General features: G+C 42.3%; 5 protein-coding genes and 1 long non-coding RNA gene across 9 annotated transcripts in view; 3 read left to right on the top strand and 3 right to left on the bottom strand.

Moving 5' to 3' along the window:
• The window catches only part of tmem63c (transmembrane protein 63C), a 51,443-nt gene extending 40,866 nt beyond the window's left edge, over positions 1-10,577 (top strand). For both annotated transcript variants that reach the window (XM_021584872.2, XM_036962784.1), the window contains exons 10-23: positions 1-65; positions 142-262; positions 477-610; positions 798-920; positions 3,676-3,829; positions 3,967-4,073; positions 4,727-4,813; positions 4,963-5,028; positions 5,138-5,300; positions 5,379-5,484; positions 7,228-7,395; positions 7,534-7,646; positions 7,937-8,026; positions 8,148-10,577. The exon at positions 1-65 is cut by the window's left edge and continues 16 nt beyond it. In XM_021584872.2, coding sequence (XP_021440547.1) covers positions 1-65; positions 142-262; positions 477-610; positions 798-920; positions 3,676-3,829; positions 3,967-4,073; positions 4,727-4,813; positions 4,963-5,028; positions 5,138-5,300; positions 5,379-5,484; positions 7,228-7,395; positions 7,534-7,646; positions 7,937-8,026; positions 8,148-8,363 — 1,713 coding nt within the window. In that variant the 3' untranslated portion in view covers positions 8,364-10,577. The remainder of the gene's footprint in view (positions 66-141; positions 263-476; positions 611-797; positions 921-3,675; positions 3,830-3,966; positions 4,074-4,726; positions 4,814-4,962; positions 5,029-5,137; positions 5,301-5,378; positions 5,485-7,227; positions 7,396-7,533; positions 7,647-7,936; positions 8,027-8,147) is intronic.
• A 16,897-nt stretch (positions 10,578-27,474) lies between these two features.
• On the bottom strand, positions 27,475-32,575 carry ngb (neuroglobin). Of its 2 annotated transcripts, XM_021582974.2 has the most exons (5): positions 32,226-32,575; positions 31,899-32,122; positions 30,825-30,933; positions 28,959-29,078; positions 27,475-28,102 (listed from the first exon to the last, which is right to left on the bottom strand). In XM_021582974.2, exons 2-5 carry the CDS (start codon positions 31,994-31,996, stop codon positions 27,950-27,952), a joined length of 480 nt encoding a protein of 159 aa, XP_021438649.1. In that variant the 5' UTR covers positions 31,997-32,122; positions 32,226-32,575; the 3' UTR covers positions 27,475-27,949.
• Positions 32,576-37,655: 5,080 nt separating this feature from the next.
• On the bottom strand, positions 37,656-41,207 carry fam161b (FAM161 centrosomal protein B). 2 transcript variants are annotated; one of them, XM_021584869.2, is made up of 9 exons: positions 40,981-41,207; positions 40,296-40,587; positions 39,684-40,189; positions 39,223-39,560; positions 39,003-39,124; positions 38,728-38,895; positions 38,517-38,616; positions 38,215-38,387; positions 37,656-37,948 (listed from the first exon to the last, which is right to left on the bottom strand). In XM_021584869.2, exons 2-9 carry the CDS (start codon positions 40,574-40,576, stop codon positions 37,876-37,878), a joined length of 1,761 nt encoding a protein of 586 aa, XP_021440544.2. In that variant the 5' UTR covers positions 40,577-40,587; positions 40,981-41,207; the 3' UTR covers positions 37,656-37,875. The 2 variants fall into 2 exon arrangements, with proteins under 2 accessions (XP_021440544.2, XP_021440545.2); XM_021584870.2 differs by having other exon boundaries at positions 41,014-41,207.
• A 240-nt stretch (positions 41,208-41,447) lies between these two features.
• coq6 (coenzyme Q6 monooxygenase) lies at positions 41,448-52,738 on the top strand. The gene is made up of 12 exons (XM_021584871.2): positions 41,448-41,834; positions 42,205-42,339; positions 45,258-45,316; positions 46,973-47,099; positions 48,815-48,945; positions 49,055-49,162; positions 49,243-49,305; positions 49,402-49,509; positions 50,286-50,488; positions 51,306-51,421; positions 51,744-51,910; positions 52,596-52,738. The coding sequence occupies exons 1-12, from the start codon at positions 41,636-41,638 to the stop codon at positions 52,623-52,625; spliced, it is 1,446 nt and encodes a 481-aa protein (XP_021440546.2). The 5' UTR covers positions 41,448-41,635; the 3' UTR covers positions 52,626-52,738.
• On the top strand, positions 50,498-51,045 carry LOC118944242. Its single transcript, XR_005039535.1, has 2 exons — positions 50,498-50,620; positions 50,655-51,045. It is a non-coding gene; the product is annotated as an uncharacterized LOC118944242 (long non-coding RNA).
• Positions 52,739-53,915: 1,177 nt separating the features above from the next.
• Positions 53,916-65,604, bottom strand: entpd5a (ectonucleoside triphosphate diphosphohydrolase 5a). The gene is made up of 13 exons (XM_021584868.2): positions 65,121-65,604; positions 64,579-64,658; positions 64,139-64,282; positions 63,673-63,748; positions 63,037-63,072; positions 59,387-59,475; positions 59,209-59,288; positions 58,354-58,415; positions 58,060-58,161; positions 57,151-57,294; positions 56,874-56,930; positions 55,660-55,775; positions 53,916-55,558 (listed from the first exon to the last, which is right to left on the bottom strand). Exons 1-13 carry the CDS (start codon positions 65,413-65,415, stop codon positions 55,475-55,477), a joined length of 1,365 nt encoding a protein of 454 aa, XP_021440543.1. The 5' UTR covers positions 65,416-65,604; the 3' UTR covers positions 53,916-55,474.
• Between the last annotated feature and the right edge of the window lie 4,542 nt (positions 65,605-70,146).

Here is a 70,146-nt window from a genome sequence, read left to right as displayed (position 1 = left end):
TGTACTGTCACTGACCTCCGCTTCTGCTTCAACGTACACAAACTGATGAGGCTGGACTCTGAGAGGTACAGTAACTATGACAATATGGAGAAACTTGTTTTTTTTTGTTGCCTTGTGCAGATTTGAGTTGTTGTCTTTCAGACGGAAGGCGATGAAAGGAAGGCTGTATTTTGCCACTAAGGCCCAGAAGGAGGGGAAGATCATGATTAAGACCCACCCCTGTGCTACCATCTTCTGCTGTGACGTGTGCGGCTTTGAGCAGGTGCTTTTGAAACAGAAATGTTACAGTGAATCTTGGTCATAGTAATTATGTTGCATTGATTGCATTTTGCCACTGGATGGCACTAAAAAACTAATTTAGATTTGAGCAGCAACGTGATTCCTCGTCTGTCTGAATTGAAATACAATAAGGGATACAACAAGACTTGATGAATAATACCAGTATGTAGCTAATCTATATTTTCAACTCTTTGCAGGTGGATGCAGAGCAGTACTACAGTGAGCTAGAGGAGAAACTGACCGATGAGTTTAATGCAGAGAAGCATCGCATCTCGCTCATGAGGCTGGGCATCGCCTTTGTGACCTTTCGGGACGAAAGGATGACTGCTGTGTGAGTAAACTATGACCTCTGACTGACCATGGTAATGTACTGTACTGCAGTTTCCCGCAGTGCCAAATTATATGTTTTACTTTCCCCAAAATTCCTGTTACAGGGTTTGATTGAATATGTTCATGAGTGTGTGTCTGCCTATTTTGTGTGATGACTTTGTGTCTGTGTGTGTTGTTTCTCTTCACAGTATTGTCAAGGACTATAGCAGGGTCCGTTGCCGTCAGAAACCCCAGCAGTCAAGCATCACCACGGTAGTTCAGTCTCACAGGTGGGGTGTAAACTACGCCCCGGCACCAAGCGACATCATCTGGTGAGCGATGTTATCTGAAGCAGATGATGACTAGAAATTCCCTCCCATTGGTTATCAAACTATTTAGTAGCTTTATCTTACCTGATAGGTGAGTTAAAATATACCATACGGGATTTGAAACTGACGCATATTAACGAGCGGTACCCTGCATTTTTACAGTTGGATTTGTCATTTAGAAGACGCTGTTATCCAGAGCGACTTAGTTGTTGCATTAGCAATTCGTATTACAGTTAGTAGCAAAGAGAGACAACAGCGTTTCCCAGTCTGAGTAAGCTGCAGTACAGCGCCCTTAACCACTGCACCACCCGGGAGGCTTAATTGACATAATTTGTATCTATATCCACAGTAAAACGAGTCCTATATCGACATAACCTTCTAAGGTCTTCGAAAGCCCAGTTAACAAACAGATTACCGACCATTTTGAATCCCACCGTACCTTCTCCGCTATGCAATCTGGTTTCAGAGCTGGTGGGTGCACCTCAGTCACGCTCAAGGTCCTAAATGATATCATAACCGCCATCGATAAGAGACAGTACTGTGCAGCCGATGCATTCATCGACCTGGCCAAGGCTTTCGACTCTGTCATTGACCACATTCTTATTGGCAGACTCAACAGCCTTGGTTTCTCAAATGATTGCCTTGCCTGGTTTACCAACTACTTCTCTGATAGAGTTCAGTGTGTCAAATCGGAGGGCCTGTTGTTCGGACCTCTGGCAGTCTCTATGGGGGTGCCATAGGTTTTAATTCTCGGGCCGACTCTCTTCACTGTATACATCAATGATGTCGCTCTTGCTGCTGGGGATTCTCGGATCCACCTCTACGCAGACACCATTCTGTATACTTCTGGCCCCTCATTGGACACTGTGTTAACAAACCTCCAGACGAGCTTCAATGCCATACAACTCTCCTTCCGTGGCCTCCAACTGCTCTTAAACGCAAGTAAAACTAAATGCATGCTTTTCAATCGATCACTGCCCGCACCTGCTCGCCCGTCCAGCATCACTACTCTGGACGGTTCTGACTTAGAACATGTGGACAACTACAAATACCTAGGTGTCTGGTTAGAATGTAAACTCTCCTTCCAGACTCACATTAAGCATCTCCAATCCAAAATTAAATCTAGAATCGGCTTCCTGTACATAGCCCATCTGTAAACAGCCCATCCAACCACCTCATCCACATACTGTATTTATTTATCTTGCTCCTTTGCGCTCCAGTATCTCTACTTGCACATTCATCTTCTGCACAGCTACCATTCCAGTGTTTAATTGCTATATTGTATTTACTTCGCCACCATGGCCTATTTATTGCCTTAACTCCCTTATCTTACCTCATTTCCATTCACTGTATATAGACTTATTTTTTCTACTGTATTATTGACTATATGATTTGTTTATTCCATGTGTAACTCTGTGTTGTATATGTCGAACTGCTATGCTTTATCTTGGACAGGTCACAGTTGCAAATGAGAACTTGTTCTCAACTAGCCTACCTGGTTAAATAAAGGATAAATTAAAAAAAACCTGAAAGGCCGGTTTGCATCTGCACATGTGGACAAAGATTGTACTTTTTGGAGAAATGTCCTCTAGTCTGATGAAACAAAAATATAACTGTTTGGCCATAATGATCATCGTTATGTTTGGAGGGAAAAGGGGGAGGCTTGCAAGCCGAAGAACACCATTCCAACCGTGAAGCATGGGGGTGGCAGCATCATGCTGCTTTGCTGCAGGAGGGATTGATGCACTTCACAAAATAGATGGCCTCATGAGGAATGAAAATGATATGGCTATATTGAAGCAACATCTCAAGACATCAGTCAGGAAGTTAAAGCTTGGTTGCAAATGGGTCTTCTAAATGGACAATGACCCCAAGCTCCAGTTCCAAAGTTGTGGCAAAATGGCTTAAGGACAACAAAGTCAAGGTGTTGGAGTGGCCATCACAAAGCCCTGACCTCAGTCCTATAGAACATTTGTGGGCAGAACTGAAAAAGCGTGTGTGAGCAAGGAGGCCTACAAACCTGACTCGGTTACACCAGCTCTGTCAGGAGGAATGGGCCAAAATTCACCCAATTTATTGTGGGAAGCTTGTGGAAGGCTACCCACAACGTTTGACCCAATTTGAACAATTTAAAGGCAATGCTACAGAATACTAATTGAGTCCATGTGAACTTCTGACCCACTGGGAATGTGATGAAATAAATAAAAGCTGAAATATATCATTCTCTCTACTATTTTTCTGACATTTCACATTCTTAAAATAAAGTGGTGATCCTAACTGATCTAAGACGGGGAATTTTTACGAGGATTAAATGTCAGGAATTGTGAAAAACTGAGTTTAATTGTATTTCGCTAAGGTGTATGTAAACTTACTACTTCGACTGTATCCCCCATTAGCCAATGAGACAGCCCCGCCAAGCGGTGCTCGCTGTGCTTCGTGCCGCATTGGCTGTGTGTGTTTGTGCGGCGGAAGTGCTCCCTGGTGGTGTCACAGGCTCTGGGGTCGACCAGTGATTGACTGACTAACTGACTGTGTTTTCTATCATTACAACGGAGCACTCGAGTGTGCTGTATCCAACCTGTTATCCACTCCAGTGTGGTTTGTTATTCCCTCCCACGTTAAGGGTTGTTTTTGTTGTATTCATACTTTGTGGATATAAACAGTAGTACAGATTAGCAGAGACAGGACGTGGAGAGGTCTGTCATGTCAGCCGTCCATCAGGATAGATCAGTGACCATGTTTTTACCTACGTCTCCAGGGAGAACCTCTCAGTGTGTGGCTCCCGCTGGTGGCTCCGCAGCGTCCTGCTCAACATCCTCCTCTTCCTCATCCTCTTCTTCCTCACCACTCCCGCCATCATCGTCAACACCATGGACAAGTTCAACGTCACCCGGCCTGTGGACAGCCTGAGGGTCAGAGTTAATTCCTGAATTACAGTGCTTGAATGGTTCTAATGAGGTGATGGTGCTGTACAAAAGCAAATAAACTCAGTATTTCCAGAATGAACTATAGCATGATGAACTCATGAGGTTTTGGTTTCTCCCCATAGAGCCCGATCATCACTCAGTTCTTCCCTACTCTATTGCTCTGGGCATTCTCTGTCCTGCTGCCCTTCATAGTCTATTACTCAGCCTTCTTCGAGTCTCACTGGACCAGGTAGAGTATTGCACTGCTTGCAGGCCCCAGCAGATACTGCTCAACCCAAGGCCCACTTCTGTCCCTGAAAAGACAAAACACTGTATTCATATTCCTCAGACCCTCTTCACTTGTTTTTGTCTGTCTTCTCGACACAATTACACACCTCTCACTGTTCTCTCACTGTTGTCTCTCTGTCTCACAGTGTGCTCTGTTTGCCTGCGTTACTTCTCTAGTCAGGTTGTCATAACGATCTTCTGTGGAGATAATGACATGCAAAGTGGTCACGATACACTGAGGAGCAGAATAGCTCTGCATCCTGGAGGAGACAACCTCACACTGCACCTATGAGCACTGTCTCTTTACATAACCACCCACCCATATATTGTGAATGACTTAATGCAAATCAATGTTTACTGTTATTGTGGAAGGCGCTGCTCGTGGTAATGAGCCCACTAAGTTGTTTGCATTTGAAACGGAATCATTAAACATGTGAGATGTTGCTTTTTGAATGTCGCGTGTGAGTGAGTGTGATTGTGTTTGTGTGAGCTTCTGTCATTAGTGTCTCCTAAAAGTATTTCATATTCTAACATGTACTACATGTCCAAAATATGTGTTGTGATGTCCAAAACATGTCCTCTGTTGTGATGTGGTCCTTGTTGTGGTGTCCTCAGATCCAGTGAGAACCAGATCACGATGCACAAGTGCTTTGTACTGTTGGTGTTCATGGTGATCATCCTGCCCTCGCTGGGTCTCTCCAGGTATGAATATAGGAACATACATGCTGACGTGTAACAGACCACTTATTGCTCACTGCTATGATCATTACAGAGATTGCGTATGATCCAGGATCCCGTGCTTCTGCTCTAATGTACCTGTGCTTCTTTCCTCTCCTTTTGCCCTACTCTAGTCTGGATCTGTTCTTCAGGTGGCTGTTTGATGTCAACTTCCTGGAAGACAAGGATGTTAAATTGGAGTAAGTGTAACTGTCCAGGCCTCTACTGCTATGGTACCATCTGCGTAGCTAGCTCTGACAGAACTGCCATGGCAAACACACTTCTAAGATATGTCTCCTCTGTGTACAGGTGTGTGTTCCTGCCTGATAACGGCGCGTTCTTTGTAAACTACGTGATCACGTCCAGCCTGATCGGCACGGCCATGGAGCTGCTGCGTATCCCAGCTCTGATGGTGTATGCTCTGCGTCTCTGTTTGGCCAAGCCCGGGGCCGAGCGCATCCACGTCAAACGGGTGACAGGAGCAGTATTTGACTGTCGTATTTGTGTGCATCTTTGATTTATCAAATAACCTTCTTTTTTTTATCTCCAGAGCCAGGCCTATGAGTTCCAGTTTGGTCTGGAGTACGCCTGGACCATGTGCATCTATGCTGTTAGCATGACTTACAGTATCACCTGTCCCATCATCATGCCCTTTGGTGAGTGCGTGTGTGTGTAGGCTAAAGAAGCACGCTTGTCTTTGCTTCTCACATCCTTCCTTCCTATGTGTGTGTTTTGTGTGTCTCCTTCCTGTGTGTGTGTGTCTCCTTCCTGTGTGTGTGCTCAGTGGAAACCTCTCTCCTGCTACTGTAACCTTGGTCACCTCTGCTGCCAGCCTGGTGCAGACTGAAGTGTATGTGCTGTAGTTCCAGACGCTCAGGCACAGCGAGTTGTGAGCCAGACGCCCACTCCACTTCTGTCACTTCTGCTGCTACTCTCCTTTATTTGCCGCTGCTACTCTCCTTTATTTACTGCCGCTACTCTCCTTTGTTTACTGCCGCTACTCTCCTTTATTTACTCCCCCTACTCTCCTTTGTTTGCTGCTGCTACTCTCCTTTATTTACTGCCGCTACTCTCCTTTATTTCCTGCCGCTACTCTCCTTTGTTTACTGCCGCTACTCTCCTTTATTTACTTCCCCTACTCTCCTTTATTTACTGCTGCTGCTACTCCTTTGTTTTCTGCTGCTACTCTCCTTTATTTACTGCTGCTACTCCTTTGTTTGCTGCTGCTACTCTCCTTTATTTACTGCTGCTACTCTCCTTTGTTTACTGCTGCTACTCTCCTTTATTTACTGCCGCTACTCTCCTTTGTTTACTGCTGCTACTCTCCTTTATTTACTGCTGCTACTCTCCTTTATTTACTGCTGCTACTCTCCTTTATTTACTGCTGCTGCTACTCCTTTGTTTGCTGCTGCTACTCTCCTTTATTTACTGCTGCTACTCCTTTGTTTGCTACTCTCCTTTATTTACTGCTGCTACTCTCCTTTGTTTACTGCTGCTACTCTCCTTTATTTACTGCCGCTACTCTCCTTTGTTTACTGCTGCTACTCTCCTTTATTTACTGCCGCTACTCTCCTTTATTTACTGCCGCTACTCTCCTTTGTTTACTGCCGCTACTCTCCTTTATTTACTGCTGCTACTCTCCTCTGTTTACTGCTGCTACTTTCCTTTATTTACTGCTGCTACTCTCCTCTGTTTACTGCTGCTACTTTCCTTTGTTTACTGCCGCTACTCTCCTTTGTTTACTGCTGCTACTTTCCTTTATTTACTGCTGCTACTCTCCTTTGTTTACTGCTGCTACTCTCCTTTATTTACTGCCGCTACTCTCCTTTGTTTACTGCTGCTACTCTCCTTTATTTACTGCCGCTACTCTCCTTTATTTACTGCCGCTACTCTCCTTTGTTTACTGCCGCTACTCTCCTTTATTTACTGCCGCTACTCTCCTTTATTTACTGCCGCTACTCTCCTTTGTTTACTGCCGCTACTCTCCTCTGTTTACTGCTGCTACTTTCCTTTGTTTACTGCTGCTACTCTCCTTTGTTCACTGCCGCTACTCTCCTTTATTTACTGCTGCTACTCTCCTTTGTTCACTGCCGCTACTCTCCTTTATTTACTGCTGCTACTCTCCTTTGTTTACTGCTGCTACTCTCCAGGCCTTGACACCTGCCTTCCACATTGTACCAGGCCTGGGCCCTGCTGCATGCTGTCTTTAACCTGTTATTCATTCTGTAGCCCAGAGTTGGGGTCAATTCCATCTAAATTCTAGTAAATTCCGAAGTCAGCCGACAGGAATGGGAGTGCAATTGACCTCAACTATGCTTTAGACAGAAGTTAGCACTTTACAATAGGTGATTGGCTGCATATGTCCTCATCAATCAGCTCGGTGTATGTCTGTCTCTCAGGGCTGCTCTACCTGATCCTGAAACACATGGTGGACCGTTACAACATCTACTATGCCTACGTGCCCACCAACCTCAACCAGCGCATCCACACTGCAGCCATCAGCCAGGTCATCGTGGCGCCCATCCTCTGCATGTTCTGGCTCCTGTTCTTCTCTGTGCTCAGGCTGGGTACTTCCTGGTTCATGTTACCATAGCCTATCAAACAGACCGATACATGTGGGTTACCCACTGTTAGTCAGACATAGCTTAGTGAGTCGTCATATATGGTGATGTGGTCTTGATTGTGGTTCTTCTCTTGTGCTCCAGGCCCAATGCGTCCCATCACCCTCTTCACATTTGTGTCGCTGCTCTCCTGCCTTGTCTTCTCCCTTTTCAGCTTATGCTTAAGGAAACAGCCTGACAAGTCATCAAGCTACCAGGTCAGCGATAGTATGAACAATGGGACATAGTGCTGTACTGGTGTTATTGCTATCACAGCCTTAGTTTTTGACAAACTCTATGTAATGTAATTTATTAAGCCTAAGTACCTCGACCTTGGGCTATGTCTTTATGAGATGTGGTATTTAAGCATTGGCTGTCGCAGTGCAGCTATGCTCTTTAGATAAATCCCTATAATTTCAGTGCGAGATTATTATTGACACTTCCCCCCCGGTGGGTGTAGAGCACTGGCCCTCAATGGCTTAATTATCACTGTCCCAATGTGTTTCAGATGTTTGACCAGATGTCTGCTGACCAGCCAGCAGAAGGGGCCTTCACTGATGCAGAGAGAAGCTCCACCCCCTCCACCACCCCCTCCAATGTACCTGCCTTCATTCACACCACTCTCAATCCCTGTACAATAAGCTCATAACTAGTATATATGTATGAGTCATTTCAGTTTTAGTAATTAGTAGCTTCTTTCTCTGTGTCTCTCCCCTCAGCTGTTTGTGGCATCTGTGTTGCTGGAGCCGGAGTTAGGCCTGACCCCCATGCCCTCCCCAGCTCACCAGAGCTACGGGACTATGGCCAGCTCCCAGGACAGAGAGGAGCAAGAGGAGGAGGAAGACCAGGTTGAGACTGTCGAGACAGAGCTCCAGGACCCACCAAACCCCTATTACTCCAGCCCCCTCATGGACAGCCCAGTGGGCTACCAGTGACTCACCCCCCTCCCTAACCTCCATACCGTCTCCTATTTGTAAGAGAGAAAGATGTTTTTTTAAACCCTTGTTTTACCCTCTTCCACATCCAAGCCCCTCTGACTGTACAATGTTTGTGAGGGACCCTTTTGGATTTTGTGTTTGGAGGTTCTTTGGAACCAAAGGCTGAAATAGGTTCTTCCCCAGCCCAGTGGAGGGGATGTGGGGGCTTCATCTTAAATAAACAATACGGAGGATACTTCAAACAAAAGTGCATCTGTAGTTTTCTGACTACTTCATGTCTCCCTTTTTTCCCCTCTATAAGTGAATGAACTTGACCATACTGTATGTGACCTGACTGGGAGTGACTGTGTAGTGAAGGACACTATCTTTACCATACTGTATGTGACCTGACTGGGAGTGACTGTGTAGTGAAGGACACTATCTTTGTGTACCACTGGGAAAGGAGTAGGGATGAATTTCACCAGTTCAGTGGGTTTTAACCCAACAACCCTACTAGACAGAGTGGTCTTGGCTCTGGGGGATCTGGCTCTGGTGGAGTAGAGCTCTGCGAGGCAGGGCTGCGGGTCGGGATCAAGCCATCTGCAGTGGGAGAACAGGACAGACGGAGGGAAGGCAGAGTGAAACTCCGAGCTCTAACACCCTATGGAGGGGAAGGGACAACGGGTCTGATACTATTGCATTTATTGTCAAGGTTCTTGTTTTTGCTCTTCTGTACTGTCAGTTGTATGTGATATTATTGTGCTGAGGGGCGGACTGTGTGTATTGTTTAATAATTTATGTATAGTGCCATCCCTTTTTATTAATGTTTATCAATGACTGTTATTATGAGAACATCATAGTTGTGTTCAGTAGGAGGAAAGGGGAGAAAAGATTTCAAAACAGAAAACAAAAAGGAGTACTCTTATTGGACAAGTTCAGGGAGCACCTGAAGTCCTCCATTTTTTGAACATTATCTCCAATGACTTGGGTTTTAAAACGTTGTGCGTAAAGGTCCGGCCGCAAAAATAGTCTTGAAAAGATACTAGTAGTACCCAATTGCATCATGGTTTCAGTAGTCCAAACCAGTCGTCCGCTCCACTGCATGTTGCAAACGTATACATTGTTATACTCCATGTCCACCCATCAAACTAAAGACTCGGCTGACCTCACTGTTTGATTCAATCATACAGTAACCTTTGCTAGTTTTGTATTGCGAGTGTTTTGCTGCTCGGGGGAGAGGACGTTTCCATGCCAAACTAAATGGAAACTGATTGAGGTTTGTCATTGTGCTCTCTTGCTGTGCCTTGAAGAAAAACTCACTATGTTGCATGGACTGAACTGAAGAGCGGGGAAAAGTGGGAGACCGATTCAAACAAACACGCATATGTACACATTCTGGCCATAGTTCTATCCAACGCAATTGATAGCTATTATCCTACTCCCTACTTTGTGTGAGCAGCCATCTTCCTGTGTACTGTGTGTCATACAGTTCCTTCAACCAATAGACAAGCAGCAGACCTGGGTTCAATAAAGTACATGCATATAAGTCTTTAGTAAAAGTTGTATTTTCTGTGTTTTGAATATTTTCTAATGTAGCTGAATGTTACTACCTTTTTTTTAAGTATTAGAAAGTATATTATAATAGTTTCCTATTAATAGCCTACTTTTTTGAAATGCTTATTTCCAAATACCTTTATTTCAACAACAACAACAAAATGTAACCTACAGGACAAGGTTCTAATGCATGGAGTATTTAAATGCACTTGTCTGTGTATTTGAGGATTTTGAAGTACATGCCAATACTTCCAAATACATTCAAATATTGAACTACTTATTTTCAAGGAAAACACATCGACATACTTGCTTCAAAATGTCTTTGAAAGTAATTGAAATAGTCTTTGAACCCAGGTCTGTCGAGCAGTGTGCTCCACAAACCACCGAGCTAATGATGTTGACTCATTATGTGCAGACTATTTGCTAGTCTGATGGGGTTTTTCAATGGAAGCATTTTGATTGTGGCTTAAGGTGCCTTGTTGTCGGTGTCTTTGCAGTTTCTAACTGCTGTATTCTGTGATCATATATTCAAGCTCTTTGTCGATGATATAATGGGATTTGAACGTTGATTCTCTGGTGTCTTTTCCCTTCTTATGATTTGATTATAAGCTGTAGTTACAGTACCAGTCAAAAGTTTGGATACGCCTACTCATTCAAGGGTTTTTCTTTATTTTTACTATTTTCTATATTGTAGAATAATAGTGAAGACATTAAAACTATGGAATCATGTAGTAACCATAAGTGTTAAACAAATTCTTCAAAGTAGCCACCCTTTGCCTTGATGATAGCTTTGCACACTCTTGGCATTCTCTCAACCAGCTTCATGAGGAATGCTTTTCCAACAGTCTTGAAGGAGTTCCCATATATGCTGAGCACTTGTTGGCTGCTTTTCCTTCACTCTGCGGTCCAACTCATCCCAAACCATCTGAATTGGGTTGAGGTCTGGTGATTGTGGAGGCCAGGTCATCTGATGCACAACTCCCATCACTCTCCTTCTTGGTCAAATAGCCCTTACACAAACTGGAGGTATGTTAGGTCATTGTCCTGTTAAAAAAAAAAATGATAGTCCCACTAAGCGCAAACCAGTGGGTTGGCATATTGCTGCAGAATGCTGTGGTAGCCATGCTGGTTTAATTGTGCCTAAAATTCTAAATAAATCAGTGTCACCAGCAAAGCACCCCCACACCATCACACCACCACCTCCATGCATCACGGTGGGAAAGGGTGGCTACTTTAAAGAATCTCAAATATAAAATATATTTGGATTTGTTTAACACTTTTTTTTACTATTTGTGTTATTTCACAGTTCTAATGTCTTCACTATTATTTTACAATGTAGAAAATAGTAAAAAATATAGAAAAATCCTTGAATGAGTAGGTCTGTCCAAACTTTTGACTGGTACTGTATGTTTTGTCATCATTCATATATTGGTTTTTGGTTTTTCCTGAGCCCAAAGGAAGCTACAGAATGTGTATAATAGTACTCCAAAATTCAAACGGTTTAATTGTCAACCTAAGTAATGTCCAGTGTACTTTAGTGCAGCCCTGTGAAGGTAGTAATTTTATAGTCATTGAAGTATATTCTTGATATACTCTGTCTTTTTGAAATAGTGTCTGTCAGAAGTGATTTTGAGAAACGGAGGGAATATTATAGGATAAATGTACTGTGTCTCATAAAATCAAAGTTATTTGTTTGATTTGAGGGGGGAATAGAATTGTGTTTTATGAACAAATGTTAAGCATAACAGAAACCAACCTTTTGGCCACACACAAACTGTGTAGGCCTAGGCTACCATCAAATCAAATGTATTTATAAAGCCCTGCGTACATCAGCTGATATCTCAAAGTGCTGTACAGAAACCCAGCCTAAAACCCCAAACAGCAAGCAATGCAGGTGTAGAAGCATGGTGGCTAGGAAAAACTCCCTAGAAAGGCCAAAACCTAGGAAGAAACCTAGAGAGGAACCAGGCTATGTGGGGTGGCCAGTCCTCTTCTGGCTGTGCCGGGTGGAGATTGTAACAGAACATGGCCAAGATGTTCAAATGTTCATAAATGACCAGCATGGTCAAATAATAATAATCACAGGCAGAACAGTTGAAACTGGAGCAGCAGCACGGCCAGGTGGACTGGGGACAGCAAGGAGTCATCATGTCAGGTAGTCCTGAGGCATGGTCCTAGGGCTCAGGTCCTCCGAGAGAGAGAAAGAAAGAGAGAATTAGAGAGAGCATACTTAAATTCACACAGGACACCGGATAGGACATGAGAAGTACTCCAGATATAACAAACTGACCCTAGCCCCCCGACACATAAACTACTGCAACATAAATACTGGAGGCTGTGACAGGAGGGGTCAGGAGACACTGTGGCTCCATCTGAGGACACCCCCGAACAGGAAGGATAGAACCCCACCCACTTTGCCAAAGCACAGCCGCCACACCACTAGAGGGATATCTTCAACCACCAACTTACCATCCTGAGACAAGGCCGAGTATAGCCCACAAAGTTCTCCGCCACGGCACAACCCAAGGGGGGGCGCCAACCCAGACAGGAAGATCACATCAGTGACTCAACCCACTCAAGTGACGCACCCCTCCTAGGGACGGTATGAAAGAGCCCTAGTAAGTGGGTTAGAGGAAGAGAATCCCAGTGAAAAGAGGGGAACCGGCCAGGCAGAGACAGCAAGGGTGGTTCGTTGCTCCAGAGCCTTTCCGTTCACCTTCACACTCCTGGACCAGACTACACTCAATCATATGACCCACTGAAGAGATGAGTCTTCAGTAAAGACTTAAAGGTTGAGACCGAGTTTGCGTCTCTCACATGGGTAGGCAGACCATTCCATAAAAATGGATCTCTATAGGAGAAAGCCCTGCCTCCAGCTGTTTGCTTAGAAATTCTAGGGACAATTAGGAGGCCTGCGTCTTGTGACCGTAGCGTACGTGTAGGTATGTACGGCAGGACCAAATCAGAGAGATAGGTAGGAGCAAGCCCATGTAATGCTTTGTAGGTTAGCAGTAAAACCTTGAAATCAGCCCTTGCCTTGACAGGAAGCCAGTGTAGGGAGGCTAGCACTGAAGTAATATGATCAAATTTTATGGTTCTAGCCAGGATTCTAGCAGCCGTATTTAGCACTAACTGAAGTTTATTTAGTGCTTTATCCGGGTAGCCGGAAAGTAGAGCATTGCAGTAGTCTAATCTAGAAGTGACAAAAGCATGGATACATTTTTCTGCATCATTTTTGGACAAAGTTTCTGATTTTTGCAATGTTACGTAGATGGAAAAAAGCTGTCCTTGAAACAGTCTTGATATGTTCTTCAAAAGAGAGATCAGGGTCCAGAGTAACGCCGAGGTCCTTCACAGTTTTATTTGAGACGACTGTACAACCATTAAGATTAATTGTCAGATTCAACAGAAGATCTCTTTGTTTCTTGGGACCTAGAACAAGCATCTCTGTTTTGTCCGAGTTTACAAGTAGAAAGTTTGCAGCCATCCACTTCCTTATGTCTGAAACACATGCTTCTAGCGAGGGCAATTTTGGGGCTTTACCATGTTTCATTGAAATGTACAGCTGTGTGTCATCCGCATAGCAGTGAAAGTTAACATTATGTTTTCGAATGACATCCCCAAGAGGTAAAATATATAGTGAAAACAATAGTGGTCCTAAAACGGAACCTTGAGGAACACCGAAATTTACAGTTGATTTGTCAGAGGACAAACCATTCACAGAGACAAACTGATATCTTTCCGACAGATAAGATCTTAACCAGGCCAGAACTTGTCCGTGTAGACCAATTTGGGTTTCCAATCTCTCCAAAAGAATGTGGTGATCGATGGTATCAAAAGCAGCACTAAGGTCTAGGAGCACGAGGACAGATGCAGAGCCTCGGTTTGATGCCATTAAAAGGTAATTTACCACCTTCACATGGGGTCTAAAACCAGACTGAAGCATTTCGTATATATTGTTTGTCTTCAGGAAGGCAGTGAGTTGCTGCGCAACAGCCTTTTCTAAAATTCTTGAGAGGAATGGAAGATTCGATATAGGCCGATAGTTTTTTATATTTTCTGGGTCAAGGTTTGGCTTTTTCAAGAGAGGCTTTATTACTGCCACTTTTAGTGAGTTTGGTACACATCCGGTGGATAGAGAGCCGTTTATTATGTTCAACATAGGAGGGCCAAGCACAGGAAGCTGCTCTTTCAGTAGTTTAGTTGGAATAGGATCCAGTATGCAGCTTGAAGATTTAGAGGCCATGATTGTTTTCATCATTGTGTCAAGAGATATAGTACTAAAACACTTGAGTGTCTCTCTTGATCCTAGGTCCTGGCAGAGTTGTGACAACTGAGCTTTGAAGGAATATGCAGATTTAAAGAGGAGTCCGTAATTTGCTTTCTAATAATCATGATCTTTTCCTCAAAGAAGTTCATGAATTTATCACTGCTGAAGTGAAAGCCATCCTCTCTTGGGGAATGCTGCTTTTTAGTTAGCTTTACGACAGTATCAAAAATAAATTTCGGATTGTTCTTATTTTCCTCAATTAAGTTGGAAAAATAGGATGATCGAGCAGCAGTAAGGGCTCTTCGATACTGCACGGTACTGTCTTTCCAAGCTAGTTGGAAGACTTCCAGTTTTGTGTGGCGCCATTTCCGTTCCAATTTTCTGGAAGCTTGCTTCAGAGCTCAGGTATTTTCTGTGTACCAGGGAGCTAGTTTCTTATGAGAAATGTTTTTAGTTTTTAGGGGTGCAACTGCATCTAGGGTATTGCGCAAGGTTAAATTGAGTTCCTCAGTTAGGTGGTTAACTGATTGTTGTCCTCTGAGATGTTCATAGTGGAGAGCACCACAATAAAAGCAGTTTGAATAGAGAAACCCCAACCCAGAAGTCCCCTAAGCTCACCAAACGTGTGCTCTGGATTCAGCAGGTTTTTTCACAGGTCATACAGTTCTTTAACATGTTCTTAAAAGAAAATAATCATGTTTTTTTTATGATGGTCACAACAGTTGATTCCATTTCATTTCAGGTAATCATGTGCAAACATCAAAAAGTTCAAGAACCAAAATTTCTTCATGTCCCAATAACATTGCGAGGAGGAAATGTACTTGTAAAACCCACAGATTTGATGCTAAATGAGCTCTATTGTTCCTCTGTCATTTGTGCTCATACATCAGATGCTCTTCACATGGGCGCTCCGGCTCTGTTTTGGGAATACAGTGGTTTTCCAGACTTTGCTCAAGCTCTTATTTTCGTCCTTTACGGGAAACTGCTGTGTTCTTTCTGAAATACTACTTATAGATTTCTCTGAAGCATTTACTTTCGCAGGGAAATAAAGTAAAACTAACATTATGTCATCTTGATGAAAATGTGTGGCTTGTTTTTTTTATTGAGACCTGAGGTTGAGGAACCGCGGGACAGTGTGTGTGTAGTAGTGACCTCCATCCGACCGACAGGCCTGAGCTGTTCTCTGTGTCAAAAGTCTTTTGAAGTGCTGTGAGCTCAATTAAAACTGAATCTGTTGCTGCCACGCATCTTGTGCTACAGGCTCCTTATTCCCTCTCCGTCTGCTGTGGTCTGTAGGGAAGGGCACGGAGTCACAAGTTCAGCAGAAGGCACAGAGGTTCTGGTCAAGGAAAAATCAAAGGGGCGACTGCAGAGAGCTAACCAAGCTTTTATAGTGGATTTTTACAATCTGGTTTCTCTTGTTGTCCGTGAGAAAATGTAGCCTACAAGTGACCGAGGCTCATTGTCCAAGCACATTTGGATATTCAGCAATGCGTGCAAGTTTCTCACACATGGTCCAAGAGACGAAAGAATATCTCACACTGAGCATACAAAACATTAAGAACACCTGTTCTTTCCATGACAGAGTGATCAGGTAAACGTTAGGACCCCTTGTCGATGAAGTGGTTTTAACAAGTGACAATCAGTATTCAAGTATTTGAACCACCTTGTCGGCTCAGGTATTGTTCTCAATCTGTTGTCCTCAAAGGTTCTGATTTGTAAGATTATGATGTATGTGCCATACTGTTTTCTAAATCACCAGTTTTGTCAAAATGCATTTGTCAGCCTGTCGCTGCTGAATCAAGGTTGTGTGGGGAATGAATTCCACTATGGCTCTCTGCTGATCAGATTTGCTCCCCAATGGTCATGAATTTGCCTGGCTAGAGAGTTTAATATGGCAGACAGAGCTGCAGAGTGGGTTAATGTATGCAGGTACTCACCTCCATGATGGCCCATTTTCTGGAGGAGTTCTGCATACAAACTAGCCCGGGGACAAGCATGTGTGTATACTGGAGACCTCATTAGTCCCGTAAACTTCATGTGGGGATTGTAGTTCGAATGGTGGCAATTAGTTGATCTACCCTGATCTTTCGCCAGATCAGGGTAGAGGAGGAGGAGAGCTGAGACTCCAATGCCAGTGAATATCATTGCTCTTAGTACTGTGTAGAACTTGCCTCAGCCTCCCTAAGATCTACACTATCAATTATAATGAATTTACAGAGACTTTAAGATAAAAACCTGTTATTCTGATTTATATATTTCAGCTTTTATATGGGATAAGTGTAGTGTTTTATCAGAATCCCAATTAGGTACTGCTAAAGCAGCAGCTCCTCTTCCTGGGGTCCACACAAAACATAAAACATGACAATGCAGAACATTAATAGACAAAATCAGAACGACATACATTTAAAATAAGAATATACACTTTCATACATTCATACCTTGGCATTCCATGCATCATGTGCTCATTATAATGGTAATACTACAGCCATTCATTTTCCCATACATTGCGATCATTTGCTCTACTGTTACAATTGCTTTTGTCTAAGCAGGTCCTGATTTCCTAATCTTACAGCATCCTTGCATCTTGATATCCTCACAGCATCAGTTGTTCGTAAACACCAGAGAGAATCTCACAGCAGGAGCCATCCTTGTCCTCGGTTCTTCCGTTTGACGTCAATGCTATGCATAATCATGTGGTTCATAGATGCTACACACCACGTCTTTTCAATGTGGATAATTGGGTCATATTAGGTAAATATGTTCCAACCTATGTTCACCCATTTAAAAAAAAAAAGCCAAAAGTTTGCTGAATTCCCAATGCTGTGCTTTCAACCATCTAAAAGCACAACTAAATTCCAACGTAAAATCAATGTCCGATTTTTGGTTTAGTTGTCTCCTAAATGTGTTACCACTGCACTTTCAGCCATCTAAAAGCACAACAAAGTTCAAATAGGAATACAATGTCAGATATTTTGTTTATTTATACAACAACTTAATGTGTATCACTGTGCTTCATCTAATAGCACAGCCAAATGACCTGGGTTGCAGTTGTGATTACATTAAAGTAGGCCTACATGGCACGTGATCAATGTCGTTTGAGGTTCTGTGCAGATTATTATAGCAATTGTAAAGATTTGCAACGCTTTCTATGATTGCATAGAACGTTTATGGTTACAGTAACCTCAAAATGTGGCAATGGATGTCTTACTCTTCAGGTTGAATAAATATTGTTACATTCATTTATAAGATGGCCTTAACATTAGGGTATTTACCTTAGAGATCTTATTAAATTACTTTAATTTCCATTTCTATGCTATTTACTGTCTTAAAGTAATATTGAATTGTGTTTTTTTGACATCTCCTTTAAATGTTGATATTTTGTTGTATCTACTGGTTGGATAGTTCCATCTTAGCCACTGGTGAAGAAGGCACAACAGTGACTCTTTAATTAACCTCAGGAGGCTGAAGAAATGTGGCTTGTCCCCGAGGGACCTCACAGTGTTCTACAGGAGCACCATCGAGAGCATACAGCCTGGTATGGCAACTCCACCGCCGCTGTCCACAAGGCACTACAGACGGTGTAACGCTCAGCCGAAAGCCCCATTGGGTGCACACTGTCCCTTCAGGACGCCTACAACACCGGGTGTCGCAGGAAGGCCAAGAAGATCATCAGGGAACCCAGCCACCCAAGCCATGCCCTGTTCTCCCTGCTTCCATCACTCAGACGCGGGCAGTATAAGAGCATCATGGCTAAAACTGACAGACTGGCCAATAGCTTCTACCCCCAGACCAACAGGCTGCTGAATAGCTACCACCAATCAGCTACCTGCTCCCCTTGTCCCCTTCCTGCCCTCCCGGACATACATTTTTGGGGGGGTTGAGAGGGAGATGTGAGTCTAACATAGCATTTGTAAAGTTGTAGACAAGGTAATAGGCTATTTACCATATTGCAAAAGGGATGTTGAATTGTGCTTGGATAGATCCATCAGTGCCACCTGAGTCTGGCTTTAGCTTGTCTACAAATTAATAATTTTATGTGTTGAATTCACATCTCCATTTCAACCAAAAACCTAAGTTAAAGAATAGGACTAAATCAAATCAAACTTTAAATGCACTTAATATAGAGTTTGATTTAATCCTATTCTTTAACTGTTGGTTGAGATGGAGATGTGAATCCAACATACAGTACATATTATTAACTTGTATATTCCATTTGAAATCAACCAAAGCTGAAAATGCTAGGCCTGTGTACTGTCTATGTTTGGTTGAATTCTGGGCGTAATGTAAACAAAAGCTGTTGACATCCCAAATGCTAAAACCCTGGATGGAAGACTGAAGAAATAAGGTATAGAATACCTCTCCAGTATGAGGTGCTGCCCAGCCCGAAGTCTTTTTCTTATAGTGGATATTACATTGACGATCTGACATTGTCTCAAAGGTACAAATTCAAGATTTTTATTCAAATTTTGTCTATGTTGAAAATTTGTTAGAGAGAGAAAGAGAGAGAGAAAATAAATATGTCTGACATTTTCCCCTGTCACCAAAGGCAACTGCTTGGAGCACGCTTCTTAGTGAAAGGTGAATTCCTTTGGGTGTGTGGCACAGAACTTTTCCCCTCTTATCTCCAGATGCTCAGAATAGAATATTATCATTCCCCCACAGCTTATGCTGCCTCCTTATTTTCACATGCAAATTCAGCTTAATCAGCTGCTGTTGTTTTATATTTACATATCTTTAGTTAAAACATTTCATGTAATGAAAGTATAAGTTGCAGTTGTCATTTCATTTCACTCTCACTTTTTATTCCACCCCAGATTGCATAAGTTTACACAAGATTTGTAGAAGCAGGCTATAGTTGTGAGTGGCTATAGTTGATCATTGTGTTCCAGGCCAGCCAGGGCTTTGAAGGCCAGACAGGGGGGACAGTGTCTTGCCCTCAGATCTTGGAGGAGATCGATGTGAGATCCAGCGTGGCGCTGTAAAGGTCTTGGCAGGCAGCGTCACAAAAGGTTGAGCTCATTAGAGGAATGTTGTTGGCATGAAATGCCACTGTCTCCATCTCCCAGCAAAGGTGTCAAGATCTGTTATCTAATGCAGGAGAACAGGGCCATTAGAAGGGGGCTTCTTCTGTTACCATGGCTTCATACTTCAATTAGAATGTAACCTTTCTGGGCCTCCTGAGTGGTGCAGCAGTCTAAGGCACTGCATCACAATGCTAGATGCGTCACTACAGACCCGGGTTCGATCCCGGGCTGTATCACAACCAGCTGTGATCGGGAGTCCTATAGGGCAGCGCACAAATGGCCCAGCATCGTTTGGGCCCAGCATCGTCTGTTTCCTCTGACACACTGGTGCGGCTGATGGGCAGGTGTTAAGAAGCATGGTTTGGCGGGTCATTTTTGACCTTTGCCTCCCAAGCCCACTGCAGCAATGAGACAATATCAAAATTGGGGAGAAAAAGGGGGTAAAGAAATAAAGAATGTAACCTTTCTAATGTTTAGACTGCAAGCCAGTCAAGAGAGAGAGGGACTACCTTACTTGAATGATGTTCTGTATCACTGCCTGTACTCTTTAGTGGCACAGTCTGCACCAACATAGAGGAAAATATAACAAACACTCTTTGCCAATTGAGACACCTCAAGTTGACTGGGAAGTCAGTTGTAAACCCCATAAGATTTCAACTGAAAATCTTCACCTGTTTATGACATTTTAACACTGTCATCAAACTGTCATGAAAGAGCACAAAAAGAGAAGTGCTTCTCCTCTTGTTGCTAAGGCAATGGTGGTTGCCATGCTGCAGTGGTTGAGCTGAGGCGACTCGAGATGGCAGACTCACTCATTAGTATTCAGCTGCCTCCAGGCTGGATGATCTTAGAGTGTTAACCTGATCAGCCCCAGTCTGCTAGCCCCCTCCACCTCCCTACAGACCCCCTCTCCTCTATATCATACATCAGTTACCCTACCCCGCTCGCCAGCCAGCTCCACTGAAGAGTGTCTGTCTGCCTCCAAAAACAAATATCTCTCTGGACCCTTGCTTAGCAGTTTCCATGACAACATCCAATCCCCCTTCATTCCAAAGCACATTGCAGACTTTCTAAAAAAAGAATGTGTGTCTTGTCTTTTCTAACAGACTTGTCTCCCCCAGAAAGCCCCAGGACTGATCCCGCAGCAGCAGTATGGCACAATATCTTCAGTTGGCGTCATGGGACAACATTTGATTACTCTGCAGTACAGATAGTTTCAAGTTTCAAGTGTTATTATTCATATGTGCGGGATGCACAAGGTGAACACCGTCTAACGAAATGCAGGTTCCTACTCAACAATGCAACAATAATAATAAATCATAAAAGATAACCCAGTGGGTACAGACATCAGTTAAATGTGCAATTTTAATTTACATTTGGTTGAATTGTCAACTAATGTGAATCCAACAAAACATTTCACGATGTCATAGGATTTAGGTTAAAAGTTGGGTGAAACAACGACTAAATTCCCTTATGTTGATTACTTTTTGCGATACCAATCAGTTTGCTTGTTGATTCAACATCATCACATTGATTTTGGGGTTGAAATGACATGGAGACAACGATGGCTGAACCAGTTTTTGCCCATTGGGAAGGATACGAGCATGAAGTAAATGGGTCAGTAGAATAGAATAAACATTTTAGCAAAAGTATAATACAAGAAGGCACAATTTACAATCCGATATTTACATGTATTTTGGGGAAGAGGGGATTGAGGGCAAGTGTTTAAATTGTTCAGTATTTAGCAATTATAACATGAGTCTGGTAGCTGCAGTTGCGGTGTGTGCGTGTGCGCGTGTGCGTGTGCGCGTGTGCGTGTGCGCGTGTGCGTGTGCGTGTGTGTGTGTGTGTGTGTGTGTGTGTGTGTGTGTGTGTGTGTGTGTGTGTGTGTGTGTGTGTGTGTGTGTGTGTGTGTGTGTGTGCGTGCATGCAGCCAGGTCACCGGTGATACAGGTCAGTATTTAACGTCCATCCATGTCTGAGGAGGTTGGGAGATGACTTGTAAACCGGCCACTAGGGGCAACAGTGAACATTCAAGTAGGTTTCCATTTTGCTACAGCATTGTGGACCGGATGTTGGATGAGCGTAAGCATCTGCCTCAGGTTGCATGTTTGAATCCAGCGATAGATATTTTTGTTTTTTTTGTTTTAAGCCTATCACAAACCTTAACCCTTACCTGAACCATTCAGAGTTAATGCTTAACCTTAACCCTTACCTTAACCATTCAGAGTTAATGCTTAACCTTAACCCTTACCTTAACCATTCAGAGTTAATGCTTAACCTTAACCCTTACCTTAACCATTCAGAGTTAATGCTTAACCTTAACCCTTACCTGAACCATTCAGAGTTAATGCTTAACCTTAACCCTTACCTTAACCATTCAGAGTTAATGCTTAACCTTAACCCTTACTTTAACCATTCAGAGTTAATGCTTAACCTTAACCCTTACCTTAACCATTCAGAGTTAATGCTTAACCTTAACCCTTACCTTAACCATTCAGAGTTAATGCTTAACCTTAACCCTTACCTTAACCATTCAGAGTTAATGCTTAACCTTAACCCTTACCTTAACCATTCAGAGTTAATGCTTAACCTTAACCCTTACCTTAACCATTCAGAGTTAATGCTTAACCTTAACCCTTACCTTAACCATTCAGAGTTAATGCTTAACCTTAACCCTTACCTGAACCATTCAGAGTTAATGCTTAACCTTAACCCTTACCTGAACCATTCAGAGTTAATGCTTAACCTTAAACCTTACCTGAACCATTCAAAGTTCATGCTTAACCTTAACCTTTACCTTAACCATTCAGAATATATGCTTAATCTTAAGATTTTGCAGTTAATGCCTGAATTTAATCTTAAACATGAGGAAATTGTACAATTGGAACAACTTCAAAATTGGATGTTTGAGAAACATGGATGAACATCTAATTCTGACATGAGACTGTGAGAGCTGGTAGGTGTGTGTGAGTACATTATGTGCTAAGTTGCGGATAGTCTGTGCAGGTGGTCAGTTCAGTTAGTGTTCAGCATTCTGATGGCTTGTAGATAGAAACTGTCTCTGAGCCTGTTGGTATCAGACCTCAAGCTCTGATACCGACTGCCTGATGGTAAGGGAGTGAACGGCTTGTGTGTGGGGTCCTTAATGATGCTGCGGGCCTTCCTCAGGCACAGTTCTGAGTAGATTTCCTAGATGGGTGGGAGCACGGTCCCAGTGATGTACTGGGCCATCTTCATCTCCGGTTGGAGGGCCTTGCGGTCGTGGATGGAGCAATTGTAGCAGGCTGTGATGAAACCGGTCAGGACGCTCTTGATGGTGCAGCAGTAGTATTTGGCGAGGTATTTGGCGAGGACTCTGGGTGGCATGCTGAATTTATGCAACCGCCTTAGGTAGTAGAAACCCTGTTGCACCTTCTTGACAAGAGTGATGGTGTTGTTGGTCCATGTCAAGTCCTTGGTGATGTGAACACTGAGGAACTTAAAAGTGCTGACTCTGCTGCAGTTCTGTTGATGTGCATCACCTCAGTGCTGCTGTATCCACCTTTCTCGTCTCTATATCCCTACATCTGCCAATGGCCGGGTTATACAGCTGCGGCCTCACTAGACCTTTATACTTGACCTGTAGTGGCGGTATAGTGGAGGTGACCGTGCTATAGCAATCCTCAGGACAGCAGATACTCTCCATGTTATGGAATGAATCATGTGTTAAACTAATGGAGGCCACACCACTGCTTTTCTCAACCTAATCCCCTGAACTCACACCCCAGCCTCAGTGTTACTCTGTGGGTCATAGTAGGACAGCCAGCGACTTACTAGCGTCAATAAACCAACCTTTCAGATAGAGGGGAAGATGAAGAGCACCGCAGAAAGACAGATTTGGGACATGTCAGTTACTGCTTTCTCACCAGGGCAGACAGCCAGCCCATGGATGCGACTTTTACAATGACGCAAGCAAATGTAATACGTGAATGCTTTATAGGATAGATTAACCCAATGTGTTGAATGGAGTTCAGTCCATCTGGGACAGAACAACTTAGCTGCCATCTCTCTGTCTTTCTCTGTTTCTTTCTCTCTTCTTTCGCACGCACGCACACACACACACACACACACACGCACACGCACACACAAAGCTTTAGAGCATATCTTAATACTTACAAAATAGAGCTGTCTGCATTTTAAGGTCAAGAAAGCACATTAGCTGTGCAGCGGCTAAGAGTTCTTGGAATCCTGGAGATGCGATGAATGTGGCATTTGCATGATTAAGTAGGATGATATTCACTCAGCTCTCTGGTTTTCAGACAAAGTCTCTATACCCCTAGGGAAGGAGCCAGCCAGTACACTGATGTTACATAATCCCAAGGAATAACCAAGCGGAGCGAGAACAACCGGGCATAGTGTAACTGATTACAAACCCTGAACTCAACATTAATACCATCACACAAACAAACAAACCTTCAAAGTGGAAGAAAAACAATAAACATTGTCCCCTTTTTTCAGTTGCATGTCCACAGAAGATCACCTTTATTTAGTCTTAATTGAGTAAGCACACAACACATTACATAGGTGAAATCGTTGCTGTTCAATAGCAGCTGAGTTTGATGAGGTAGACATGGAGACACTCATAATCAAAATATCAGGTTATTTACATGTACCAATGCAATCCACACATACACATTAAACAGACCTACTCTCAGAAAATTGAAAATAAAGACATTACCCACAACAATCTGCATAGTACATTATATAGATATTACAAAATGTGTTTAATTCATAGGGCTAGTTTCCTAGACTCAGATGAAGCTTATTCCTGGAATAAAAAACACTTTTGATGTGTATTCTCTATGTATAATGCTTTTTGGACCAGGAGAAGGATTCATCTGGTAAGGGAAACCCACTATGCTAGTTGGAAAGTGGGAGAGAGGAACCCCCTGAAGTAGTAATGTACTAGCCTGAAAAGAAAGCTCACAGGTAATTGAACAATAAAGTGAGATCTCATATTGAAATAGTAATGAAATGGTTCGGTATCCGATGCCAACAGTAACATTCCTTTTAGGGTTGACAAATTGATAATTTGGCAAAATATGTTTACCGATTGAGGAGAAATTGCGCTCTTGTTTGTAGCACAAGGCTCTCGGGCAATTTAACCACATTGAGGGGTTGTTATATCTGAAGTCATGATACATGTTCAAGGGAACACCATGTATTTTACATATATGTTTTGGGTAATTTAACATGTTAGGAACATTTGTGTTCACAATGGTATATAGTCATTTAGACATATAAAACACTTGAAAATACAAAAATAAACTTGATAAAAGTCATCTCGGACTAAAGCAATATTCACCACATATCAGCAGCTTGGATATACAGTAGTGTAGTGTTATCAAATACTTTACGTATTATAGCTAACTTGGAATTTTGTCTTTCATGCCACTGATACACACTGTATAGAAACATATAGGTACATGTGTTCATAGCGGCAAAAAGGATGTACACATCTCTAACTATCATCTCTAACTACAGTATCATCTCTTACTATCTGAGCAGGCTCAGGTAGGATGTAGTGAAACTTGTTTATTCATAAATGTTTTAGGGTTGTCCACAGAAAGACCCTCAGAGCTCTAAAAGTACTTCACTTTGCAGTGTTATGAACACACTAGAGAAGTAAAAAATAAAGAATAAATCCTGGCTTTGTCAATGACTATGATTGTCTAATGGGTCCAAAAAGCCAAAGTACTTCTGTAATTGTGGCTTGTTTATAACGGATCATCACAATATTGATACATTTATGTGGTTCAACACCACTTCACATTTACAATCAGTGAAAACGAATTGCCCAAAGTCACTCAAGCAAATAATCTACTGTTGGGTTCCATCATTTAGCTTGAACTCAAGATGAGAATAACAGTGTATTTAGAGTAGGTAACAGTCAGTTGAAGTCTATTGAAATATGATAATACGCATATGGCAACGTGATCTTTACAACCTCTACTGTCAGAGGAGAGTGCCACTTACACTCTATGAAAGAAAGGTGCTCTCTAGAACCTACAAGGGATGTTCAGCTGTCCCCATAGAAGAACCCTTTGAAGAACTCCTTTTGGTTACAGGTAGAACCCTTTTTGGTTCCATGTAGAACCCTTTCCCCAGAGGGAACATGGAACTAGAAAGATTTCTACCTCGAACACAAAAGGGTTCTACCTGGAACTACAAATGGTTTTCCTATGGGGACAGCCACAGAACTCTTTTGGAACCCTTTTTTTCTAAGAGTGTACACCTTTCAGACAAAGGTGCCATTACAGTCATAGAGGTCCCATAGAAAAACTTTTGAATACATTAACAGTTCTTGTCATTTTCTATTGAGCATTGTCCAAAAAAAACGGTTTACTTAATAATATAAATGTCTTTAAGAATCATGTTCACCTCTAAGGGTTGTTACACCCCAGGTCATGAACACACACAAAGACAGGAGAGCATTAGTATGTGCCATTATCAGATCCCTAGCCTAACTCAAAGAAATATAAATAGATTTGTGATAATCACTCGAAACATCAATCTTGTATATACTTTTGTGATCAATGTTTCTTTATCATTGGTTTGATTTGGCAAAGGGCCCATCTCATAGCCGCCCATTCCAGCTACAGTAATGATCACAGTAGAGGTAGTGAGTGATGCCAAGTAATACAGCCATTGTGTGATTCTTTAAGATACATCACGAAGAACCCCACAATCATTGCTATTAGAGTATAAACAGTGCCTTGCAAAAGTATTCATCCCCCTTGCCGTTTTTCCTATTTTGTTGCGTTACAACCTGTAATTTAAATAGATTTTGGGGGGATTTCATGTAATGGGCATACACAAAATACTCCAAATTGGTGAAGTGAAATGACAAAAATAACTTGTTTCAAAAAATGATATATATTTTTTTTTTAAACTGAAAAGTGGTGTGTGCATATGTATTCATCCCCTTTGCTATGAAGCCCCTAAGTAAGATCTGGTGCAACCATTTACCTTCATAAGTCACATAATTAGTTAAATAAAGTCCATCTGTGTGCAAACAGAGTGTCACATGATCTCAGTATATATACACCTGTTCTGAAAGGCCCCAGAGTCTGCAATACCACTAAGAAAGCGCCACCACCAAGCAAGCGGCACCATGAAGACCAAGGTGCTCTCCAAACAGGTCAGGGACAAAGTTATGGAGAAGTACAGATCAGAGTTGGGTTATAAAAATATATCAGAAACTTTGAATATCCCACAAAGCACCATTAAATCCATTCTTAAAAACTGGAAAGAATATGGCACCACAAGAAACCTGCCAAGAGAGGGCCGCCCACCAAAACTCACAGACCAGGCAAGGAGGGCATTAATCAGAGAGGCAACAAAGAGAACAAAGATAACCCTGAAGGAGCTGCAAAGCTCCACAGCGGAGATTGGAGTATCTGTCCATAGGACCACTTTAAGCCGTACACTACACGGAGCTGGGCTTTACGAAAGAGTGGCCAGACAAACGCCATTGCTTAAATAAAAAGAAATAAGCAAACACGTTTGGTGTTTTCCAAAAGGCATGTGGGAGACTCCCCAAACATATGGAAGAAGGTACTCTGGTTAGATGAGACTAAAATAGAGCTTTTTGGCCATCAAGGAAAACGCTATGTCTGGCACAAACCCAACACTTCCCATGATTCCTACAGTGAAGCATGGTGGTGGCAGCACCATGCTGTGGGGATGTTTTTCATCAGCAGGGTCTGGAAAACTGCTCAGAATTGAAGGAATGATGGATGACGCTAAATACAGGGAAATTCTTGAGGGAAACCTGTTTCAGTCTTCCAGAAATTTGAGACTGGGACGGAGGTTCACCTTCCAGCAGGAAAATTACCCTAAGCATACTGCTAAAGCAACACTCGAGTGGTTTAAGGGGAAACAGTTAAATGTCTTGGAATGACCTAGTCAAGGCCCAGACCTCAATCCAATTGAGAATCTGTGGTATGACTTAAAGATTGCTGTACACCAGCAGAACCCATCCAACTTGAAGGAGCTGGAGCAATTTTGCCTTGAAGAACGGGCAAAAAAATCCCAGTGGCTAGATGTGCCAAGCTTAAAGAGACATACCCCAAGAGACTTGCAGCTGTAATTGCTGCAAAAGGTGGCTCTACAAAGTATTGACTTTGGGGGGTATGCACACTCAAGTTTTCAGTTTTTTTGCCTTATTTCTTGTTTTTTTTCACAATAAAAAATATTTTGCATCTTCAAAGTGGTAGGCATGTTGTGTAAATCAAATGATACAAACCCCCCCAAAAATATTTTTTAATTCCAGGTTGTAAGGCAACAAAATAGGAAAAATGCCAAGGGGGTGAATACTTTGGCAAACCACTGTATATCAAGACAATTATTTACAAAGCAAATTCAGTCATTACATTAATTTAACCCTTTCTCTAATTTGAGGAACTCAAACTGAAGACTTAGAGCACGTGCAAAGCTGGTTGACACATAACATCCCCACAAAGTTATAGCAGCATTATCTACAGCTACAACATCCCCAGCAAAAACAGTTAACTCTGAACATCAGGTGATTCAACCATCGTTTGTGGTGTCAAGTGTGATAACATTATTTGTTCTCCCTACTGTAACCCTAGAGTCACTGAGGAAATATACAGCAATCAAAACCTGCAGGCTGTGAGCTATACAACCTTACTCCGTAGCAACCATGAAGGTGATTAGACAGAAACTGGTAGCAGACCCCAGCAAATGTTTCAGTCAGTCTTGTGTTCCCCGTTCTTGGCCCATCCTCTGCTCATGGCCGCCACTACGATGGTGTACATGTTGAGCCAGGCCTGACGCAGTGGGCCAGTGTACCCATGACCCAGACTACACTGCAACATGTAGAGAAGGGACTCCCCCACCACCTGCAACATACACATGCACACACGGATGCACGCAAGCAAATATTATGAATATTGGCCTACAACTATAAATTGTTGCAAGTTTTGTTCCTTAAAAGTACACTGTAAAATAATATGTTGATTTCAATGTACGGCAAATGCCTTCAATAGGACTGTGAGTTTGCTCAACAACATTTTTGTTGATCAAACTCACAATCTTATTGCAGCTGGTTGTCAGGGTTGGGGTTAATTCCACTTCCTCTAATACAATTTCCTCTCCCTGTATATTCAATTGAATTCAAATCAAATTCCAGGTCAGTCTTTGAATTCAGAGAGAATTCAATTCCAATCTCAATTCCAATCTAAGAATTCTAAGAATTAAATTCCCAATTCAATATTATCCCCAACATTTCCACAAATTCCAATTTGAATTCAATTCTCTCCGACTGATTGTATCACTGTCCTGACAGCCTATACTGGAAATATAGAGATAGAACTTGATATGATTTAGAACAAATCCTGCAGCATATTTTTATACTAAGTGCAATAATTCCAATAAATGGGAAATGTACAGATATTGAATTCCAATTCAATACCAAATGTATAAATGTTTTTACAATTCCAATTCAAACAGTCCAAATTCCAGTTAAATTCCAAAACGTGAAGATTTTCAAAATTTGCATTAAATTCAACATGAATTCTCCACTTCATGAGTTAATTCAATATTTTAATTGGAATTTCAAATTAAATTGGAATTGACTTGAAATTGTACGTAAAATCAACTTTTCTTTTTTTTGTTTTACAGTGTAGTATAGTGTACAGTACACTCAGTATGACAGCAGTGTATTACAGTGAGTAATCAGAGTGACAATATTCTTACAGCGAAAGACTGGGTGTTAACCCCGACTGCCTGGTGCTTCTTCCCCAGATTGAGCAGAAAATCCTCCAAGGTATGGAGGTCGTCCAGATGACTGACTGCTGCATCGATCACCAGCATTACCTGGACACACACACACACACACACACACACACACACACACACACACACACACACACACACACACACACACACACACACACACACACACACACACACACACACACACATACACACACATACACCAACACACAGCAAGAGGTTATTGCCGTGGATTTGTTTTCAAGAATCAACCATTTACAGTGAGGGGAAAAAGTATTTGATCCCCTGCTGATTTTGTATGTTTTCCCACTGACAAAGAAATGATCAGTATATAATTTTAATGGCAGGTTTATTTGAACAGTGAGAGACAGAATAACAACAGAAACATCCAGAAAAGCGCATGTCAAAAATGTTATAAATTGATTTGCATTTTAATGAGGGAAATAAGTATTTGACCCCTCTGCAAAACATGACTTAGTACTTGGTGGCAAAACCCTTGTTGGCAATCAGAGGTCAGACGTTTCTTGTAGTTGGCCACCAGGTTTGCACACATCTCAGGAGGCATTTTGTCCCACTCCTCTTTGCAGATTTTCTCCAAGTCATTAAGGTTTCGAGGCTGACGTTTGGCAACTCAAACCTTCAGCTCCCTCCACAGATTTTCTATGGGATTAAGGTCTGGAGACTGGCAAGGCCACTCCAGGACCTCAATGTGCTTCTTCTTGAGCCACTCCTTTGTTGCTGGGTCATTGTCATGCTGGAATACCCATCCACGACCCATTTTCAATACCCTGGCTGAGGGAAGGAGGTTCTTACCCAAGATTTGACGGTACATGGCCCCGTCCATCGTCCCTTTGATGCGGTGAAGTTGTCCTGTCCCCTTAGCAGAAAAACACCCCCAAAGCATAATGTTTCCACCTCCATGTTTGACGTGGGGATGGTGTTCTTGGGGTCATAGGCAGCATTCCTCCTCCAAACATGGCGAGTTGAGTTGATGCCAAAGAGCTCCATTTTGGTCACATCTGACCACAACACACTCACCCAGTTGTCCTCTGAATCATACAGATGTTCATTGGCAAACTTCAGACGGGCATGTATATGTGCTTTCTTGAGCAGTCCTTCACGGCGTAATGTGTTACCAATCGTTTTCTTGGTGACTATGGTCCCAGCTGCCTTGAGTTCATTGACAAGATTCTCCCGTGTAGTTCTGGGCTGATTCCTCACAGTTCTCATGATCATTGCAACTCCACGAGGTGAGCTCTTGCATGGAGCCCCAGGCCGAGGGAGATTGACAGTTATTTTTTGACAGTTCTTCCATTTGCAAATAATCGCATCAACTGTTGTCACCTTCTCACCATTCCAGCCTTGTGTAGGTCTACAATCTTGTCCCTGACATCCTTGGAGAGCTCTTTGGTCTTGGCCATGGTGGAGAGTTTGGAATCTGATTGATTGCTTCTGTGGACAGGTGTCTTTTATACAGGTAACAAACTGAGATTAGGAGCACTCCCTTTGAGAGTGTGCTCCTAATCTCAGCTCGTTATTTGTATAAAAGACACCTGGGAGCCAAAAAATCTTTCTGATTGAGAGGGGATCAAATACTTATTTCCCTCATTAAAATGCAAATCAATGTATAACATTTTTGACATGCGTTTCTCTGGATTTTTGTTGTTGTTATTCTGTCTCTCACTGTTCAAATAAACCTACCATTAAAATTATAGACTGATCATTTCTTTGTCAGTGGGCAAACATACAAAATCAGCAGGGGATCAAATACTTTTTTCCCCTCACTGTAGATGTCAGTTTTAATGGTGATGGGCTATGCAGGGTTACCTTTGTGACATGGTCCAGGAACTCAGGGCTGGAGAGGCAGTCTTGTGTGGGGCTACAGTTTGTGTTGTAGTGAAAGAGGTTGAGGAGCGCAGGCTCTAGTTCAAACAGTCTGCACAGACATAAAACACAATTCAGTACTACAGGTGCAGACAGATACATGTAGTCGTAAGTCCCTCGAATGCCACAATAGCTACGATTTTAATGTCTGGTTAAAGAAAATAGGACAGTCAGCAACAGTTCTTCTCTAGTCTGTTTTAGCAGAAGCTGTTTCAAAATAAAGACTATTGCAGCCTGTCGCCAAGCAACAAGTCAAGCCACCAGTCCCAGTATAGGGAGTGTGTGATGCAGTATCTATGTAGGTGAAGTGTATTTTTCTCTCTAAGTACACAAGTACTGTTTACTATGACAACTACATTATTTACAGTATCTTTGCACTATACTGACATATTTGTATTGTATACAACTGCAAATTGTAGTCAATGGTTAGGTTTCAGTAAACTTTCTTACAAAAAATGCTGCAGATATCAACCAACACTCTGTTTTGGTACACAAACAGTAAAGGCTGATGTACTAATCACCATGAAATCTTCATGGAGGAACACATGCATGTATAGTTCTCAGTGTTTTCCATTGGATTTTTTTCAGCCGTGGTAGCAGAGTCGAATATAGGGGAAACACTGGTTATAAAGTATAGTGTTGTACACCGGTACCCCCTGTTTATAATCTCGTTATTGTTATGTACATTTATTGTGCTACTTTTAGATTGATTAGATTTGTTTTACTTGAGTTTATTTAGTAAATATTGTATCAACTCTATTTCTTGAACTGCATTGTTGGTTAAGGGCTTTTAAGTAAGCATTTCATGGCAAGGTCTACACTTGTTGTATTCGGCGAGTGTGACAAATACATTTTGATTTGATCTGAATAGATAATACAGAATAACAAGCAATATCACAACTTCTCCTAACTCCTTCATTTCCTCCATACCTAACTCCTTCATTTCCTCCATACCTAACTCCTTCATTTCCTCCATACCTAACTCCTCAAATAAAAAGCTTTAGATCATGACTGTACCTGGAGAACATGACGACTCCGTGTGGAACTTTGTTCTTGCCAAGACTCTCCCAGCTGCCTCGGATCAGCTCCTTGTCTTTCTCCGTCAGCTTCTCCATGCCCGGGGGTCGCTCAGTGTGAGGACTAGCTCTCTTTGCAGGAACAGAGGAAAAGTCTCTGATCTGGGCAACCCATTACACTTTGGTAGACTCCGCTTGGGAAACCTTTGATGGCCCACCTGGAAACTAAGTGTAAGTGCAAGAGCTAAAACATAACATATTAAAACCAAAACAATAGAAAGAGGAATTCATGATAGTTGTACACGTGCAAATCTAGATCCCAGCATACCTCTTCTCTCTTCACACGCTCCCTGTCTGTACCAGGCTGTGGAGTCTGTGTGTGTGTTTGTGCATCTGGAGAACTGCCTTGGCTGGTACTCTTGGTACTTACTTGCTCTCCTGCTCACGGTGCATTCAGAGAGAGACAAGTCATCCGCCGTGCTTATTTGTCAAACTGACTACTGTCTCTCTCTCCCTCTCCCTCACTCTCTCCCACTATACCCTCTCTCCAGCGCTGTGGATCTGTTCACTCCACTGAAGAAGGAAAGGCGGGATCGCTCTCTTTCTCTCCTTTGAGGATGTGACGAGCTATAGCTCCTCCTATAGGTGAACCAAGGGCTGTCAAAAACATCAACCTCCCTCCAGATACACTGAACAAAAATACAAACAACATGTAAAGTGTTGGTCCCATGTTTCATGAGCTGAAATAAAAATAAAAATAAATGTTCCACACACACAAGAAATGTGTTTACATCCCTGTTAGTGAGCATTTCGCCTTTGCCAAGATAATCCATCCCCCTGACAGGTGTGGCATATCAAGAAGCTGATTAAACAGCATGATCATTACCCAGGTGCACCATGTGCTGGGGACAATAAAAGGCCACTCTAAAATGTGCAATTTTGTCACACAACACAATGTCACAGATGTCTCAAGTTTTGAGGGAGCGTGCAATTGGCATGCTGACTGCAGGATCACGTGTATTGCTTTGTGTGGGTGAGCGGTTTGCTGATGTCAACGTTGTGAACAGAGTGCCCCTAGGTGGCAGTAGGGTTATGGTATGGGCAGGCATAGGCTACGGACAACGAAAACAATAGCATTTTATTGATGGCAATTTGAATGCACAGAAATAACGTGACGAGATCCTGAGGCCCACTTCATTTTTCAGCATGATAATGCACAGCCTCATGTTGCAAGGATCTGTACACAATTCCTGGAAGCTGAAAATGTCCAGGTTCTCCATGGATTGCATACTTACCAGACATGTCACCCATTGAGCATGTTTGGGATGTTCTGGATCGACCTGTACGACAGCGTGTTCCAGTTCCCATCAATATCCAGCAACTTCGCAAAGCCATTGAAGAGGAGTGGGGCAACATTCCGCAGGCCACAAACAACAGCCTGATCAACTCTATGAGAAGATGTGTCACCCAGCATGAGGCAAATTGTGGTCACACCAGATACTCACTGGTTTTCTGATCCACACCCCTACCTTTTTTTCAAGGTATCTGTGACCAACAGATTCATATCTGTATTCCCTGTCATGTGGAATCCATAGATTAGGGCCTAATTTATTTATTTGAATTGACTAATTTCCTTATGTGAACTGTAACCCCGTAATATCTGTGAAATTGTTGCATGTTGTATTTATATTTTTGTTCAATATAAATAATCCCATACACAGAGCACCATGACTTGGACTGTCACCGACTGACTATAAGTTCAGAGGTCAATGAACCAAAGGGAGATAAGTCATCACATACATGATCTTGAGTTATGGGACATTTCAGACCCTTTCGGGACTAAATGTACCTTTTGGAGTTGCTCTTTAACCTTGCTATGAACCTTTCTATCGTCAGATTGTTTTATGCTCAAAAACTAAATTGAATGAAACTGTGGAGTGCTAACCAACCACAGAAACTTGATTTGGAGCACTTGAAGCAATTTCATAATGAAATGTGTGGGAATGTTAATATTGTAGCTGAAGTAATAACAGACCTGAGGGCTACACTTCTGTAAAATGGTACATGATTGTTTAACTGCTTGGAGAGGCGTATTCTCAGACACTCAGATAACCAAGTCTGATGGCCAAATTTAGAGGATGTCATTACCCCACATAAGATATGTTTTTCTCAACCATGTTATTGCCTGCTTCATTTAAATGCTTAATCAAATGTTTCATTACATATAGTACCAGTCAAAAGTTTGGACACCTACTCACTCAAGGGATTTTCTTTATTTTTACTATTTTCTACATTGTAAAAAAAATGTGAAGACATCAACACTATGAAATAACACATATGGAATCATGTAGTAACCAAAAAAGTGTCATATTTAAGAAATAAGGCACAAGGGGGTGTGGTATATGGCCAATATACCACGGCTAAGGGCTGTTCTTAGGCACGCATCGCGGAGTACCTAGACACAGCCCTTAGCCGTGGTATATTGGCCATATACCAACAACCCCCGAGGTGCCTTATTGCTATTATAAACTGGTTACCAACGTAATTAGAGTAGCGCAAATAACTGTTTTGTCATACGGTCTGATATACCATGGCTGTCAGCCAATCGGCATTCAGGGCTCGAATCACCCCGTTTATAATTTATATTTGAGATTGTTCAAAGTAGCCACCCTTTTCCTTGATGACAGCTTTGCACACTCTTGGCATTCTCTCAACCAGCTTCATGAGGTAGTCACTTGGAATGCATTTCAATTAACAGGTGTGTCTTGTTAATTTGTGGAATGTCTTTCCTTAATGCATTTGAGCCAATCAGTTGTGTTGTGACAAGGTAGGGGTGGTATACAGAAGCCCTATTTGCCCTATTTGGTAAAAGACCAAGTCCATATTATGGCAAGACCAGCTCAAATAAGAGAAATGACAGTCCATCATTACTTTAAGACATGAAGGTCAGTCAATCCAGAAAATGTCAAGAACTTTGAAAATGCAGTCGCAAAAACAATCAAGCGTTAGGATGAAACTGGCTCTCATGAGGACCTCCACAGGAAAGGAAAACTAAGAGTTATCCTCTGCTGCAGAGGATAAGTTCCTTAGAGTTACCAGCCTCAGAAATTGCAGCCCAAATAAATGCTTCACAGAGTTCAAGTAACAGACACATCTCAACATCAACTGTTCAGAAGAGACTGAGTGAATCAGGCCTTCATGGTTGAATTGCTGCAAAGAAATCACTATTAAAGAACACCAGTAAGAAGAGACTTGCTTGGGCCAAGAAACACGAGCAATGGACATTATACCGGTGGAATTCTGTCCATTGGTCTGATGAGTCCAAATTTGAGATTTTTGATTCTAACCGCCGTGTCTTTGTGAGACGCAGAGTAGGCGAACGGATGATCTCCGCATGTGTGGTTCCCACCATGAAGCATGGAGGGGGAGATGTGATGGTGCTTTGCTGGTGACACTGTCATGATTTATTAGAATTCAACACTTAACCAGCATGGCTACCACAGCATTCTGCAGCGATACGCCATCCCATCTGGTTTGCGCTTAGTGGGACTATCATTTGTTTTTCAACAGGACAATGACCCAACACACCTTGAGTGCTGCATCAGATGACCTGGCCTCCACAATCACCAGACCTCAACCCAATTGAGATGGTTTGGGATGAGTTGGACCGCAGAGTGAAGGAAAAGCAGCCAACAAGAGCTCAGCATATGTGGGAACTCCTTCAAGACTGTTGAAAAAGCATTCCTCATGAAGCTAGTTGACTGAATGCCAAGAGTGTGCAAAGCTGTCATCAAGGCGAAGGTTGGGTACTTTGATATGTTTAACACTATTTTGGTTACTACATGATTCCATATGTGTTATTTCATAGTTGTAATGTCTTCACTATTATTCTACAATGTAGAAAGACCATAAACTGTCAATGACTCCCATACTCATCTTCATCTGAACTCTTCCAAACATTTTGAGCGGGGACTTAAACACATCATGTTTCTCTGATGGTAATCCCCAAATGACCATCTGAGCTGGTCTCCATGTAGACAGCAAGGTATTGCTCAATTACCTTCATAAGTCACAGAATTAGTTAAATAAAGTCCACCTGTATGCAATCTAAGTGTCACAAGATCAGTCACATGATCTCAGTATATATACACACCTGTTCTGAAAGGCCCCAGAGTCTGCAACACCACGAAGACCAAGGTGCTCTCCAAACAGGTCAGGGACAAAGTTATGGAGAAGTACAGATCAGAGTTGGGTTATAAAAATATATCAGAAACTTTGAATATCCCACAAAGCACCATTAAATCCATTCTTAAAAACTGGAAAGAATATGGCACCACAAGAAACCTGCCAAGAGAGGGCCGCCCACCAAAACTCACAGACCAGGCAAGGAGGGCATTAATCAGAGAGGCAACAAAGAGAACAAAGATAACCCTGAAGGAGCTGCAAAGCTCCACAGCGGAGATTGGAGTATCTGTCCATAAGACCACTTTAAGCCGTACGCTCCACGGAGATGGGCTTTACGGAAGAGTGGCCAGACAAACGCCATTGCTTAAAGAAAAAAATAAGCAAACACGTTTGGTGTTTGTCAAAAGGCATGTGGGAGACTCCCCAAACATATGGAAGAAGGTACTCTGGTCAGATGAGGCTAAAATATATTTTTTAGGCCATCAAGAGAAATGCTATGTCTGGCGCAAACCCAATCCCTCTCATCACCCCGAGAACACCATCCAGCATCATGCTGTGGGGATGTTTTTCATCAGCAGGGACTGGGAAACTGGTCAGAATTGAAGGAATGATGGATGGTGCTAAATACAGGGAAATTCTTGAGGGAAACCTGTTTCAGTCTTCCAGAGATTTGAGACTGGGACGAAGGTTCACCTTCCAGCAGGACAATGACCCTAAGCATACTGCTAAAGCAACACTCGAGTGGATTAAGGGGAAATTTAAATGTATTGGAATGGCCTAGTCAAAGCCCAGACCTCAATCCAATTGAGAATCTGTGGTATGACTTAAAGATTGCTGTACACCAGCAGAACCCATCCAACTTGAAAGAGCTGGAGCAGTTTTGCCTTGAAGAATGGGCAAAAATCCCAGTGGCTAGATGTGCCAAGCGTATAGAGACATACCCCAAGAGACTTGCAGCTGTAATTTCTGAAAAAGGTGGCTCACAAAGTATTGACTTTGGGGGGTGAATAGTTTTGCAAGCTCAAGTTTTCAGTTTGTCTTATTTCTTGTTTGTTTCACAATAAAAAATATTTTGCATCTTCAAAGTGGTAGGCATGTTGTGTAATTATAATGATACAACCCCCACCCCCCCAAAAAAACGTTTTAATCCCAGGATGAAAGGCAAAAAAATAGGAAAAATGCCAGGTGGGTGAATACTTTCGCCAGCCACTGTCGGACCTGTCCATTGACAAAATATTTATGGGCTGTACTACTGTACTGCAATGTCACTGAGACCACTGTCAGCCCTCTGATTTCTCAGTGAGGTATGATATACTAACTACACCAGGACGGGTCAGAATCCGTAACATTGTAGGCCTATTTTTGTTTTTCAAACACTTTTTTTCTGGTTACCAAGTAGTTCTCCGCTATAATACCATGTTAAATGAATTTCATAAAACCAAATAAGCCTTTGATATTCAGTTTTAATAAGGTTGAAATATTATGCGGCCAAACATTTAATATGCCATAATCGCCTACCATTGCAGAATGTCAACATATAACATTCTAAATGACTTATAAACATATACAGTTCCATAAACCTTTATTCATTTTCTCACAACAGCTCCAGAGGCCAGATGTCCCCATTTTAGAAATATCCTAAATCATGACAAAACATGTCAGGCAGTCCAAGACTGGGTCAACATAGTTAAACTACACTACAATTATTTTAGAACATAGTGCTCTTTGAAGCAGAATAGCTACTGTATATGGAGTTACATTACATGCGGGGTCTACCTTTTTCATCAATGCATTTATTCCACTCTGGTTTTCACGCTCTCTTCCTCTACCTCTTCAATTTTCTCCCCGACGTCTACGTTTCCATCCCTAAATCAGACATGTCGGTTAGAAAATGTCTACATTGTAACTGCATCAAAGTTTTGCTTGACTGCAGTATTTGTCTTCTCTTCACTAAAGACTTTACAACAGTCTCACAGTATTATGTAATGCAACATTGTATATAGAACTATAACACATGGCGTCCGTGGATTTCCAGCTGCAGTGGTATTCCTATTGGCATTAGATACTGTATGACTAAAACTAATTGTTAGTTGGAAGACACTGCGACACAAACTTGTTGTCATTGTAGGTACCTTTTCTTCATGTCACTCTCAACACTTTGGTCATCAACATCGTCATTGTTATCCAATATGAAGACGGGTGCCGTTCCAAACTCTTCTCCCTTTGTTTTAACAAACTGCTCATTCAAACCAGCTTCCCTCAGCTTGTCTCTGTATATACGCTCCGCATCAGCCTTGGCGTTTTTCTAGAGCAATTCCATCAAAGGCCAGGGAATAGACAAGGTGCACAACAGTAAATAATACAACAGTTGACCGCTTAAAGGCTTCCGTTTCCAGAAAATGAGTTTCCAGGTCAATGCAAGCCCATAGTTTACCTGGGACACCTGTTCAAACAGGTAAGGACGGACAGTTACTCTGGCCTTTATATCCTGTAGCTCCTTCTTATACTCTCTCGTCCTTTGTTGGTCGGCCTCCCTACATGTACAGAGCCGCATAAACATTAATTCGACATTAAGTACAGATCAACAACTCTTTAATCAGGTCTGTTCTTTTCTGTTTTCATCTGAGGAATTTCCCAGTACTCACCGGTGCTGTTTCAGCTTCTCATGATACACCTCTTTCAGGCTGCTATGAGGGTCCATGACCTTGGCGCGGACAGCCACTGTCTTCTTCATGGCCTGAGACCTCTTCCTATGTCTCCGCATCCACTCTGTACTCTCCTGCTCCTTGCTCTCTTTCTGCTCCACAGACTTTCTGATGGACCAGGGAGAGGACAGGACAGAGATGAGTATGACTATGTCCTGTATCTTTACTTATTGAGACAGACACACTTGATAATGAAGTTCACAGTTCCCCTTTACCTAATGGCCATACAGCGTTTCCTTGCTGCATCTGTGATGTAGGTGGGAAGCGTATCTGTGGACAGTGATGTTAAGCCTCCAAAGGAATTGCTTCTCTTCAAAACGGCACTGACTATGGGTTCCTGAGGACAAAAATAACACAAGGAAACAAAACATTTCCAAAGATACAAAGAGAAATTTCATTTCAAGTTCTATTTGCAGAGTTCTACAGTAAGCTCACCTGTTCTTTTTCAGAACTGCTTCTGCTTGGTCTTGAAGGCAGAATTGACGTCCGCAGGTGGAAGGGCTGACACTTGGTAACATTTTTCCTCTCTGCCCTCTTCAGTGATTCTCTCTGAAAGGCCTTGTGCAGCCTATCAAAATCAGGGACCTGGGAGTTGGTCTTTGGCTGGAAGGTAGGCTTCTGATCCAGGAAGGCCAGAACCTCCTTCTTAGTCCGTTGAGCGGTGCGAGACTCCGGGTTCTCAGTATGAGTTTGGTTCTCTATAGGTGCTGTGGACTTCCTCAAAGTCTCCTGGGCCCTCAGCTGGATGCGTACCTTCCTGCGCAGCTCCTCCTCTACAGAGCATACAGAATTTAATGAGAAAAAAAATAAGATTTAGGGAGGATTATAATACTTTTATAATACAATTTACTGCACCTAAGCAAGATCTTTGGAGATAAATTATTTAGGCAACACACCTTTTAAATGCTCAGAGACAGTATGGTCTTTGATTGCTTTCGGTATTGGTTTCCTGACATTGGTGGCTTTTTGAGACTGTGCCACCGTGCTTATCATTTGCATCAGCTTCTCTCTCTTCTTCTCATCTCTCTCCAGGAAGCTGAAGGGCTTCTGCATGGAGAGCAGGAAGTCCCTCCTCTGTTCATGGCCTTCCCTCCTCTCTTTCTGCCGCACCTGCGTCATCTCATCATAGAGGGGCAAAAACACATGGCCAGGCACAGGAACAGCACGAAACTTCCTCTGACATTCCGCCTCCTCTTTCTCCTCTTTGCTTAGTTGGAGCTGCTCTGTTTCTGTTGGGCCTTGGTGCTGAAGATGTTGTGGTCCTCTGTGTGAAACAGTTGTGGCAGAAGCCCAGGCTGCAGAGGATGTGAAAAACCTCCCTGACTGTCTGAGCGGAGATTTCCTCGAGGTAGACCTCCTACCTGACATCAGTTCAGACATGGAACTGGATTTCCTCGGTCCCCTACATTTGAGATTGTTTTATTTAACATAGAACAATAGGATATTTGAGACTTACAAAACAAATATATTGTGATAACCTATTTGCATCATTGGGTGACTTGACATACCTGGCCTGAGAGCTGAAAAACTTGTCCAGTTGTCTGTCAGCACTAGACTTTCTGTCAAAGTCTGCTGACAGCATAGAGTTCTGCTGGATCCTTTTCTCAAGGCCCTCTCTCTGTCTCCTCTCTGTCTCCTGCAGCTGCTGCTTGTGGGCCTCCTTCATCTCCTGCAGTTGGTGCTGGAGCAGCAGCTCTGAACTCAGGCCATCCTCCAGGAAAGCCTGCAGGTCAGCCATGTTCCTCTGCTCTTGCATCCTAGCAGCAGTGTTTCCTCCTGAACCCAACATTCACCAAACAGCTATGGAAAGAAGGAAAAAGGGAAGACAATTTTATATTCCAAAAACACCTCTTCCAAAAACACATCCCACAGTGAGATAAACCCTTGTTTAGATCAGACATTTTAATTTACACAGAACTGTGTCCCACATTTGACCAATTAATGACAATTAATATAATGAAAAGTTATGCAAAACTCCAGCAGCACATGATGTGAGCCTACGCAAGGGTTGCCTTAGCAACCAAACTGCTTCTCCAAAACATTGCCAGAGAAGTCATATTATATGTCTACGTTAACATAGTAGGCTACATGCTAAACTGTTTTAGGGCAGAACATGTATATTGTTACACAATGCATAACTACAATACATATTGAGATGACAATTTTGGAATATTGTAAAATAGAAAATATAACCTGATGCTCGTGCACTTTAGAACTACATCATACTTATTCCAGTGGATTATTATTATTATAATTATTGTCCATTGTTGTCCATCTCTTCTTGCTTCTCTGCTTCACAACAAAGACTGTCATGTATCGACATCATATATTGACTGTTACAAAGTAATAACTTCGAATCACTGGATGATGTTTCGCTACTTGTTGTCAAAGCTAAGATATTTGACTCCACCCCCTGGAACATTCTAATGTTTGATTGGCTGAAGTAAACGCTTGCTGTATCTCGATCTATACCTCAGTCATCTCGATTGGGCACTATCATGTTGACACATTTGTAACACATTTTTTTTATTCAAGAAGCGCCTTAACTATTCCTTCTACATTGTCCTCCTGAATAAAACGGAATTATGTTTAAATATCAATAGCACCAAAGTGCGGACAACTTGTGAAGTGAAACTAGTGCGGTTCCTTTTTCTGATTGGTTGACCACTACAGGAAGTTCTTGCCTCTTACGTATGTCAAAATATACAACATGGCTGCATTATAGAATGGACACAGCTGCGATTAGTAGGACATATTCAAGGGGAAACATTTCGTTCTGATTCTAAACAATACAGTTGGAGTTATTTTAAGGGTTAGACGAGTACCACGTCGTTGCGTTGTTTTAAAGATGCATAGTCTCACTAAAACGGCACTGTCTTTCAATGGAATCGGGCGGCGGTGTGTTGCTCTGAACCGTTTTTCAGAAACAAGAATAATTTGCAGAGGACTCACGTGCACAGCAGAACACGGGGAACATGAAAATGAGCTCTATGATGTCATTATATCTGGAGGAGGGATGGTTGGGACCGCTATGGCTTGTTCTTTAGGTGAGTCGAGGTGATCTCCTGATGCTGCTCAGTCAAACTGCCCCTATTTGCCCCCATCTAAAGGAGGAGGAGCCGTCATTCCGCTGCTGGATGCAAATTCTCAGACTTCATCCTCACACTAAGTTGCAGTTGTGGCTTTGCTGCTGATTTACACCATACAGCATTTGCCTTAGTTCTGTGTTGCTAAACAAGTAAGGTATAATTAAGACAAACATGCAGAGGAACTTTAAGTTCTTGTTCTCATGGCACCACTAGTGATGCCAAAATATAGGCTATATCAATGCTACTCCCACCACAACTTTTAATCTGTCTGTTTATCATTTTGGACAGAGCATCAATCAATTTCATGCATCCTCGTTATTGTTGACAGGCTTGGATCCAAACTTGGAGGGGAAGAAGATTCTTTTGCTTGAGGCAGGCAACAAGAAAGTGATGGACAAGGTCCCAGACGCCTACAGTACAAGAGTCAGCTCCATCAGCCCGGGCTCTGCCACCCTCCTCAGTGGTACACACCCGTATTACGAAACACTATTATCATGTTCCCCGAGAAAGTAATCTCTCTAATGGCATTAGAATCTCTGTTTTCCATTGGCAGCCAATAGCATCATAAAAATGTAGGGAACCTCTCTGCAAACAGATACACATGGCTGCAATAGTATGAGCTTCATAAAGTACAGTAGGGGTGAAGAGTTGTGTGTAGATTGTTTGGTAGTTGTTGTCTATTATTTGTCAGGGTTGGTGTATTGGTTTATCCGTTTGAAAAGAACAGTACATCTTGTCCAATGACAAAAGAGCTCATGTTTAAGTGGCCAGCTTCCTGTCTGATTAAGCCTATTTGTGGTGTGGCTCAGTATAAAAGGTTGTCAGGAAGTAGGTTAGTGATCAGGCCCAGCTTGTCTAGTCACACATGCTTAGCAGGGATCATATCTGGCCTCTAGTCTACATCAATCATTGATGGAATCCTCTCAACTATTATTCATGTCTCCTTGGGTTTTACTTGACACCCTGATGATGTGCTGCATGTCAATAAGGAAGTGAAGGAAGTGATTTGGATACCCATGGCTATGTCAAGCCCAGTTAAATTGACTTGGATGTATACTGAACATGTATACTGAATACTAAATGCAACATGCAACGATTTCCAAGATTTTACTGAGTTACAGTTCATATAAGGAAATCAGTCAATTTAAATAAATTCATTAGGCCCTTATCTATGGATTTCACATGACTGGGAATACATACACTACATGGTCAAAAGTATGTGGACAGTTGCTGGTCGAACATCTAATTACAAAATCATGGGCATTAATATGGAGTTGGTCCCCGTTTTGCTGCTATAACATCCCCCACTCTTCTGGGAAGGCTTTCCACTAGATTTTGAAACATTCCTGCGGGGATTTTCTTCCATTTAGCAAAACTGATGTTGGGCGATTAGGCCTGGCTCGCAGTCTGCGTTCCAATTCATCCCAAAGGTGTTCGATGGGGTGGGGGTCAGGGCACTGCAGGCCAGTCAAGTTCTTCCACACCGATCTCGACAAACCATTTATGTATGGACCTCGCTTTGTGCACGGGGGCATTATCATGCTGAAACAGGAAAGGGCCTTCCACAAAGTTGGAAGCACAGAATTGTCTAGAATGTATTTGAATGCTGTTGCATTAAGATTTCCCTTCACTGGAACTAAAGAGCCTAGTCCGAACCATGAAAAACGGCCCTAGACAATTTTTCCTCCACCATCAAACTTTACAGTTGGCACTATGCATTGGGGCTAGTAGCGTTCTCCTGGCATCTGACAAATCTGGGATTGACGGTCGGACTCCTAGATGTTGAAGCGTGATTCATCACGCCAGAGAACATGTTTCCACTGCTCCATAGTCCAATGGTGGCAAGCTTTACACCACTCCAGCCAATGCTTGGCATTGGACACGGTGATCTTAGACTTGTGTGCGGCTGCTCTGCCATGGAAACCCATTTCATGATGCTCCCGAGGAACAGCTCTTGTGCTGTTTGGGAGTTTGGAACTAGGTAGTGAGTTTTGCAACCAAGGACCGATTTATTTTTACACGCTTCAGCACTCGGTGGGTCCCGTTCTGTGAGCTTGTGTGGCCTACCACTTCTCGGCTGAGTCATTGTTGATCCTAGACGTTTCCACTTCACAATAACAGCACTAACAGTTGACCAGGGAAGCTCAATTTTATATATCTGTCAGCAACTGGTGTGGCTAAAATAGCAGAATCCACTAATTTGAAGGGGTGTGCACATACTTTTGGCCATGTAGTGTATATGGATTTGTTGATCACAGATACCTTTTTTTTTAAAGGTAGGGGCGTGGATCAGAACCAGTCAGTATCTGGTGTGACCACCATTCGCTTCGTGCAGCGCGACACATTTTTTTTGCATAGTGTTGATTGTGGCCTGTGGAATGTTGTCCCACTCCTCTTCAATGGCTGTGCAAAGTTGCTGGCTATTGGCGGGAACTGGAACATGCTGTTGTATACATCGATCCAGAGTATCCAAAACAATGGGTGATATGTCTGGTGAGTTTGCAGGCCATGGAAGAACCTGGACATTTACAGCTTCCAGGAATTGTATACAAATATTTGCAACATGGGGCCGTGCATTATCACGCTGAAACATGAGGGGATGGCAGCAGAAGAATGGCACGACAATGGGCTTCAGGATCTTGTCACGGTATCTCTGTGCATTCAAATTGCCATCGATAAAATACAATTCCCTTTGTTGCCCGTAGCTTATGCCTGCCTATACAATAACCCCACCGCCGCTGACATCAGCAAACAGCTTGCCCACACAACGCCATGCATGTAAACTGCAGTTGTGAGGCCGGTTGGATGTACTGCCAAATATTCTAAAATGACATTGGAGGTGGCTTATGGTAGAGAAATGAACATTCAATTCTCTGGCAACAGCGCTGGTGGACATTCCTGCAGTCAGCATGCCAATCGAAAAGCTCCCTCAACTTGAGATGTCTGTGGCATTGTGTTCAGTGACACAACTGCACATTTTAGAGTTGCCTTTTATTGTCCCCAGCACAAGATGTACCTGTGTAATGATCATGCTGTTTAATCAGCTTCTTGATATGCCACACCTGTCAGGTGGATGGATTATCTTGGCAAAGAAGAAATACTCATGAACAGGGATGTAGACAAATTTGTGCTCAACTTTTGAGAGAAATAAGCTTTTCTGCATATGGAACATTTCAGGGATCTTTTACTTCAGTTGATGAAACATGGGACCAACACTTTACATGTTGCATTTATATTTTTGTTGACTTCGCCCACTTGAGTTCTTGTCTCATTTAATCAAACTCCTTTAACAAGTAATTATGGGGCTTTTACACCTCATACATAACATCCCTAGATTTGATAGATCTTGTATTCTATTAAAATGTTGTGCGTGCCTTTCAGGTGTTGGTGCATGGGATCACATTATGAACATGAGATGTAAGCCCTATCAGAAGATGCAGGTCAGTTCTTGGAAACTCCAAGCCCTAAAGTTATTTTTTATTGAGAGGCCCTTTTAGGTCGTTAGTTATACTGCTATATACTTACTCTCATTCTCCATGCATCAGTAACTTGTTTGGATATAAAGTTTTAGGAAAATTGTATCGTCCCTGCCATTTAACCTCTACTCAATCATGTACTTTACAATGCCATTTCCCTCCAGCATGTAATTGTTAACAAAGAAAAAGCAACCCCAATGGAGGTTTAAAACATGCATTTTGTTCATTCCTCTGCCCAATTTATACATCCTCAGAGGCCATGCAAATGCCAGGGTGCCTCAAACCCCAAAGGACAGGAGGTCAATTTAAAACGATGATCAAAGCTCTTAGTGAAATGTTTTTTTTTTTCTCCCTCTGGCCACAATGGCAGAGTATTTATTTATTTATTTATTTAATTAGAATCATATTTAATAGGAAAAATACATCTATTTGGCATCTTCAACTAGGCGTTCATCCCCATGTGTGTACTAATTATAAAGATGAATGTGACAAGCAGGAGGCAGAAGATGGAAGATGACAGGATGTGTGGATGTCAGTAGCAAAGTGACCGTGTTTTACAGCTGTGGGTGCAGGCTGAGTCCCTTCTGTAAGATGTGGTCACTTTATACCAAAGAAAAAAACACAGGGTTTCTCTCATGGCCAAGGATGTCATCATAAAATGTAATATGGTGATTATGGTGATATACCTCTTCCATAATTCCTTTACTGCTCTGCTTCTTTTTTTGCTTGTTTGTTTGCAGATGCATATTACAAGGATAGAGGAGCAGCGCGTTGAGGTTAACCCCCCCAAAAAATCTTCATTCCCTATCCTAAATAGTTAACTACTGGCTGAAGAAGGAAAAATAACCTGAATATTAGTAGGCCATTTCCAATGGTCTCTCTCCTGTCTGGGTGTTAAGGTGGAAAGAAAAGCAGGTTTTAAAGCTCCCATTTGGGGATTACTCCTAGCAAAGAGGACAATAAGTACATAGCAACACATTCCTTATCAACAGAAGTATGTTTTTCTCCAACATAAAAAACTCCTTGGAATTTGCAGTTTGGTTTCATTAAATCTTTCAAGCAGCCAACCACTTGTCACAAGTTGGAAACCCACCACCTTTAGTGTTTTTTGTTTGTAGGGTAAAACCCACTACTTTATGGCATGTTGGGGGGGGGGTAGTTTAGCTGTGTTACTTCTGAATGATAAGGTCTGAGAGAGAGTCCTACATAAGCATAACCACTTCCCTGCGTCACATGAAAAGTATTTTCATTTACCATCTCAGAAATGATGTGCCTCAATTATGTGTTTTATTTTGACACTCAACTTTTTGGGGATACAGTAACCAATATTTACCCGCTCGGTAATGTTCTGTCGGGCCAAAAATATTGCCATAAATCCACATCACAAATGGCATTTCATCGTGCATCAGTAAGCTCCCTAAGTCAACCATAGATCTAGAAGGGTGTTGTTGACCTTTCTAGATCTTAGTTTGGTCATTTAAGTAGTGGCTGCCAAACTCTGGCTGCAGCTGAACATATTGGATGTGTTCAGTTCAATTAGGCTGCCGGCTTAATATAGGGAATGGCGATGCATTTAAGGATAGAGTTGTTGACCACAGGGATAATTGATTTCTCATTTAGGTTTGGGATGCCTGCTCGGATGCCCTGATTACATTTGATAAGGAGAACCTGCAAGACGAGATGGCATACATTGTGGAGAACAACATCATTGTGGCAGCCCTGACGAAGCAGCTGGAGAATCTCTCTGGTAAGAAAAGCAGCGCCACACACAGTCCAGTTGCATTGCTGATTTTTCCATGAAACCCTCACTATGCACAAGTAGTGATGTGACTCTCCTTAGAAGAGATCTTGAGTTCATTGACATCCTGTTAATGAGCACTGGGTCTGGCAGCTCATGTTATGTCAGCACATTTGTTCCATCCTGTCCCTGTGTTTTGTTTATTTGTATTTTCCCCAGTTTCCGTTTTTAAAGACCAGTGCAGCTCTTGGACACATCCATGTTTTTCCTGCTATTTCAATCAAGCGCCATATTTCCTGTGTGCCAGTTAGTGCACTCCACAGACCGGGTGCCATGTAAAGGCACGTGCAGTTGTCCAATGACCTATTTCACATTGACATGTGCTCCCACGCCATTAAGGATGCTAAAGTGCTGACTTTGTGCTATATTGTTGTTGAAATTAGGCCGACTTTTTGGAGGTTCAGAAATGAAACCTTAGCACTGCCTTGCGTCCGACTGTAAAACAGCATATTTATAAGTGAGCTTTTCTACATTTTGCACTAAACAGATGTGTGGTTGCAGGCAGCAGGTTTTCCTTAAAGGCATCATGTTGGTCCTCTACTTAATTTTTTTCTCCCTTTGGCCATGATGTTTCTCTGCTTCTGAGGCAGTACATGAAAAGCGCTGCTCTCCAGTCACTGCAGACCAATATTTGTCGCTCGTGTTCAGGAACCAGTAGTCAATCTGCAGACGGGAACCTCTCCAAGTGGGCAACGCCAAGTGTAATTCCAGATACTTTCATGTTTGGGATGACCGACTACCGATAATTCAAAGAAAGTGGTAGTTTTGGTGTAATCCCAGCATGCTGGCAGCAAGCGGAAAGTGTGTAATGGTCTGCTTGTAGATAAACACTATTAATCAATGCTATGCAGCAAGCCAAGACCATTTTAAGAAGATTGTCAATGTGAGCTTCGGCAGCTGGTCCCTGCCAGAGAGGCAAGCCAGTGGTGTTTTACAAGGTGCTTTGTAGATCTTCCACTGCCTTAGTCACTTACAGCCAAACCTTACTCTATTTTTTTCCTTTTTGGAGGAAACAAGTAGCAAAGTCTTTTTTAAATTTATTTTAAATTTAATTTATTTTACCTCCTTTTTTCCCCAATTTCGTGGTATCCAATTGGTAGTAGCTACTATCTTGTCTTATCGCTACAACTCCCGTACGGGCTCGGGAGAGACGAAGGTTGAAAGTCATGCGTCCTCCGATACACAACCCAACCAAGCCGCACTGCTTCTTAACACAGCGCGCATCCAACCCGGAAGCCAGCCGCACCAATGTGTCGGAGGAAACACCGTGCACCTGGCAACCTTGGTTGGCGCGCACTGCGCCCGGCCCGCCACAGGAGTCGCTGGTGCGCGATGAGACAGGGATATCCCTACCGGCCAAGCCCTCCCTAACGCGGACGACGCTATGCCAATTGTGCGTCACCCCACGGACCTCCCGGTCGCGGCCAGTTACGACAGAGCCTGGGCACGAACCCAGAGTCTCTGGTGTACAAGTAGCAAAGTCTTGATTAGTGTGACCAATTGTGATGAAAAATACTTACTGGCCCCTTCCTTGTTTAGTGAAAATGATTCTCTGTGGTGAACCCAAAATCCCCTTGTTTAGTGAAAATGATTCTCTGTGGTGAACCCAAAATCCCCTTAGCTCTGCTTTAGACCATTTCCTTTCTCTGTGTTCGGTCTCTCAGATCAGGTGAGGGTCCAGTACAAATCCAAGGTGGTGAAATACACCTGGCCCAAGTCCCACCAGGTAGCTGACGCCATCCCCTGGGTTCAGGTCACCCTGGCCAACGGACAGACTCTTCAAACCAAACTACTGGTCAGTCCATCCTGAGTAGTAACTCTTTTATTTTTTATGTTTAAAAACATAATTTTGCCTTTGACCATAATGCTCTAGGATGTAACTGCTGTGATTGGCTGGTTTGCAGATTGGAGCAGATGGGCCAAATTCGATGGTAAGGCAGGAGGCGGGGATACCCACGGTCAAGTGGAATTATGACCAATCAGCTGTTGTGGCTGTCCTGCATCTGTCTGAGGTGAGATTTACATCTTACAACCTGTCTATTTCATCAAGACACATGGAGGCCATACTAATTGTTATCATGTGTTTCTATAGCCAACAGAGAACAATGTTGCCTGGCAGAGGTTCCTTCCAACAGGCCCCATAGCAATGTTACCAGTAAGTTTGTATCATAGGTTCAAAGTGCAGCTGAGCTCTTTGCTTTTTTCTGTCCCTTAATCTTAACCAACGTCCCCTTCTCTCTTGTGGCTGTAGTTGTCGGACACAGAGAGCTCTCTGGTGTGGTCGACCAGCCACCGCCATGCAGAGGAGCTACTGCAGCTGGATGAGGAGAGCTTCGTGGACTCCATCAACACTGCCTTTGTGAGTCCCGGACTGACCCCACCGAATCAGATAATGATTAGGAACAAGTGCCTTTATACAGCAGAGAAAGAAACGGATTTCTGATACATTTGTATGCGTTATGAATAGTACATTTTATGAACGGAAATCCTCTTGTTACCAGCATGCTGCAAGTGCACCAATGAACCGGTTAGCCAATGCCAATGGGTGCACTTGTCACTGTTTTCTGTTTACTCTACATCATACATGTAGACAATACCAACGTTTTGCCAGCATAAAGTCGCTTTCCCAAGCCTGCTATTTTTACTGGTCCTGCTGATGGGGTCACCACGGTTGTCATGCTTGGTTTCAGGCCTGGTTTGCTAATTAAACCTGTGGTCTGCCAGTTGGTCATTACTGCATGGAATGTTTTTTAAACTAAGCTAATTCAACAGCAGGCCTGACCATCCTCTTCTTTTAATTAGCAAGGGTCCTGTAACGCTGCCAAACCATTTTGTTAGTGAGGAAAAGTACACTCACTCTGCATTTCTGCTCTAGTTTGTTTCTTTAACTTCTCTCTTCTCTCTGTCTACCACGCCCCTCTATCTCTCCTGTACCCCTGTCTCTTCCTCTACCTGCTGTTTCTACCTCTCTCTCTTTCGCTCTTCCTCTCTCTCTCTCTCTCTCTCTCTCTGTCTCTCTGTCTCTCTCTGTCTCTCTCTGTCTCTCTCTGTCTCTCTCTGTCTCTCTCTGTCTCTCTCTGTCTCTCTCTGTCTCTCTCTGTCTGTCTCTGTCTCGGTGTCGTCTCTTTCTGCCAGTGGAGTAATGAGAACCACAGTGAGCTGGTGGAGACTGCTGGCTCTCTGTTCCGCACTGCCCTGTCAGTCCTCATGCCGTCTGCAGGCTCGGCACGCCAGCTACCGCCCAGCGTGGCCGGGATCGGCCCAAAGAGTCGAGTCATGTTCCCCCTGGGCATGGGCCATGCGTCAGAGTACATCAGGCACCGGGTGGCACTCATCGGGTAAATCCCCACTCACCCCTGGGGACACGCCATTATTGAACTTCACATCGGTTTGCTTTAGAAAACTGTGACTATTGATATTTGACTTGGCATTTTGTAAATGTAAGGATCATATGCCCTTATTCTATGAAGGTATAACAGGATCATATGCCCTTATTCTATGAAGGTATAACAGGATCATATGCCCTTATTCTATGAAGGTATAACCGGATCATATGCCCTTATTCTATGAAGGTATAACAGGATCATATGCCCTTATTCTATGAAGGTATAACCGGATCATATGCCCTTATTCTATGAAGGTATAACCGGATCATATGCCCTTATTCTATGAAGGTATAACCGGATCATATGCCCTTATTCTATGAAGGTATAACAGGATCATATGCCCTTATTCTATGAAGGTATAACAGGATCATATGCCCTTATTCTATGAAGGCATAACAGGATCATATGCCCTTATTCTATGAAGGTATAACAGGATCATATGCCCTTATTCTATGAAGGTATAACCGGATCATATGCCCTTATTCTATGAAGGCATAACAGGATCATATGCCCTTATTCTATGAAGGCATAACAGGATCATATGCCCTTATTCTATGAAGGTATAACCGGATCATATGCCCTTATTCTATGAAGGCATAACAGGATCATATAAAAAAAAAAAAGATACTTATCAACTGCAAAAAAAAATTAAAGGTTAATGCCTCTATCCAATTATTTCTGTCTATTTGAAGGGAATGCTTGCTTTGATCCAATCCTGTAGATGTGGTGACTAGATTTACACGGCGGTGGTCTTTATTTTTCTTTGCAGCGATGCAGCACACCGCGTCCACCCTCTAGCTGGCCAGGGAGCCAACCTGGGCTTTGGGGATGTGGCCTGCCTCACTCAGCTCCTGAGCCAGGCGGCCTTCAACGGGAAGGATCTGGGTTAGTGACTCCAAACACAGTAGCCGTAGCCAGTGGTTTCTCAGAAGCTCTTTTCCACAGCCCAGGCTGGGACGCTTGCTGTTGATCTTGATTATAAAAAGAACAGTCTTTCTTCCAAAGTTTATTTGATGTTTTTTTTCATATAGTTCTTGGCAGAAAGGACAGTTCACAGAAATAGAAATCCTGCTATGTGAATATTTGTATTTGTTCTGAATAGCTCCAATGCAGAAAACACATTAACAATGTACACAGGTCCAGAAACTATTTTCTCCATGATTTATTAACCCCTGGTGTTTTGCTCGGCCTGTGTTGTGTTGTGCAGGGGCCATGCAGCACCTGTTGGAATATGAGACAGAGCGCCAGCGACACAACCTGCCCATGATGGCTGCCATCGACCTGATGAAACGACTGTACTCTACTAACGCTGTCCCCATGGTTGTCTTACGCACCTTCGGTCTGCAGGCCACCAATACACTGCCAGCCATGAAAGTTAGTATGCCGTCTCCTCTTTAACCCCACCTTTCTCGAATGTCATGTCCCTTGTCAAAGTGAAGCCACAACACTTGTTCAAGTAGAAGCCATCTCTTCTTCCATTCCCAAGGTTTGGCCACATGTCAGAAGTAAGCCCCACCTTGGCTTCGTTCATGACCCCACCCGATCCTGACCTTTTTTTTGATTACATGTCTTTTTACTTCAGCTCTGCCTATAATTTACATGGTTGTCAACTTACTACTACGGCAGCTTAGTTTAGCCCCAAATGTAGTGTTACAGAAAGTGTGTGGGTGGGGTGCAGGGCTGGCCCCGGGGCTGTGTTACAGTGGTGTTGGCTTGTGTTTTCACACCCCTTTTATTACAGACCGCTGATGTGAAATGGCTTTATTCCCTACTAAGTGATTCAGACCAAAGCAACCGTAAATGGTTGTAAAGGCATTTCTCTCTGGAGACCCAAAGTTATGCTTGACATTTTTCCATATTAAATGTTGAGTTTACAGATCTCGTATACAGAGGTTTGTAGTGCCACTTTTTACACAGATGGGAAAGATGCTAGTCATAGTTTTTTTGTAGAACTTGCTAGTGCTATACGTGGCTGTTGGATTCGTGTATTTGTGGATAGGTATGGATGAATTGACAAAATGTATGTTTAGATTTGTGAGTTCATGTTCTTTCTCTCCAGGCTCAGATCATGGCGTTTGCAAGCAAGTGACACATACACTGGTCCTGCCGTTTCAGTTTGATGGTACGCCAATGACTTTGAATGGAATGTAAAAGTGTAAATTAATAAAGTTATTTTATGCTCTGTTATTACTAGAACACAGTTATTCCTGCGCGTCTTTCTTTGTGTGAAGATGATTTTGGGTTTTTCCAAGCATTTCCTGGGCAGCAGGTAGCCTAGTGGTTAGAGTGTAGAGGCGGCAGGTAGCCTAGTGGTTCGATTTTTACAATGATTTTACTTTTATTTAACTAGGCAAGTCAGTTAAGAACAAGTTCTTATTTTCAATGATGGCCTAGGACCAGTGGGTTAACGGCCTTGTTCAGGGGCAGAATGACAGATTTTGACCTTGTCAGCTCGGGGTATTCAATCTTGTAACCTTTCGGTTGCTAGGCCAACGCTCTAACCACTAGTCTAACGAAAGGTTGCTGGCTCGAATCCCCGAGCTGACAAGGTAAAAATCTGTCATTCTGCCCCTGAATAAGGCAGCAAACCCAGTGTTCCCAGGTAGGCCGTCATTGTTAATAAGAATTTGTAAAAACAAATTAAATATCCTGTATCCCAGTTTCACAAAACACTATGAACACATGCTCTTTCCATGACAGACTGACCAGGTGAAAGCTTTCATCCCTTATTGATGTCACTTGTTAAATTCGCTTCAATCAGTGTAGATGAATTGGAGGAGACAGGTTAAAGATGAAGGGGAAGAGACAGGTTAAAGATGAAGGGGAAGAGACAGGTTAAAGATGAAGGGGAAGAGACAGGTTAAAGATGAAGGGGAAGAGACAGGTTAAAGATGAAGGGGAAGAGACAGGTTAAAGATGAAGGGGAGGAGACAGGTTAAAGATGAAGGGGAGGAGACAGGTTAAAGAAGGATGTTGAAGCTTTGAGACAGATTGTGAACATGTGCCATTCAGAGGGTGAACTATCAAGAGAAAATGTTTTAAGTGCCTTTGAACGGGATATGGTTGTAGGTGCCGGACGCACTGGTTTGTGTCAAGAACTGCAACGCTGCTGGGTTTTTCATGCTCAAAAGTTTCCTGTGTGTATTAGGAACGATCCACCACCCAAAGGACATCCAGTCGACTTGACACAACTGTGGGACGCATTGAAGTCAACACGGGCCAGCATCCCTGTTGAACAATTTCAACACAAAGTCCATGCCCTGATGAATTGAGGCTGTTCTAGGGGCAAAAGGGGTGTTCATCTCAATATTCGGAAGGTGTTCTTAATGTTTTGTACACTGTATATTGGGCTATTTAAAGACATGTTAGGGAAAACAAATACACTTTTAGTATTTTATTGAAACGTACATGTATAGTGTATACACACATTTTACTTGCACCAGGTTTTCATAAAATATTGACATGATCTGTCAAACAGTTCACCTTAAAGCATAGTGAACATTATGCAGCAGAAAGAACGTTTTCATCTGCAAAGTCGAAGCAGTTACAGACTGGTAAGTATTTTACTAATACAGGTTTACTTTGTAGTTTTATATACAACAGAAGTTATTGGACAGATAGCGGCTATGATTGCACCAGGAGCAATAATAGAGCAAAGTTTAATTTTGTACAGATTGCAACAGCATTTTAAATATTTGTACAGTTCACAAGAAGAAAATTACAAACAGTATTAAGCATTATGTGTGTCTTGAACCAAGAGCTATATTCCTACAAATGAACGATTAATGGGTTGAAGGTCTTTGATATACCTGACATGCTTAGACGCTCTAATAATAACGTTATGACTGGTTGCTGAATACAGCAACAAGCTAAACCTCTGACAGGGTCCTGTCGTCATGCACACGGCTGATCGAACAATGATCATTTAGTGTGCCACCGTAGACAACACAAATAACACAGAGTTCACCAACAGTCAGAAACACAAGTCACTCACTCTGATTCAACACCACCGGCCATCCTACACAAGGCCACACATCTACCAAGGCAGCACTTTTAAACATTAACACCACACATACACCATACAGTATTCATGTATCAAATGCAAGACTTACTCAGTGAGAACACTATCGTCTCCCTCCTCTGAGCTTGACTTGCCTCCTGAGTTGTTGCAAATTGGACACCTCCCTTTAACATGGATGGATATGAACAACTCTGTAGACAACATCCAAGCAACAGATCTCCAATACAGTATCTGCAGTTAAAGTGTTCTGTGCAAAGTATGAGGGGGGAAGCTTTGGCTAAGTCATTTCAACCATCTATTGTTATAAGCCTTGTGAGGGGAAATGTCTTACCCACTTGTCCTACAGTATAATGTACTGGAAAAACATTTCCAGATAGAATGAGTTGCAGTTTAACATTTACCATTGATTTTGGAAGGAAAGTGATCTGGGTAGATTCTCCACCCAAGTCCAGGATCCTCACTGTCATTCCTGCAACCCATTTTTTCAAATATTCCACTGTACTTTACAGTGCACTCCATGACCAAAGTCCTCTCAATACCTTACTAGTCGCATTGCTTTTAAATACTCTACACACTCAAAGGTAGCCAAATAAGACTGCATTTCAGGTCAGACAGCCCTAAGGAAGCGAAAATGTAAACGCTTGCTTTGCAAAAATAAAGTCAACTCACTAATTATGGGTTAAACATACAGTAGAAATAGCTGTCCTTCCTTATAAAAAATATAGTGATTTCTTTGTCAACAGTTCTTGGATTATTTGCAGGAGATTGCTGAGGGAGGGAGGGGATGGGCAGGCTGGAGGAGCGTGGCAGTGCTGCTGAGCAGGAGGGAGGGGCTAGTCAGGGGTCGGTGGCGGAGGAGATGCCCCAAATAACAGGCTGTCCCTCTCAGTGCCTGCAGACAGTTAGGATAGCTGCCCTTAGTGGATGTTGAGGTTGTTAAAGTGATCGAATGTGGCTCCCAAGGCCCAACTTGTTTCAACGTTGTTCACCTTCTTGGCAAGCTGTGGAGCAGAACAAAAAACGATGTTTGTTAAGTTTCGACTTATTAACGTCTTGGTGCCTGTCCCCTACCTTTGTGCCCAGTGACCTGTTCCTGTCTCACCTGCAGCATTGTGTTGTCCTTGAAGCCAAAGCCCTCCTTCAACAGGCAGGTGATATATGTCATATCCATGCAGAGGAAGGGACTGATGGGACGGTACTTGGTCATCTTGTTGCACACTGAAAACAAATCAGGTAGGCACTACGTTAACAACAAATCACAAAGGGCAGAGAGCACTGTGATAGAAATATTATGTATTCACCTTATTTGGTGGATATTTAACAATTATTTACTTAACAGTAACATAGTTCTGTCCTGCTAATGCTGAGTTTTATGACGACAGCACGCGTGGGCATATTTTGAGACATCTTGTATCATGTCTCATGTGGGGTCAAGCAGCAGACAACCTCTAACCTGTACACCACATGATAGAAAGCTAGTCATCTTGTTTGGTTTATTTGGTTTGTTTAGCTGACTGAGAAAGGGGGTGTGAGAAGAGTCAAGTGCTGAGGGTCTGCACATGTTGGTGATTCTGGGGATGGGTGGCAGAGTCAACAGACTAGCTGTACACAGTGTATCTCTCTCAGGCTCAGCCCCCAGGTCAGTTTGGTGTTGTGTGGCTGTCAGGTACGAGAGAGAGAGACCACAGCTGCCCAGGTCAACTGCCTGCCAACCTGCCCAACACCTGACGACCTGCCCAACGTCTGACGTGTTCATCGAGACCATATGACTGTTTTCGCAATGCAAACAGACTTTACATAACACACCAACTCGTTCCTGCTAGCTGTAAATCTAGCACAGGCATTTATTGAGCCACGCGCGCTAACAGTACCAAGGCTATATGTCAATCTAACGTGCCAGAGCACTTTCCACATCAGATTACTGTAAATGGTGTGTAAATGAGTTAAATAGATAAATGTCAATGTGTATGTAAAATATCAACATATTTGTTTATGCTCTGAGAACAGTTATGAATCAGACATTTCATCTGATGGTCCTTGGTTATATTGGAAATGGCAGACGAAAGTGCCAATGTTCCAGGTTAGGTTACAGTAGTGCCAAGATGTTTGGGCATAAACAAGGTTGAGTGTTTGTGTGAGTTAGAACAGCGTGTATTTTTACAGCAAGATTTTGTGGTGAGGAACTGATGTTTTGTAAGGCCCGTGAGATTATTGAGTCTAACATGCAAATAAGCACCAACATTTCTTGTTTGTACACTGTGTACTGCATCAATATAGTCAACATGTTTCTGAGGGGGGGGAAAGCCTAGCACTCACCTTCTTTGGCTCTCTTCTTGAAATCCCTGACTTCTACCATGCCACCGCGACTACCATCTGGAAAGCAAAACACTTATTCTCATCTGCAACAACAGCTGTCTTTTCAGTTTTCCAAGCAAATCCTAAAAACTGCAGTTAAATGTATTTGAGGAGAAAATAACTAAACATTTTTTTTATAAAAAAAAAAAAAACTTGAATCCTTTCATATCATTATGAGGTTTAACTGGATGCTTTCTGAATGGTGGTTTTGTATCCGTCCTGGTCTGTGTCTACTCACCGATGAGGCCTGACTCCACAGCTCTGTCGAAGTAGTAGGAGAAGGCATAGAAGATGCTGCTGCCCTTCACCTCAAACGGCTGGTGCACGATGCCTTTCACCACCCTCATCACCTCATAGTAACACAGCTTGTAACCTGCATAGCCTGGAGAGACACACAGATAACATCAAAATAATCATTACTATCTATCACAAACTGTACTGAATCTTCAAGGCAGGTATCATAAAAGTATAGAGCTTCATGACAACATAACACTCAAGTCAATTGTTAACAAGTCAGAATAATTTTAAATTGGCACCAACAATAAAAGCTTTATTTTCAAATGAGAGTAAAATACCTGAGTTTGCTGCATGCTTGTGGTGGAATGCACTGGGAGAACCCGGAGCCTCTTTATGAGATCAAAATGGGGTTGAGGCTATGGGCTCTCCAGGGCTCTACACTAGAAAAACCCCAAAAGGATACTTTCACAGCACCCTTGGATTGGTTTGTTGGTTACAACCGGGGAAACCAAGTGCTGACAAGAGTAGCACACGCCTGTTGGGTTATCTATTTTTACCACATAATTGTAAGCGGTCAACATCAAGCCTCTCCTTACACAGAAAAATGACAGCTCGGGGACTAACCCAGTATCTTTTGGCTCCATGACCGTGGTATGGGAGTGTTGCATTATTTGTGGAGTTAACTGACAATTTTCCTCTCATTTAAACACAAGGTTTGCTCTATTATAACTGTTTAAAGTCTGCATGCAGAGAGAAAGAATGACAAGACATGCATTCTGCACTGTCCAGTGGGAAAATGTTCTCAACTCAGACTGAACTAAACTCTAACATTGCGCTCTGAGACTGAATAATTTATTTATAGTTTTGAGGATTATAAAAAATAAAATATTATTGAAATTCTTGTGCTTACCGTCAGGAATTCCGCTAACTTTGTAGGTGATTCCACCAAAAGTCCAGTCCTCTCTGAACTTCTTGGGTAGACAGGAACTTGTGAAAACTTTCCAATCCAGACCTGAAAGAGTAAACCAGATTGGTTATTGCATTGTCCCCAACGAGGATGACAGTTAAATAGTGTGTCTGATCTATAGAAATCTTGTGTGTCTTGCAGCATTATACAAATATATTTATCCAGCCTGAACAGATGAATGACTGCAGTTGCCTAGCTTGAATAGCTAAGCAAATACTGTATGACAATTCAAATTACCATCAGCCCCCAAAGCCCCAAGAGTTGCCAATCGAGCCGCTACAAGTCCATTTCCAAGGTAGCTGAATGAGGACAGATATTCAGAATACATTCATGACAATGCCAAGGTAATGTGAGTATGCTGTTTTCATTGCATGCCAGGATATACAATGAGTATACAAAACATTAAGAACACGTGCTCTTTTCCATGACGTAGGTGAATCCAGGTGAAAGCTATGATCCCTTATTGATGTCACTTGTTAAATCCACTTCAATCAGTGTAGATGAAGGGGAGGAGACAGGTTAAAGAAGGATTTTTAAGCTTTGAGACAGTTGAGGCAAGGATTGTGTGTGTGCCATTAAGAGGGTGAATGGTCAAGACAAAATATTTAAGTGCCTTTCAATGGGGTATGGTAGTAGGTGCCAAGCGCAACGGTGTGTCAAGAACCACAACGTTGCTGGGTTTTTCACGCTCAACAGTTTCCTGTGTGCATCAAGAATGGTCCACCACCCAAATGGCATCCAGGCAACTTGACACAACTGTGGGAAGCAATGGAGTCAACATGGGCCAGCATCCCTGTGGAACACTTGACACCTTTTAGAGTCCATGCTCCAACAAATTGAGGCTGTTCTGGGGGCAAAATGAAAATGTACAACTTGTAGTGTGTTTGAGTTTAAAAAAGGCTTCTGAAGTTTGTAATTTCCACTTTGAAATTTCCAACTTGATTTTCCTTTACGAAAAATGTATCAACCCTTACAAAAATGTCCATTAATTATAATCCACATAATAATTCACATTTCCTGTTGCAGCATGATTATTTTCCTGCAAAATGAAGATCTGTACTATAAATACTGCACCAATGCTTGTTTACTTACCTGTGAGTATAGAGTTGTAGAGTGTGGTTGAACATGTTGATGTTGGCAATGTAACTGGCTGGGGCAGTGAAAACTGTTTTCTATGTGTACAGAGAGAGGGGTTGAGTAATGTCTAATTAAATAGCAATGGTTATCTAAATCTTTGTAAAACATCAGTGGAGTTCAGTTGAACATTTACCTTTGATTTTGGAAGGAAAGTGATTTGGGTAGATCCTCCACCCAAGTCCAGGATCCCCACTGTTTTCCTGGTCTTGGCATACAAGTGACCTAAAGCAAACAGATGGAAAGTCAAACACACAGAATTGGAAATAGAAAACTATAGACAGGATTCTATCCATCATCAACATTATAAACAGAAAGTAGAACATACAGGTACTGTACATTGACCACATACTGCATTTAGAATTCATTCATTTTCCAACCACCCGTTTGAGACAAAAACAGGCATTCTAATAGATACAGTTGAAGTCGGAAGTTCACATACACCTTAGCCAAATGCATTTAAACTCGGTTTTTCATAATTCCTGACATTTTATCCTTGTAAAAATTCCCTTTCTTAGGTCAGGTAGGATCACCACTTTATTTTAAGAATGTGAATAATAGTAGAGAGAATGATTTATTTCAGCTTTAATTTCTTTCATCACATTTCCAGTGGGTCAGAAGTTTATATGCTACCAAATACTAATTGAGTGCATTACCTTTAAATTGTTTAACTTGGGTCAAATGTTTTGAGTAGCTTTCCACAAGCTTCCCACAATAAGTTGGGTGAATTTTGGCCCATTCCTCCTGACAGAGCTGGTGTAATTGAGTCAGGTTTGTAGGCCTCCTTGCTCGCACACGCTTTTTCAGTTCTGCCCACAAATTTTCTATGGGATTGAGGTCAGGGCTTTGTGATAGCCACTCCAATACCTTGACCTGGTTGTCCTTAAGCCATTTTGCCACAACTTTGGAAGTATGCTTGGGGTCATTGTCCATTTGGAAGACCCATTTGCAACCAAGCTTTAACTTGTCTTGTCTTGAGAGGTTGCTTCAATATATCCACATAATTTCCCCCTCATGATGCCATCAATTTGGTGAAGTGCACCAGACCCTCCTGCAAAGCACCCCCACAACATGATGCTGCCACCCCCGTGCTTCGGTTGGGATGGTGTTCTTCAGCTTGCAAGCGTCCCCATTTTTCCTCTAAACATAACGATGGTCATTATGGCAAAACAGTTCTATTTTTGTTTCATCAGACCAGAGGACATTTCTCCAAAAAAAGTATGATATTTGTCCCCATGTGTAGTTGCAAACTGTAGTCTGGCTTCTTCCTTGCTGAGCGGCCTTTCAGGTTATGTCGACATAGGACTCGTCTTACTGCGGATATAGATACTTTTGTACCTTTTACAAGGTCCTTTGCTGTTGTTCTGGGATTGATTTGCACTTTTCGCACCAAAGTACGTTCATCTCTAGGGGACAGAACGCGTCTCCTTCCTAAGCGGTATGATGGCTACGTGGTCCCATGGTGTTTATACTTGCGTACTATTATTTGTACAGACGAACATGGTACCTTCAGGCATTTGGAAATTGCTCCCAAGGTTGAACCAGGCTTGTGGATGTCTACAATGTTTTTTCTGAGGTCTTGGCTGATTTCTTTTGATTTTCCCATGATGTCAAGCAAAGAGGCACTGAGTTTGAAGGTAGGCCTTGAAATACATCCACAGGTACACCTCCAATTGACTCGAATTATGTCAATTAGCCTAACAGAAGCTTCTAAAGCCATGACATTTTCTGGAATTTTCTAAGCTGTTTAAAGGCACAGTCAACTTAGTGTATGTAAACTTCTGACACACTGGAATTGTGATACAGTGAATTATAAGTGAAATAATCTGTCTGTAAAAAATTGTTGGAAACATTACTTGTGTCATGCACAAAGTAGATGTCCTAACCGACCTGCCAAAACTATAGTTTGTTAACAAGAAATGTGTGAAGTGGTTGAAAAACGAGTTTTAATCACTCCAACCTAAGTGTATGTAAACTTCCAACTTCAACTGTATACAGTACCAGTCAAAAGTTTGGAAACACCTACTCATTCAAGGGTTTTTCTTTATTTTTACGATTTCAAAACTATGAATGAACACATATGGAATCACGTAGTAACCAAAAAAAGTGTTAAACAAATAAATATATATTTTATATTTGAGATTCTTCAAAGTAGCCACCTTTTGCCTTGACAGCTTTGTGCACTCTTGGCATTCTCTCAACCAGCATCACCTGGAATGTTTTTCCAACAGTCTTGAAGGAGTTCCCACATATGCTGAGCACTTGTTGGCTGCTTTTCCTTCCCTCTGCAGTCCAACTCATCCTAAACCATCTCAATTGGATTAAAGTTAGGTGATTGTGGAGGCCAGGTCATCTGATGCAGCACTCCATCACTCTCCTTCTTGGTCAAATAGCCCTTACACAGCCTGGAGGTGTGTTGGGTCATTGTCCTGTTGAAAAACAAATGATAGTCCCACTAACCAGATGGGATGGCGTGTCGCTGCAGAATGCTGTGTTAGCCATGATGGTTAAGTGTGCCTTGAATTCTAAATAAATAAAGACAGTGTCACCAGCAATGAACCCCCACACCATCACACCACCTTCACCATGCTTCATGGTGGGAATCACGCATGCGGAGATCATCCTTTCGCCTACTCTGCGTCTCACAAAGACATGACGGTTGGAACCAAAAATCTCAAATTTGGACTCATCAGACCAAAGGACAGATTTACACTGGTCTAAGGTCCATTGCTCATGTTTCTTGGCCCCAGCAAGTCTGTTCTTCTTATTGGTGTCCTTTAGTAGTGGTTTCTTTCAGTAATTCAACCATAAAGGCCTGATTCACTCAGTCTCCTCTGAACAGTTGATGTTGAGATGTCTCTGTTACTTGAACTCTGTGAAAGTTGTATTTGGGCTGCAATTTCTGATGCTGGAAACTGTAATGAACTTATCCTCTGCAGCAGAAGTAACTGAGTCTTCCTTTCCTGTGGCTGTCCTCATAAGAGCAAGTTTCATTATAGCGCTTGATGGTTTTTGTGACTGCAAACTTTCAAAGTTCTTGAAATTTTCTGCATTGACTGACCTTCATGTCTTAAAGTAATGATGTACTGTCGTTTCTCTTTGCTTATTTGAGCTGGTCTTGCCATAATATGGACTTGGTCTTTTACCAAATAGTGCTATCTTCTGTGTACCACCCCTACCTTGCCACAACATAACTGATTGGCTCAACCGCGTTAAGAAGGAAAGAAATTCCACAAATTAACTTTTAACAAGGCACACCTGTTAATTAATATGCATTCCAGGTAACTACCTCATGAAGCTGGTTGAGAGAATGCCAAAAGTGTGCAAAGCTGTCATCAAGACGAAGACTGGCTACCTTGAAGTATCTAAAATATATTTTGATTTGTTTAACACTTTTTTGGTTACTACATGATTCCATATGTGTTATTTCATAGTTTTCATGTCTTCACTATCATTCTACAATGTAGAAAATGGCCCAAATAAATAAAAACCCTTGAATGAGTATGTGTGTCCAAACATTTGACTGGTACTGTAGGTCTGTGGCCACCAAGAGAAAGGCGGCGGCTATCATTTTGGCCATAGGATAGGTTTTAAAAGAAATGTTACACTAACTCTGTGTAAAAAGTGAGGGAATATTGCATCCCATCGTGACCAGATGGTGGCCAACATTCAAGACAGTCAGACAGGAGACTTGCACTGCTCTACAACTGTGTACGGTGTTTAAACCTCAGAAATGACCCCCCTGACCATTAACACCACCTTAACAAAACATGAGCAATGTCTTACCTGTCAAAAAGTTCACTGTTACCCAGGCCAGGACTCCTACAAGAGAGAGTAGATGGAGAGTGTATGAGGTAAACATTCACTTGAGCCCAAATCATATGCAATTGTTGCCTTTGTAATCGTGTTGTTGGAAGTACTGATACATATTGCCATTTGAACACATGCAGTTCAGAGACTGTCAGTTAAGATATTGGAGGTTATACTAGTTTTCATTAATTTAGCAGCTGTTACATTAGCCATATTTGTCTGACATGGATAGACCAACCCAGGTCATTACTACTGTCTCAGAGCTCAGGTTATGGCTCTCATAAAGTGAGGCTAATGAATTGCACATCTGATGAAACAGGAGTTGTTGCGGGTGTCTTAATGAGTGATGTGGAGGATCACTTAATATTGAGTGTGGGAAGGACAACCCAGACAAGGTTATTTAATTGCTCTATGAGGTAGCGATAGAGCTCTTATAAACACGTTACTAGGACAGTGTTCGGCGATACCAACCACCTGGTTTGACAATACTGCAGCGTTTAGCTAATCTAAACAATGTCTACAGTTTTCCTCTTTACCAACATACCCACGATACCACAGTACCATAAAAGAAAATGAAAGACAAATGTTTGTGACACCAACAAAGTGACATACCTTCATTTGTTCCATTCATTATGGAGACACTGTTGTTCGGTACAAAGAAGGGGGACTCGTCAAAGACTTCCCGAACCTACGGAGACAATTTATGATGACAGTGCATATTAATAAAGATCATGATGAATAAAGACAATAAGAAAATAAAAATAGATACTTATTATCTCAAGACTCAGGAATTGTTATTAGGCACATTTGGCTGAGAATGGCGGAATGCAAAACCACAAGCATGGCTAGAGTAGCCGCACTAATTTAATAATTCAAATGACATATTCCACTACTCCAGACGACCCCAAAACAGCAGTTTTTTTGCATAGTGATCGCCACCTCGAAGTGGGTAGACTCCCCCCCCCCCCCAGTTTTTTCAAGAACACTTGTAAGCACTTAGCAGTTTCATGTCCCGATCCTTGGCAGGACCTGTCATCCCTGTGCCAAACTAACTGAGGGGAGAGAAAACGTGCCTCACCTCATCCAGCAGAGCATTAGCCTTCTCCTTGGGCAGGAGGCGGAGCCCGGCCGTGGCTTTCAGGACCACCGGGGTCTGCTTCCACTCGTCCTCTGGCACCGTCTTCTTGGCCACTTTCAGCAGCGCTCTGATCGTGTTCCCACCCTGAATGGGATAAAAGGCATTAACAGATGAGCATGGTCTCCACTGGGACACTCAAATCACAGCCGTGACCAAAAGGGCTGATATAGATATTTCAATATAGATATTTCAACGTATTCAGTTGATTAAAGGGTTGATATGTTTGTCCACATAGGACTTCACATCGTCTGGTTTTTAAGATGTAGATCCCAAGACAGTAAATATCAGACTTAAGTGACAGCTTCAGCAGAATCAGTTCATGTAATTGCATGGTCTACATCGCAATGCCTAAATGAGAAAATGATAGACATGATACATACCTCTTCAGGCTTATCTTTATAGGCAGACAGACCAGGCTTCACCGCATGATACATCTCATTGTCCAGAACTGGCAGCTCAACTAAAAAGACAAAAAGTAGATGGAGAGAATGCATTCAATTTTCAAACAAGATATAAATATATGAAATGTGTGAAATAACAGAACTCTGTTGCATTAATGTGTGCTTTGAAATGTGCTTTGTTGCCTCAATCATTGCTAGGCTTTACAATCACTGATGTTAAAGGTAAAGTAAATACATAAACAGCAAATCGAAGTCCATTATTAGAGGTTCGTTTTTAGGGATTTCGGCCACACTAACAGATGATTAAAACTACAACTCAGCTGCCTCTTGGTTCGGTCTTGCCCATGATTACTCTCTCCCCATGCTGACGGCACATGTTTGCCTTTACACCACAGAGCGAATGATCCAACGGCAAACATATGGGAAACAGCTGAATGTAAACCCCTATTGGCTCCTGGGACTAAGCTAAGGCTGAGAGATACTGAATGAAATACACAGAAAAAGAGAGAGAAAACACTCACCTGGGTCTTTCTGGATAAATGTGTAGATGTGGATCCGGGTGCCTGTGCTCCCAGCATCGAACATGATCCCATAGAAAGTGCGGCTGAGGTTGACAGGATGGGAGACCTCAAGCAAGACCTCAGGCAAGACTTTGGGCACGACTTCGAGCAGGAGGTTTTCGGGCAGGAGGTTTTCCATGTTAGCAGAGTGTTCGTGGTGGACTGTCTGGCGAGGATGGTAGGTTGCCTTCACTTGGAAGTTCCAAGCCAGAACCGACATTGACATTACTGTCAGGAGAAGCATCTGAAGAGCCATCTTTTTTTAACACCCAAAGAAACAATTATGCTTTTGTAAAAGCTAAAACACTTTACTCTATGGATATACAGTAAGAGTCAAACTGTGCCTTATTCAATATAGTATTCTTCAGAGGAGCAGCACAAAATGCAGTGGCAGCAGCTTGCAGAGGTGATGAGAGACAACCGGAGAGGCAGAGACAGTGTGGGTAGCAATGCACATTCAGGACTGTCTGGTCATCTGTTTATAGTATATAAAGACATACGGGCTTGGCACTGGGCCACACCATGACAAGTCATCCACCAATCCTGTTGCGTTCCATCTAGGTTCCTTCAGGAGTATCCCCTCTGAAAGAGCAGGATACTGACTATCTGCTTACCAGCAGCAATTCTTTTTCTCTCTCTTCATCTTTTGTGTGCAAGCTGGAGCCAAAAATCCCCCTAAGTGAAGAAAGAAAGAGGATCTATCAAGACATCAAAATGACTGGCTTGTAGAAATTTGAAGCAATTGCCTTAAAATAAATGTTATTGGTGTATTTAATTAAGACTTACAGGCAAGCTTGTTGATTGCTACAATTCCTTCCCTGCACAAAGTAGCCTATTACTCATATTCGTCTTAATTTCTTGTATTGCCCGTCTTGACTTGGGCTGTCAGGTAGTAGTAACCTGAGGTAGTAACCTGACAGGAGGTAACCTGAAGTAGTAACCTGACAGGAGGTAACCTGAGGTAGTAACCTGACAGGAGGTAACCTGAAGTAGTAACCTGACAGGAGGTAACCTGAGGTAGTAACCTGACAGGAGGTAACCTGAGGTAGTAACCTGACAGGAGGTAACCTGAGGTAGTAACCTGACAGGAGGTAACCTGAGGTAGTAACCTGACAGGAGGTAACCTGAAGTAGTAACCTGACAGGAGGTAACCTGAGGTAGTAACCTGACAGGAGGTAACCTGAAGTAGTAACCTGACAGGAGGTAACCTGAGGTAGTAACCTGACAGGAGGTAACCTGAAGTAGTAACCTGACAGGAGGTAACCTGAGGTAGTAACCTGTCAGGTAGTAACCTGACAGCCCAGGGCAAGACAGGCAATACACCTTTCTCTAGATATGTATAAGTCATTGTATGTGTGTATCATATTCCGAACCAATAATGACATGTGAAAATTACCACATAAAAACATAAGCTGCAGACCTTTAAACCCAACCAACCTTTCATACGAGATGTGCTGATGCAACTTGCACTCCAACTGGCATAAATGCTGAAAGAATGAAAGCAATAATCTCACTCCCACTCATCCCTGTGCTAACCACAAGCTTTCCTAGGAAATAATATTTAAAGGCATGTTTCACAGGAGAAACCATGAAAAGCATGGAGTAGCTGTTTTCAGTTTTAGCTGGGTGGTTGGCAAGGTGTCATTAACCAGTCTATCAGCAAAAATATTCTAATGTACTGTAATGTTCAGAGTTTCTGGTTTCTAGGAGGGAGGGAGGCAATAACAATGTTAGCTGCTACTGCAGCTCAGCAAAGAGGCCCTGCTAACTCAGAGACCTCATATGAACTTAGCTTTGCACCAGAGTGGGATTTCCTTCACTCAGTCCCCACGAGAAGCTGCAGCAACAGTAAACAAAGACAGGGCTGAAACAGGTAGAATTTGTATATTTCTAGAGACTGCAGACCTGCTGAACTGGTATCACCCAACTCAGCTCCTGCTAACAGGTTCACCACACAGTCACACACAGGGTGAGTGAAGCACAAACTGTGGTGGCATGTGTCACCCAGCTCAGCTGAGGGGGTGTGATTAAGCCGGAATCGGGGCGGCCAGCAGTCCTGCAGCAGGACTTGAGAAGGGCAGAGAGAAGGTCCACAGAGAGGGCACGAGGAAAGGATGGGGCTTGGCACTAGCATGCCATTCCAATCCCAGGACACTCCGCTGTGCAGCGCACTGTTCTAACACTGTAATTTGGACTAAAAATATTGCACTTTCTTTCCTCCTTCCTTTTTGTCTAAATACTGTGGCTACTTTTTTTCAATCCTGTGGTTCACCCTTATGGTCCATTTCCCCTATCAAAGCATGCATGTGCAGGACCTCTCATTGCCTTTGTGTCCATTTAAAATGTCCAATGCAGCTGTTTTAGCTCAATATGGAATAATTTATGGGTAACAATTAAGTACCTAACTGTGATTATTTTTGACAATTGTAATTGAAAACAAACAAAATAGCTTCGTAGCAAAGAAAAACATTTTGGTGGGGGAGGGAAAAACTGAACATTTGCTGTTATTGGCAGATTGGTTTACTAACTCATTGTGATGTCACTATGGAAGGCCAAAATGCTACCCCACTAAAACAGGCTGAAATTTCAGGCAGTCTTTTCAAAACAGCTACACTAAAAGGGCATTATAAGTTTCACAATTTCACAGTATTATTCCAGTGTGTGGAAATATATACATTACCAGTCAAAAGTTTGGACATACCTACTCACTCAAGGGTTTTTCAAATTTGGACTATTTTCTACATTGTAGAATATTAGTGAAGACATCAAAACTATGAAATAGCACATATGGAATCATGTAGTAACCAAAAAAGTGTTAAACAAATCAAAACAGATTTTAGATTCTTCAAAGTAGCCACCCTTTGCCTTGATGACAGCTTTGCACACTCTTAGCATTCTCTCAACCAGCTTCATGATGTCGTCACCTGGAATGCATTTCAATTAACAGGAGTGCGTTGTTAAAAGTTAATTTGTGGAATTATCTTTCCTTCTTAATGCGTTTTCAGACAAATCAGTTATGTTGTGACAAGGTAGGGGTGGTACACAGAAGATAGCACTATTTGGTAAAAGACCAAGTCCATATTATGGAAAGAATAGCTTAAATAAGCAAAGTGAAACGACACTCCATCATTACTTTAAGACATGAAGGTCAGTCAATCAGGAACACTTCAAGAACTTTTAAAGTTTCTTAATGCAGTCGCAAAAACAATCAAGCACTATGATGAAACTAGCTCTCATGGGGACCGCCACAGGAAAGGAAGACCCAGAGTTACCTCTGCTGCAAAGGATAAGTTCATTAGAGTAAACTGCACCCCAAATAAATGATTCACAGAGTTCAAGTAACATACACATCTAAACATCAACTGTTCGGTGGAAATCTGTCCTTTGGAAATCTGTCCTTTGGTCTGATGAGTCCAAATTTGAGATTTTGGTGAATGGATGATCTCTGCATGTGTGGTTCCACTGAGAAGTATGGAGGAGGTGGGGATTTATTTAGAATTCAAGGCACACTTAACCAGCATGGCTACCACAGAATTCTGCAGCGATACAACATCCCATCTGGTTTGCACTTAGTGGGACTATCATTTGTTTTTCAACAGGACAATGACCTAAAACACACCTCCAGGCTGTGTAAGGGCTATTTGACCAAGAATGAGAGTGATGGAGTGCTGCATCAGATGACCTGGCCTCCACAATCCCCGGACCTCAACTCAGTTGCAATGGTTTAGGATGAGTTGGACCGCAGAGCGAATGAAAAGCAGCCAACAAGTGCTCAGCATATTTGCGAACTCCTTTAAGACTGTTGGAAAAGCATTCCTCATGAAGCTGGTTGAGAGAATGCTAAGCGTGTGCAAAGCTCTCATCAAGGCAAAGGGTGGCTACTTTGAAGAATCTCAAATCTATTTGGATTTGTTGAACACTTTTTTGGTTACTACATGATTCCATGTGTTATTTCATAGTTTTGATGTCTTCACTATTATTCTACAATGTAGAAAGTCATTAAAAAAATTAAGAAAAACCCTTGAATGAGTAGGTGTCAACATTTGACTGATACTGCATATAAAACACAGGGATATCACATTGACAGAGATCTGACAACAGCAAAGGTATATGAGCCAATTTAACAGGTTGCTGGCTGCTCACACTCAAAAAACACAAGATGTCATATTAGAGTTACTAACTCCAGTCCTTGCAAAAGCCATGATGTCGTGTCTGCTTTTCCCCCATGCTGCTATCTCCAAGGTCCTTTGTGAGAAGAAGAATCATACCCTGACAAAGACAAATGTATACTACTGCATAATTAAGTTTGGCATTCAGACTTACAATAACGTACAGTAAGTACTACTATAGAAAATGATGTATTTGGATCATGTGCAGTGTTTTGATTGATTTGTTCCTTGGAATCTTACTACTTGTCCCTATTGTGTCAAAACATGCCAAACCTTCATGATCAGATTACAATGATTTTAGAGGAGAGCCATGGTCGGACAACTTCTGAGCTGAGCTGAGCTGTAAACTGTGAAACTAGACAAACTAGATTGTTCAGTGGTCGTGGTTGAATACTATGATAAGAGTATGTTTAGTTTGAAAATGAAAATAGTTTAGATCAAAAGTCACTTTAGTAAAGCAAGGTAATTGCTTATTGTACACAACCATCCTTCGTTTCAGAATATGTAGGCTAGTTAGTTAGTTTGTGGAAATTAGGTGGCAGTAAGACACAGCAAATACTAGTCAAAGGTCCAAAAATAAATCCTCAGTGGTATCTTAAACACAACTTTTGATGTTTTGTTGCATCTTAACCAAAATCTTTAAAGCATGAGAGGTGACCCAAGCATTGTTATCCAAGCCTTGCAATCTATTATTAATATACCGCAATGTTACCCTCAGGAATATCATGTTTGCGGGTGTCCTACCACAAAACTCTATTGAAGAGACCTAAACCATGTCATTACAATTCCAATGATAATGACAGCTTCAAAATGCTCAG

The sequence above is a fragment of the Oncorhynchus mykiss genome, chromosome 25 (assembly GCF_013265735.2).
Source record: "Oncorhynchus mykiss isolate Arlee chromosome 25, USDA_OmykA_1.1, whole genome shotgun sequence".
Classification (NCBI taxonomy): Eukaryota; Metazoa; Chordata; class Actinopteri; order Salmoniformes; family Salmonidae; genus Oncorhynchus; species Oncorhynchus mykiss.
The sequence above is the reverse complement of the archived record's forward strand: the minus strand, read 5'-3'. Positions and strand labels throughout refer to the sequence as shown.

Bases quoted from the DNA above. Each gene is read 5' to 3' on its own strand.
- ngb (XM_021582974.2), bottom strand. From the start codon at position 31,996: ATGGAGAAGCTGACGGAGAAAGACAAGGAGCTGATCCGAGGCAGCTGG. The intron at 29,079-30,824 runs GTAACCCTGCAT...GTGTGTGTCCAG, and splicing joins TCCTGGACCATGTCACAAAG to GTAATGCTGGTGATCGATGC. The intron at 28,103-28,958 runs GTAAGAATATTG...TGTATGTTGCAG, and splicing joins TTAACACCCAGTCTTTCGCT to GTGGTGGGGGAGTCCCTTCT.
- fam161b (XM_021584869.2), bottom strand. From the start codon at position 40,576: ATGTTGGGTTCAGGAGGAAACACTGCTGCTAGGATGCAAGAGCAGAGG. The intron at 38,896-39,002 runs GTAAAGGGGAAC...CTGGTCCATCAG, and splicing joins AAACGCTGTATGGCCATTAG to AAAGTCTGTGGAGCAGAAAG. The intron at 37,949-38,214 runs GTACCTACAATG...TGTCTGATTTAG, and splicing joins GAGAGTGACATGAAGAAAAG to GGATGGAAACGTAGACGTCG.
- coq6 (XM_021584871.2), top strand. From the start codon at position 41,636: ATGCATAGTCTCACTAAAACGGCACTGTCTTTCAATGGAATCGGGCGG. The intron at 48,946-49,054 runs GTCAGTCCATCC...GCTGGTTTGCAG, and splicing joins CTCTTCAAACCAAACTACTG to ATTGGAGCAGATGGGCCAAA. The intron at 50,489-51,305 runs GTAAATCCCCAC...TTTTCTTTGCAG, and splicing joins CACCGGGTGGCACTCATCGG to CGATGCAGCACACCGCGTCC.
- entpd5a (XM_021584868.2), bottom strand. From the start codon at position 65,415: ATGGCTCTTCAGATGCTTCTCCTGACAGTAATGTCAATGTCGGTTCTG. The intron at 64,659-65,120 runs GTGAGTGTTTTC...TTGTCTTTTTAG, and splicing joins ATTTATCCAGAAAGACCCAG to TTGAGCTGCCAGTTCTGGAC. The intron at 55,776-56,873 runs GTGAGTGCTAGG...ATTTGTTTTCAG, and splicing joins CAAGAAGAGAGCCAAAGAAG to TGTGCAACAAGATGACCAAG.